The sequence below is a fragment of the Syzygium oleosum genome, unplaced genomic scaffold, assembly GCF_021117445.2.
Source record: "Syzygium oleosum isolate NSW1041296 unplaced genomic scaffold, Sole_v2.1 Sole_v2.18, whole genome shotgun sequence".
NCBI classification, from domain to species: domain Eukaryota; kingdom Viridiplantae; phylum Streptophyta; class Magnoliopsida; order Myrtales; family Myrtaceae; genus Syzygium; species Syzygium oleosum.
In genome coordinates, this window is record NW_026607502.1 from 3,039,197 (window position 1) to 3,111,285 (window position 72,089).

The 72,089-nt window shown below is 40.7% G+C and overlaps 3 protein-coding genes and 2 pseudogenes across 3 annotated transcripts; all 5 read right to left on the reverse strand.

The window, feature by feature from the left end:
- Positions 1 to 2,469: 2,469 nt before the first annotated feature.
- On the reverse strand, positions 2,470 to 4,774 carry LOC115682059 (L-type lectin-domain containing receptor kinase IX.1-like). The gene has a single exon (XM_030606195.2). The coding sequence runs from the start codon at positions 4,714 to 4,716 to the stop codon at positions 2,626 to 2,628; it is 2,091 nt and encodes a 696-aa protein (XP_030462055.2). The 5' UTR covers positions 4,717 to 4,774; the 3' UTR covers positions 2,470 to 2,625.
- An 11,876-nt stretch (positions 4,775 to 16,650) lies between these two features.
- LOC115682122 (L-type lectin-domain containing receptor kinase IX.1-like) lies at positions 16,651 to 18,828 on the reverse strand (annotated as a pseudogene).
- An 11,892-nt stretch (positions 18,829 to 30,720) lies between these two features.
- Positions 30,721 to 32,982, reverse strand: LOC115682046 (L-type lectin-domain containing receptor kinase IX.1-like). The gene has a single exon (XM_030606174.2). It carries the CDS (start codon positions 32,909 to 32,911, stop codon positions 30,815 to 30,817), a length of 2,097 nt encoding a protein of 698 aa, XP_030462034.1. The 5' UTR covers positions 32,912 to 32,982; the 3' UTR covers positions 30,721 to 30,814.
- A 20,382-nt stretch (positions 32,983 to 53,364) lies between these two features.
- LOC115663292 (L-type lectin-domain containing receptor kinase IX.1-like) lies at positions 53,365 to 55,691 on the reverse strand (annotated as a pseudogene).
- Positions 55,692 to 66,954: 11,263 nt separating this feature from the next.
- On the reverse strand, positions 66,955 to 69,287 carry LOC115682088 (L-type lectin-domain containing receptor kinase IX.1-like). The gene has a single exon (XM_056319534.1). It carries the CDS (start codon positions 69,225 to 69,227, stop codon positions 67,185 to 67,187), a length of 2,043 nt encoding a protein of 680 aa, XP_056175509.1. The 5' UTR covers positions 69,228 to 69,287; the 3' UTR covers positions 66,955 to 67,184.
- Between the last annotated feature and the right edge of the window lie 2,802 nt (positions 69,288 to 72,089).

A 72,089-nucleotide genomic window follows, 5' to 3' on the forward strand; every position in this document is an offset into this window, starting at 1 on the left:
CATCAACAAAGAATCTTTGGAGGCTGGCATACTCAGCAAGATCATTGGAGGATTGATCGCACGTCATTTCTCACGGTTCAACCATAGACAACATCAACAAAATGATAATTATGTGCACGTGTTGATATCAAGTGATAAAGAGCCATAGATTGTGCAGATATTGAGTCTTGGTGATGCTAGTGAACGTATCGTCTGAAGATGACCATTTGTCGAAAGGCTTATGTAAGGCTGGGGAAAATACAATAGAAGAACTGGTGTCAGAGAACAATTGGCAATTTTTCAGAGAAAGGGTGGAGGTAAAAGCGCCAACAGACTCTATTACAGGAAAACCTTGCTATTGCTGCTGGAACAAATTGTATGGGCAATTGTGACCACAGCCACTACTCCAATCAACTCCCAATGGCTCTTTGCTTCACAAAAGAGTTTCCAACGGATAGATTGGGGATGTCTATGTAAAGAGGATCAAAGAAGCTTAAAAAGGTAGAAAGAAAAATCGAGAAATACTAGGGCTATTCATTATCATCTTCTCTCTGATAAAATTGTACATATTTCCATCTAAAAGTTCTCTATGTATTATTCTTGCTATTTTTTAATCGTGTTAAAAGCAAGTGGTTTTCAAATTTTAATTAATTACGAAAAAAGTTATAAATGAATCTACGTATTAACATTTGCATTCTAGAAAAGTTTCTAGTGTATCGGGATTTAAGAAAAAGTCAAAGTGCACAAGTCTAAAGATTCTGATTCAGCAAATAGTAAAATGTAAAAGTTAATCCGGACAAATTCTTAGCTATGTTTTAATAGTTCCTTCCTACGAACTTTCTGATTGGTGGATCAAATATCAGTGTCACCTACATCGATATTTAGTTTAATTTGCATGTAGACGATATTCATAATTCATAACTCACTTAACAGATATATGTTTAGAGAAAACATCCTTCGAACAAAGCTAAAATTCTAGATGTGTACTATTTCCCTAACTTTGATAGCTTAAAACTTCAATAAAGGCATTCTTTATTTAGAGAAAGTAATGATGTCATAAGTGCATTATATTACAAAAAAAAACTTGTTTTTTTTTTTCTTGCAACGTTGAGCGAGTTCATACTAGCTTTCAAGAAAGTGCAATGAAATCCTTTCTCGAAAGATTTTTACGTAGTAGTAGGAAAATTGTTGAACGTGGCAACTCTAGAGGTTGGCGTCGAGGGCAAAATTTTAAAATGACGATAGAAAGTACTTGACTATTTCAGAGATATGCAAAAGAACCAAAGAAACTATGTAGAAAGGCAAAGGATATATATGTCCTTAATTAATCATAATTTTCTCTTTTCTTTGAAAATCGCACTTTAAGATGCGTGACAGCCCTCGCTGGCCAGTAGCCTCCGACCCCGTTTCACCTTGTGCCTGTCTTTCGATGTCATTGGGTTTTAGGATTGTGCTGTTTTAAGACACAAACAATACACCCTCTAGTGCACTTTTATGTGGAACTTTGTAAATGATAATAATTGAAATTTTGACAATTTATATTTGATATTTTTAAAATACAAAAGGTCACGAGAGAGCGCAGGATGAGAACTTGTGGTTTCAACATTCCAAGTGCCGGAGTGGCCATAAGAGCCTATATAAGTTCTAGGTTCCAAACATTAGGAATCCGTGCCTATTTGGGAGTGCTTGGCAAGTGGAATATGTCCCACAGAGCATCGTCGGTGGAAGATGGCGTTGCACATCGGATATTGGGAGTATTTGGCAAGTGGGGATTGATATAGTGCTAATAATAGTAACATTCAATAATGCAAAGAAACGAGTTCACTGCATTGGAACAATAAGACAAAAGTGTTGGGTTTATCAACTAACTTTGTCATGTAGCTCATTTTATATATTCAACTGTGTAGCTTGCCATTCATCAATTTCGATTATTGTTCTCGGTTTGATCTACCCTTGAGAGATGGTGTTCAAGTATCCCACATTGTTTGCTAATGAAGTTTTAAGGACTATGTACTATGCCTCCATCTATCTGTCCAAATTTCTGGATTAGCCTATCTAATAGTTGGTTCCTCGTGTTGTTTGTCCTTAATTTGTGATATTTGGCTTCTTGAACCTCCTTTCTACGAACAAAAGAAAAAATCCGTTTAACTTCATCCGACTTTGAGTACACTCAAGATGATAAATCTTGCATAACGAATGCAATGGGGGCATACTAGATCTTACAATTTGCGCAACGAGGGAATATATGTTTTATAAAAGTTCAGTTAAGACCAACTAAAAACTCTTGAGACGTAAAAGTAATTTCACGTTATTAGTTTAGGCAGTGAGAGCGCACATTTTGTTTTCAACCCTGAATTTGTTTGAAGTTTTCACCTATTAGTTGCATTAGGTTTAAATTCCATGGAGCATGGAAAAACAATAGAAGAATGGTAGTTTTAACTAGCAATTGATAACAGATAGTACACCGTCAAAGAAGATACATACTAGATTAGATAATCCTGGAGAACATATGGAAGTTTAAACATGAAGAGTTAATACTGAGGTACACATGAAATTTATATGAAAGCAGATAGTGTCCGACATCAAATCTCGAATTACAATTCACAATTCAAACTGATTATTGAAAAATATATTGAAAGTAGTCATTTATATTGTATTTGCAAACAATGGAGAGGAAGCAGAATGAGAGGATTGTATGGAAGAGGTAGTAAATGTGGACACTTCGGTGCCGCTGGTCGAGGTGGTATGGGATGAGACAGTCGATGCGGTTGTAAATGTGGACAGAGGCGCCAAGTATGCAGGGATTGGCAATTTCGATGGGAGAACGAGTGGCAGAGCATTAAAGTTGAGAACGCTTAATGCTTCTCTTATGGAAGGACGGGCAGTGTGGTCCGGATGAGAGCACCACAGCCCTACAACCACCAAGCACTCTAGTTGCTTTTCATCGAAGTCAGTACCAAGTTTCGGCTTCGCTGCATCAAGTAGCCTACCGGTCTCATAAAGCTCCCAAACCCAGTCCACCAGCAGGACTTGGCCGTCCTCGGCCCTTGGCTCGACAACTTTTCTTCCACAAGCTATTTCTAATAGGACGACTCCAAAACTATAGACATCTGATTCCTTACTCGCTTTGCCCGTGTAAATGCATTCAAGAGCCATATAGCCGATGGTTCCGGCCAACACTGTCGTTTGTAACCCTTTGGCATGGTCAACTAGTCTAGCCAAACCAAAGTCCCCTAATTTAGCGTTAAAATCAGAATCGAGAATGATATTGCTGGACTTTATATCGCGGTGCACGACGCATTGTTCCCATTCTTCATGGAGGTAAAGCAATGCTGAGGATATTGCTTGCGCAATTTTGTATCGCTTCTCCCATGACAAGAAGGTTCGTTCTTTGAATAGATGAGCATCAAGGCTGCCATTAGACGTGAACTCATAGATAAGGAGGAGTTCCTTTTTCTCATGACACCACCGGATGAGTTGGACTAAGTTTCTGTGCCGGAGCTGGCTTATGGTCTTCACTTCGGTGGCATACTCTTTTATGCCTTGTCTTGACCTCGGATTAATCTTCTTGATTGCGACATTGGCATTCACACTGGTCAAGTATCCTTTGTACACTCTCCCAAAGCCTCCATCCCCGAGCAACTGTTCAATTGCGAAATTGTCGGTGGCCATGGCCAAGTCCTTGTAGGAGAATTTCTTGGGCCCTGGCACTTTCTCGAATTCTTCATCAATGGCCAGATCATCTTCTTCTCCGCTCATGTAAGTTCCCTTTCTCTTCGAACAGTGACGAAAATAAATAAAAGCTAGAACAAGAATGAGCAGAAAGAAAGAACCTGAGCCTAAGGTAGCCCATAGCCATAACTTGCTCTTTTTTCCAGCCACTTGCACATTAGAGCTGAATTCCCAAGCCTCAATAGTGTGCAGCTCCATATCTGTACCCGTTGCAGCCGATAAACCCAAAGTCACCCACTCCGGCAAATACTTTGTCATGTCGACTATATCATAGATAGCGGAGGAATTTATGTCGGCGCCCGTGGCATCGGCGTCTATCATGAGAACGCTCAAGTTCTGCATTCTAGAATTGTACGTTATCGTAGCATTGATCCGCCCACCGCTCATGATTTTATCCTTGAACCAATCAACACAGCTAGACACTGCGGAAGTGAGATTGTTCAAGTCTACACCAACATGTGCAATTTGTGAGCAATTTGGATCCACAACACCGACATAGTTGTTGCGATAAGTGTCGAACTCAACGGCTACAAACGAAGTAGAAGAGTTGGAAGGGTCGCGGTTCGGATCTACAAGAGCGAGGTAGCGTCCCGCTGAGTTGACCGGGAGTTGAGACCCTTCGGGGACAAGAAAGAAGGTCAATCCATCGCCGAAATTCGACTTTCCTTGCGAATTGACAACGAAGGTGAATGTGGTGCTGATGTCCACCACGTTCCTGGTCGCCTTGTCCCAAAGGCGCATCGGGTCGCGGTACGTGGCCCATCCCATGCTCTCGTTGAGGTTCTGGCCTTGACTGGCCTTTGTATGTTGGATGAAATCGCTCGAAATTGATGTGTCCCCTAGGCGTCGAATGACACTATCGTCGTCGAAAGTCTGAAAGCTGAAATTGATGCCCTGAGACAACGCCGAAGCCGTGAAGGTAATGGCTAGAGAGAGAACCAAGACTAAGAGTGACTGAAGCTCTCTGGTCTTGAAATTTATGATATTTGAGCTGTGAAGTTCCATTCTCTTTGAGGTTTCAAGATTGCTCTTGAATTCAGGGACTTTGTACAGCCTTTTGATGCTCTGACGTTGTTACATGCACATATATGTGAACGTGGATGACAGAATTTGAAAATATTGAAGAAATTGTATTGTATTGCTCTGATTTTGTACATGTATTACAAGCCTATTTATATTACAAGATGGATGAATAATGGAAAGAATATTCAATATAACCTTTCCTATTCTACTGTCTGAATATCTAATCTTACGGATTGATTGGATCAATTAGTCCGTGATTAGAATAATCAGAATCATAATCAAATTGTATCTCCAACACTCCCCCTCAAGCTGGCGGCTTGTATATGTCGAAGACGCCTAGCTTGCTCAGTAGATATGCGTGTTGTTTCTGACATAGTGGCTTGGTGAAGATATCCGCAGGTTGTTCCTCCGTTCCAATTCCTTTTGTTATGATTATCCCTTCTTGAATTTTGTCTCGAGTGAAATGACAATCAACCTCTATATGTTTTGTTCTTTCATGAAATACTGGATTTGCCGCTAGTTTGAGTGCGGCGTCATTATCACAGAACAATACGCTTGGCCAATCTACATGCATTCCAAGATCAGAAAGTAATCCCCGTATCCATACTATTTCGCAAACAGTTTTTGCCATAGCTCGATATTCTGATTCAGCTGAAGATAATGAGACAGTCGATTGCTTCTTTGTTTTCCATGAAATCAAGGACCTTCCCAATTTTATGCAAAAACCAGTAATGGATCTTCGGGTCATAGGACAAGTGGCGTAATCTGTATCACAGTAGGCTGTCATCTTCATGTTGCAATCACAAGACAAAAGTATACCAAGTCCTGGACATCCTTTTAAATACTTCACAACTTTCAGAGCTGCATTCATATGAGATTGTTTCGGGCTATGCATGAATTGACTGAGTATTTGCACTGCATAACATATATCAGGTCTGGTCATGGTAAGATAAATTAACTTCCCGACGAGTCGTTGATATCCTGATGGATCTTTAAGCAATGGATCCTAACTTCCGCTGACTGAGGCAAATTCCTCTATCGGATCGAGCTATCTCATCCCAAGAAAATATTTGGGAGGTCCCAAATCTTTGATATGAAAAGTAGAATGCAGATATTCTTTAAATTTTCCAACAGCAGAGTCATCATTTCCCATAATAAGTATGTCATCGACATATATCAACAGATAAATTGATGAAGTACCTTTAGTCCAGGTAAATAGGGCATAGTCATATTTGGAATGTTGGAAACCTGCATTTGTGAGTGTAGTGGTAAATTTTGCGTACCATTGCCGAGATGCCTGCTTGAGCCCATATAGGGATTTACGGAGACGACACACCCGAGACTCCCCCTGTCTTCGTAAGCCTTGTGGAAGTTCCATATATATTTCTTCATCTAGATCTCCATGGAGAAAAGCATTATGGACGTCCATTTGATGTAGTTTCCAATCACGAAGTGCAGCAATAGACAAGAAAGAACGAATAGTTACTTCCTTAGCGACTGGAGAAAAGGTCTCATGATAATCGAAACCTTCTTTTTGAGTAAATCCTTTCGCAACCAAGCGAGCCTTGTAGCGCTCAACAGAGCCATCTGCCTTGTACTTAATTTTATATACCCATTTGCAACCAATTGGTTTCCGATGTGAAGGCAGGGGAACAATGTCCCAAGTGTGATTCTCGGTGAGAGCACGTAACTCAGTTTCCATGGCATGTTGCCATCGTGGATTGTGTGTTGCTTCTTTATAAGATGATGGTTCCTGCTCCTCAGATATGCGACTAATGCAACACATATGTTCTGGTGATAGTCGACTAAATGAAACATAAGAGGAGACAGGATAATGTGTACCTGGAGAATCTAAGGTGGGACATATGTAATCTTTTGTCCATGTAGGGGGATGAATGTGACGTCCAAAACGTCGAGGTTGCTCAATAGGCATTTGTTCGGTAACTATCGAGCAAGGATCATCAACATACGGATTTGGAGATCCTAGTGATGAGGTAGGTGTCGCTGACGAGGCAGGCAAATGATCTTCTTCAGGTGATAATATTGGTGATTCAATATCCCCATTCAAAGAATTTGAAACGGCTGGCATAGAATCTGCTACAATGAAGTCGTATTGAGATCCCATGGATAAATCTTCTTCTGATAAGAATGGACGATGATTTGATGTCGAGACAGATAATTGTGACGAAGTTGTCATATCCTGGAATGGAAATACATCTTCATGAAAAATAACATCTCGGCTGACGAAGAAACGCCCGTAGATATTTCCATGACATGGTAACCTTTCTGTAAAGGAGGATATCCCATAAAAATACATCGAAGTGCGCGAGGATCCATCTTATTCCGAGGGCCTACAGTTGTGGCATAACACAAGCAGCCAAAAACTCGTAAGTGGTTGATCTCCGGTTTCTTTCCGAAGAGCATTTCAAACGGAGTTCGTCCTTCAAGAATTCGAGTTGGCATGCGATTGATTAAATAGGCTGCTGTGACTACACAATCACCCCAAAAATTTTCAGGTATAGAAGCCTGATATTTGAGAGCTCGGGCTACTTCTAGGAGATGTTGATGTTTGCGCTCTACAATCCCATTTTGTTGGAGAGTATAGGTGCAAGAGCTTTCATGAAGTATCCCATGGGAGGATAGGAGAGAAATGCATTCTGTAGTGAAGAACTCTCACCCATTATCTGTACGAATTCTTTGGACAGATTTGTCGAATTGATTTTTAATCAGAGAAAAAAAATTCGATAGACATGAAAAAGTTTGACTTTTTGATTGCATAAGAAATGTCCAGGTGGCACGAGTATAGTCATCAACCACAGTGAGAAAGAAACGAGACCCATCACGATGTGGGGTATGATAAGGCCCCCAAATATCCATATGAAGTAAGGAGAATGCACTGGTAGCTCGAGATGTACTTGTTGGGAATGATGCTCGTGATTGTTTAGCTAATGGACAAACGGGACATTTAGGATGACGAAAACGAGCACTATGACCCAATCGTTGATGAGAAATAATAGTTTTATTACTCGTGGTAGCATTACAGAAAATGCTATTATTTAATGAAGATATATCAAAATCATCAGGAAAATTGATCCAAAAATATAGTCCATGTACGATACTACCCAAGCCCATCAGTTTGCTAGTCGAATGGTCCTGAAAGAAGCAATATTTGGAGTTGAATATAGCACGACAAGAATTGTCCTCACAGATCTTGGAAACAGATATAAGATTGAATTCAAATTCTGGAATATAAAGGACATTTTTGAGGACGATATTTGGACTAAGATAAACTGTGCCAACTTTGGTGACATATGTGACATCCCCATTTGGAAGGCGTACTGACACGGAAGAATGAGATTGCTTGTGGGCATGACAAAGGAATTTATCATTGCATATTATGTGGTCATTAGCACCTGAATCGATTATCCATGCATCAACCGAAATTGAATTCGTCTTGCATGTCGCGACCTAACAAAAATCGATCGGGTTTCGATCTTAGGCTAATGGATTACTAGGTCAATTAAATTAACTAACCTAGCTCGAGTTCTCCCAAACTCTACCAAATCGCAACTTAGGTCCAATTGTGAGCATGCAAATATTTTCAATGGGAGTCGCCACTAATCATTTAGGGTAGGTTGATTAGAAACCTAAATAAAATAGCGGGAGTACTATTTTATTTCTACGAACCAGAAATTATAAATTCGGGGACTTGGTTACGCTAAATTCCGTAACGCCCTTTCGGTACCAATTTCAGGAAAAATATTCAATTTAACAATTTTGAAAAGATTCTGACTTAAAGTTCAAAGGTGCAGAAATTTCTTTTTGATTTTCTTTTATTTAAATGAAAGCTAACCTATATGTAATGACGTGCAAAAAATTGACATGCGTTAATGCAACCTATCATGCAAACTATATGTCATGCGACGACGTGACCTATTTCTAATGACGGGCATATTATCTTTTGTTTTTTTTCTTTAATGAAATTCGGAATTAAAAATGCCAATTATCTAAACATGCAATTTTAAACTAAAGAAATTAACCTATTCTAGAGTAATCTTTTTGGTATTTTTTTTTATCGAAATTCGAAATTAAAATCAAGTAAAAAAATATAACCGCTAAATCTTTCGAATTAAGTTTCGATCTGAAGCCTGACAGATTGATCCTAAAATTCGAAATACCCGCTATGGAAATAACTCTATCTAAAGCCTGATAGATAGATTTATTTCCACGTGTGCGGTTGCGGATTAGGAAATTTTCCTAATCGATCACATCTTGAAAAAATTTAGATATCTTAAATATTTTGGATATATTCAAAAGATTTTTGAAAATTCTAAATTCTATCCAAATTTGATAAGATCATATATCCAAGATTTCAAAAAAGGAAATAAATCCTAATTGAAATATGCTTATTACTCGAATATGCAAAATTAGATATCAATAAGCACAAATTAGGCAACCAAATATTCGAATCAAATCGGGATATGATAATTACCTGATTTGCAGATTTCTTTCCTAATTTGAATTTGCAGCGGATCGGGATTGCGGATCGGCGGTGACCGGTGGTGCGTCGGGAGCGGCGGCGCGACGTCGGGAGTGGCGGCGGCTTGCGGTGGTAGACGATAGCAGCGACGAGCAGTCTTCGGAAGTCGTGGAACAGCAGTAGCTCACCACGGGAGGGCGACGAACGTCGAGGATGGCAGCAACTTCGGAGGATGTTGGCGTTGTGGTGAGGCAGGCCTCGCACGGAACGCAACCAGAGGAACAGCCGGCGTCGGGGTTGGCCTGGCACGGAACGGCGACCAGAGGAGCGGCTAGCGTCGGGGCACTCCGTGTGTATCGAGCTGAAAGTTCACAACAAACCTCGAGGGAATCGTCTAAAGAAAAACTGGTGTTATTGCAGCCCACCGTGAGGAAGATAGCTCAATGGCAAAAATAGTCTGGTCGTGTAAAGACGTCGATCGAAGTCGTCGCGGCAAGACAGCAATAAGATCGTGGATTAGGCCGAGAGCAAGCTATCACGTGGCTTCGTCGATCAGCACTGGAAGCGGCAACAGGGAGCAGAGAACTGTAATGACTCGGATGCTTGCTGAATTTTGGCCAAGCTTGTCCACTTCGCTAGGAATTGGGAGGCGCAGCGGCAAGGTAAGAGGCAGAGCAGCACAGCCACGTTCGTCAGGGACGATCGTGAAAGAGAGGTCTCCTCCTTGTAGCTTTTTCTCACTTTTTCTCTCTCAACGGTGGCTGTCTCTCTATGGCCGTGAATGTCAATTGTGTGGCTTCCTCCTTTCCGAAATTGTGAGAGTCCCCCTTTAATTATGACACATAACGATGTATTTATAATGTAAACCTAGGTCAATTAGCCGGGCTTTCTAGTCCTAATGGGCTTAGGATTGGGCTTAGGCTTTAATTATCATTTAATTTCAAGTGGGCTGAATTAATGTGGGCTTTTATTTAATTAAGCATAATGGGCTAATTTAAGCTCAAATTAAGACAACCAAGCCCTTCTGACTTGTAATTTTCGGCCCTTGCCTTCCGAGTGAGCCGAGTCTCGTTCGATGTCCGAGCTCAATTTACATGACGAATTCTAAGCTCGCTTGCCACCGCCAATCCGATGCGGAATGCAATTAATCTATATGAACATAAACTATATGCTATGCAATTTTAATATTTTTGTTTAGGGGTTAAAATTTAATCCCTAATTTTCTATGCAATTAACCACTAAATGATGCGCCGAAATTTAGGTGTCAACATTACAGAAAGAAGTACCTGAGAAACTTGCAGTCTTATCGGTAGTCTTTAATTGATTCAGAGCTCTCATAATGTTTTGATATTGATCTTGTGTAATGGTCTGAGATGCCCCTTCGATTCCTTGCACTGAAACTTGATAAGCAGAATATTCTCTTCCCTCTTTTTTTTTATCATTTGGTTTTCTGTGCAGTTTCCAACATGTATCAATAGCATGATGTGGGCATTTGCAATATTCGCAAAATTTACCTTTTATTTTCGAATTTTGCCCAATCCCCTTATGTGATGATGTGGCACTTCGTGGACCGTACGATGGTTTAAAAATCGGCGCTGATGTGGCTTGATAAGGACCATTGGATTCGGTCAAATGGATGGACAATTGCTGGTCGTCAGATCCTTCTTTCTGATCTGGGCCGTCCACCTGAAACCCCTTAGGGTTTCCTTCTTTTGCTGAGTGAGAGGAAAACGCCGCTCGTGGAGCTCCATGGTTCCCGAGAGCTTGCTGCGCCTGCCTCGTCGGAGCGGCGAGTGTGACGTCCCCGAGAGTTCGTTGCGCCTGTCTCGCCGGAGCCGCAAGTGTGATGTTGTTCCCTACTCGCACGTACTCAACCATGGCCAAACGCTGGCTTTCCTCTTGGACGGCTAGCTGATATATTCGTCCGAGTGGCGGCACCGGCTCCATGGCTAGAATTTGCGATCTGAAATGTGAGTAGCTCTCGTTCAGAATCAATAGAAATCTTGTGACTTTTTCTCTGTCCTTCATCGCACGGTACTGTTTGAGTGTCGACTCGGGTCCTTCGAGCTGTTCCTCGGCCGCCTCAAGTTCGTTCCATAGGGCCGAAAGTCGATTGAAGCAAGCGGTAACCGAGAGGTTCCCTTGCTTCAATTCCGACAAGGCTTGGGTTAATGAGAAAAGCTTGGCGCGATCGAGTTTGCCATACATCTCTCGGATATTATCCCACATGGCTTTCGAATCTTCGGTCGGTGGGAGTCCGGCGGCGATCTCGGAACTCAGGCAATTTCCGATCCATGTGCGCACGAGCTGGTTGCACCTGCGCCAGTGTCGCTGCAGTCGCTCATCGGTCGGAAGGGCTACGGTTCCGTCGAGAAAACCGTCTTTATCCTTTGTCACCAAAGCTCGTCGGAAGTCCCGAGCCTAGGTCGTGTAGTTGTTTGGTCCGGTGGGCTCCAGGCTGATGATCCGAAGCTCAGGTCCGTCGCCCGGCGATGTGTATAGTGGGTCGCCGGGCTCCGGGCGGCCGTTGGCGGCTGGAAACGCATAGGGCACCAAGCCGGGTTGGAAAACTGGGTAGGGATTTGTACCTAGACCCATCGGATTTTGCTCCGAAGATGTCCTACCCGGCACACTGTTTGGATTGGTTTCGGGAGTTCCGAGGCCTTGAACCGGAAACCAGAGGACCGGTGGCCACTGGACCGGGGCGGGAACCTGAACAGGAACAGGAGCAGATGCAGCAGGCTCTTCTTTGGTCGAATCTATTTGATCCGAAGTCTGATTTCGTGGTGAGTTCTCACCTGAACTTGTGTTTTGATTTTTCTGCATGGTATTGTAAAGTAAGAATTCCTCCGAAGTGCTGATTTTGTTTTGTGAATATAGGAATGCAACAACAAATCAGAAAACAAGAACAGAGGCAATTCGAAAAAAATTTCGCGGAAGCTAGGCCAGGAAAGGAGGCTCTGATACCATGACAGAATTTGAAAATATTGAAGAAATTGTATTGTATTGCTCTGATTTTGTACATGTATTACAAGCCTATTTATATTACAAGATGGATGAATAATGGAAAGAATATTCAATATAACCTTTCCTATTCTACTGTCTGAATATCTAATCTTACGGATTGATTGGATCAATTAGTCCGTGATTAGAATAATCAGAATCATAATCAAATTGTATCTCCAACAGTGGAGGGTCCCAATGACCTAGGCTTTTGGTTCTTGAACAACTTGCGATCGCAATGTAAAAGAAACTGAGATGGTCCACACGAGGTTCCACGACGACTAGACTTTAGACTAGCGCAAGGGTTCATCGTAGGAATTAATATAATCTAAGATCACGTTTGACTACGCGTGTGCTAATCGTAAGATGACTGCCAATTTTGAAAAGTGGGATCGATTATTGGTTGTGACCACTATTACATGATGCAAAGAAGAAATCGAGTTCATTGTACCAGAACAACATGACAAAAGTTTGGTCCGAAACCCCGTCTTTCTTTTGTGTTTGGCTTTTCTTGTTTGGTCAGAAACAACGGCCATTACAATACAGAGGGGCAGCCACTTGAGTCTCTTTTTTCATAGTCAGGACCCGGGAAGGACTCTGACCCTTGCAACCGTCCGGAAGCCATTTTCACACCCGTTGTTCTCGGTCGCCGGGCAACGGACCCACCGCGAGGCGGGCGGGAGCTGCCGTGATTCCATCCGCTGGTCGTCAATGCAAATCTCTTTGCATGTGTAGAATATTGTTTATGAAAGTTGTTATATCTTAATCCTTGAGTCTCGAGTAATGTAATTCCTTTATCTCGCTCTCTAAGCTAAGTTTCCGCGTCCACAATTATCACCGTCAGTTGCGACATTGTCAATTGAGCATCTCAACATGACCTACATTTGACCTTCAATAAAATTTTATTGCCCTAATCACTATTTAAATGATGTTTATCTCGAGCTAAGCCATGTAATAGGCGTTTTTTTGACAATTAATGGCAAAAAAAAAATCACCAGTCACCAGTTTTTCCAACAATTCTTTGGTAACTTATCTTCACGTTTATAATGTACCAATAAAAATATTGTTTGCAAATTACCAAATTGTTTTTTATCTTTACCAACTTTTATTCACCCCTCTTATTAATGCCTTAAATTTACCAACTCTTATACAAATTAATCAATTTTTATTTATGCGACTTACCGACCTTTTTCCGATCTAATTCACTTATAGGTTGAAGTTATCAACTCTGATTTGAGTTACTTCCCAAATTTTATTTGATTTTTTTTAGTTTATCAACTTTTATTATGGTTTACCAAATTTTATTTTTGTTTCTTACAAGCTTCACAACTCTCATATGAAATTATCAATTAGTTTTGGTTGCCAGTGCAACGGTTCGGGATCTACTTCGTGATTTGTCACTCGTCTTGAAGAGGAATCATGCCGTGTGGCCCCAGTTGGTCTTCGTCAAGTTGTATGTACCCGTCGCAAACTATCTCAGATATACACTCATGCTTCAATCATTCATGTAATTCATTCTGTTTTACACGCCACGAATTACCTATATCAGTTAAGAGTGCGTACTTATGTAGATACTAGCTCCACGGTGATCAAATTTCGCCGTTTAGCCTATAAAAACTTGGATTAATATTCATCAATGATCAAATTCCACATACGAATCTCTGTTTTTTTTTTAGAATACATCTATTCCTTGTTCATATTCGGTGCAGGGCTTTAGTGATCGGAGAGTCAACTCTGGATCGTAGCTCGCAGCCGACTAAAGGGCTGATCGCCCACTGTGCAGACCACGTTTGTGTCTGTACAGAGGGCGGGCAGCCCTTTCTTGGGTCTCCTTGAGCCTCGTTGAGTTGGTTCCGATGGTTCCTTCGGCCTCCAGTTGATTCTGATGCTTGAATGTACTGTTTGCGTCTGTCTAGATATAACGCAACGGCTTTGCAGAGATATCATAGCGATGAAAACTGGGGTGTGATGCGACTCGTGCTCCAAACATGGGCTGTTTGGTTAATTGATTTTGTTGTTTGGCAAATTAGTTAGTGTGTTTCACAGACTAGCTGAATTTTATTGTCCCAACACTCATGCGGAAAGTACAAAAAAAAATCAATCAGTGCATCTCATGATAGGAACGTTTGCATTTACATTATCGCTTTTGCCAGTTCTAGCTATTTGTTTTTTAAATGATTTATAGGTTTCTTTGATTTCGTTGCATCATTCAGGTTCAGAAGCATCATTATAGATGAATTATAGTATAAATCATCAAATTCATTTGGATATCTTCTGCATTTCAAGATAGGATTACTTTAGTCTACTTTCACTGGTTTTATCACCAATTTTTTTAAGCTAGTTGAAGGATTCTCTTTTAATTTAGTGCTTGTTTACCCTTTATGCCTAGTAGGGTCTCTACCGAGGTCTTACGATAACTTTTCCATATACGACTTGGGTTGTTTTTTGTTGGGAAAACATCCTTATGGAATTTTGATTATTCCAAAACTATCCTTGGTACTAATATCTTCACGATAAATGCAGATGGTCATGGTAACCTTAGGAAAGACTATGATGATATCAACATTCTCCAAGAGCTCAATGAAGATTGATGAAGATCATGACAAAAGGAGAACAAGTCAGATATGACATAAAAATGATTAGGAAATGGAGATTCCATGGTCGATCTGTCATCAATATAAAATTTTTGGAAGTGACATACTCAGAAAGATCATTAGATGATTGATTGTAAGTCATTTCTCGCTGTGCAAATGTGCAAAACATCAACATAATGATAATTATGTGCGTGTGTTGATATCGAGTGATAAAGAGCCCTGGATTGTGCAGATATTGAGTCTTGGAGATGCAGGTGAACATGTCGTTTGAAGATGACCGTCGTCGAAAGGCTTATGTAAGGCTGAGGAAACCACAGCAGAAGAACTGATGATGTGTTAGAGAACAATTGGCAGTTTTTTAGAGGAATAATGGATGTAAAAGCGCCAGCAAACTCCAATTTAGGAAAACCTTGTCATTATTGCAGGAACGGATTGTATGGGCAATTTTGACCTTAGCAACTACACCAATCTACTCCCAACGGCTCCTTGCTTCACAAGAGAGTTTCCAACGGATAGATTGGGGATGTCTAAATAGAGAGGATTAAAGAAGCTTAAAAGGGTAGAAAGAAAAATAGAGAAATACTAGGGCTATTCATTATCATTTTCTCTATGATAATATTGTACATATTTCCATCTAAAAGTTCTCTATGTAGTGTTCTTGCTGTTTTGTAATTGTGTTAAAAGCAAGTGTACAAGAGTGATAATAGTATTCGTGTTCCGGTAGTGTGATCTATCGTTTCATAGGAACAGCACATGCTGATTGTAACTTGGATTGAAAATTTACTAATGGAATCCAGTCAGTGTCGAGGTTGTTACCTTAGAAAGAGGACGAAGGCCTGGGGATAAAGCTTATAAATTCTTGTGCGATCATCTCTATCTCGTCATTGTTGTCATCATTAGTTCACTGTATCTGCTTTCTAGCAATACTTGCACCTCTAACCCTTGATTTGCCACTTATCATTGTCAAAGTGCTATTCTTCATCTTCCACGAGAAATTTTGTTTAAAATTTGAAAACAACCTATTCACCCTACTTCTAGATTATATTGTTAGCCCCAACAATTTTTTTTTATATTTTATTTATCTTCATTTTTTATTATTTATTGTTTCATTTTAATATAAGGGTATTTATGGATGGCCATATAGATTCGCATGTTTAGGAATAAAAATTGGAAAATATTGAGTGAAACAACTTTTATTAAAAGAGAAAAGAAACTGATAACAGTCATTAGGTCAAATTAGTATAACTAAGTTCCTGAATCATAAATCTCTTGTTTGCAAAAGTAAGGCAACTTCCCCCGGCTTACTAGGCTCCTAACTGGCCTAGAATAAGCTAATGGCAACTCTAGTCTCATTCAATTAATAATAAACAAGAAACCAAGTCGCGGTTGTTAGGGCTCAAGAGAGCTTGTGTGAGCATAAGTGCCACCTCGCAAGAGAGTAATATATGCTGGTCTAACAATCTATTTAACTCCTCATGATTCATCTCAAAAGAGTCACAACATGAGTTCGGGCATTGAGCGCGCACAATATGTTTTTAACCCTGAATTTTTTTAGAGTCCTTCAATTATGAATTGTATTTAGTTTTAACTTTGATGGAGCATGAAATGACAACAAAAGGATGGTAGATTTTGCTTGGAAGCAATTAATAATAGATAATAAACCATCAAAGAAGATACATACTACCTTACTTAATCCTGGAGATCAAATGGAAGTTTAAACACAAAGGGATGAAGAAATTTTGAAGAAATTTATCCGAAGCATATAATATTCGAAATAAAATTTTGAGGTACAATTTACAATTCAAACTGATTATCAAAACATATACCAAAAATAGGAACTCATATTGTATTTCGAAGCAATGCAGAGGATGATGACAGGAGGATTGTATAGAAGAGGTAGTGAATGTGGAGACTTCGGTGCCGCTAGTCGAGGTGGCATGGGACGAAACAATCAATGCCAAAGAGAATGTGGATGGAGGTGCTAGGTACGTTGGGACCGGCAATTTTGATGGGAGAATGGGTGGTGGAGCGTTAAAGTTGAGAACGTTAAACGCTTCTCTTATGGGAGGACAGGGAGTGTGGTCCGGATGAGCGCACCACAGCCCTACAACCATCAAGCACTCCAGTTGCTTTCCATCGAAATCGGTACCAAGTTTCGAATTTGCCGCATCAAGTAACCTCCTGGTTCCATACATATCCCAAACCCAATCCACAAGTCGGACTTGGCCTTCCTCGGCCCTTGGCTTGATGACTTTTCTTCCACAAGTTATTTCTAATAAAATGACTCCAAAACTATAGACATCCGATTCCCTACTGGCCTTACCTGTGTAAATGCATTCATGAGCCATATAGCCCACAGTTCCAGCCAGCAACGTCATTTGTAACCCTTTGGCATGGTCAACTAACTTAGCCAAACCGAAGTCCCCTATTTTAGCATTGAAATCCGAATCGAGCATGATATTGCTGAACTTTATATCCCAGTGTACAATGCATTGTTCCCATTCTTCATGGAGGTAAAGCAATGCCGAGGCCATGCCTTGTGCGATTTTGTATCGCATTTCCCATGGCAAGAAAGATTGTTCTACGAATAGATAAGAATCAAGGCTACATTCGACAAGAACTCATAGATAAGGAGGAGTTCTTTTTCTCATGACACCACCCGATGAGTTGGACTAAGTTTCTATGTCAAAGTTGGCTTATGGTCTTCACTTCGGTGGCATACTCCTTTATCCCTTGCCTTGACCCTGGGTTAATCTTCTTGATTGTGACATTAGCATTCACGCTAGTCAAGTATCCTTCATACACTCTCCCAAAGCCCCCTTCCCCAAGCAACCATTCGGTTACGAAATTACCGGTCGCAGCGACCAAGTCCTTGTAGGTGAATTTCTTGGGGCCCGACACTTGCTCGAATTCTTCATCGATCCCTGTTTCAACTTCTTCTCCACTTATGTCAGCTGTCTTGCTCTTCAAATGGTGACGTAACCAAAGTATGGCTAGAACGAGAATGAGCAAAATCAAAGAACTTGAGCCTAAGATAGACTATAGCCATGACTTGCTCTTTTTAGCATCACCATTTGCTGGAATCAAACTATCTGTACCATTTGCTGGAATCGAATTATCTGTTCCGGCCACTTGCACCGTAGATCTGATTTCCCATGCCTCAATAGTGTGCAACTCGAAAAACGCACCTGTGGCAACCGAGAAACCGAAAGTCACCCACTCCGGCAAATACTTTGTCATGTTGACTGTATCATGGATGGCGGTGGAATTTCTGTTGGTACCCGTCTCATCGGCATCTATAATGAGAACGCTTAAGTTTTGCGTGCTTGAATTTTACATAATCATAGTGTTGATCCGTCCACTGCTCATGATTTTCTCGTTGAACCAATTGACGTAGCTATGGACCGCGGAAGTGAGATTATTCAAGTCCATACCGACATGTGTAGCTGGTGAACAAATCGGGTCCACGACATTGGTAGCATTGTTGTGAAAGTGTCGAACTCGACGGCTACAAATGAAGTAGAAGAGTCGGAAGGATCGCGTTTTGGATCTACAAGAGCAAGGTAGTATCCCGACGAGTTGACCGAGAGTTGAGACCCTTCAGGGACAAGAAAGAAGGTCAATCCATCGGCAGGGATCGACCTGTTTTTTGAATTGATGACGAAGGTGAATTGGGTGGTGAAATCCGCCACATTCCCTATCACCTTATCCCAAAGGCGCATCGGCTCGCGGTATGTGGCTCACCCCATGTTCTGAGTGGGGTTGCTGGCTAGATTGGCCTCCGTAATTTGGATGAAGCCGCTCGAATCATGCGTCGCATTGCCTTGGCGTTGAATGATACTATCGTTGAAAGCTTGGAAGCTAAATTCGATGCCCTGAGACGATGCTGAAGCCGTGAAGGCAATGGCTAGAGAGAGAACCAAGACTAAGAGCGATTGAAGCTCTCTGGTCTTGAAATTCATGATATCTGAGCTGCGAAGTTCCATTACCGTTGAGGTTTCTAGATTGCTCTCGAAATCAGGAACTTGGCACAGCTTTTTGGTGCTTTGACGTTACACGCACACATACATGGGCACGTGGTGGGTCCCGAAAACATTATTTTTGGACAACTTGCAATCGATGTCGGAACCCTTCACTGTTAAGGAAGATAAGAAAGTTCACCCGAGCTTCCACGACGACTTGCCTCTAGACTCGAAAAAAGATTATAAAAATATAAATAAGAGAGGGGTCATATTAACATATGTCGAGGAGGCACTTCATATCTAATTAATTAGAAAAATCGCCAAACTGTGAAGCACTGATCGTACACGCCACGCATGAGAAGAATCAATCCCATTGAAAATTATCCACTTCCTTTGTTGGTCATTAAACATGTGCTCTAGACTCTAGAGGATGGCATTCCAGATCGTGGAACTCCCCTTTCGCAGGAGACCAATTCGAATGGAGGACCGGGTTGGACAGCCTCGAATCACGGACCCAGATCCTTTACACCGAGTCTAGGGACGAATCCCTACCCGGCTTTCCAACTCGGATTTCTGCCCTACTCGTTCCTAGTCAGCAGCAGCCGCCCCGAGCCTGGCGACACCCTCTATACGTCACCGGTCGACGGACCAGAGTTGCGGCTCATCAACCTACAGCTCACCGGACCGGACAGCTACAACGCTTGGGCTCGGGACTTCCGACGAGCTCTTGTTACAAAAGACAAGGACAGCTTCCTCGACGGAACCGTCACTTTTCCAACCGAAGAATGACTCCAACGACATTGGCGGAAGTGCAATCAGTTGGTTCGCACTTGGATCGGAAATTGCCTCGCTCCCGACGTTGCGGCCGGACTCCCACCAACCGAGGATTTGAAGGTAATGTGGGAGAACATCCGTGAAATGTATGGGCGCCTTGACCGAGCGAAGCTATTTACAATCACTCAAGCTTTGTCGGAATTGAAGCAAGGAAACCTTTCGGTCACTGCTTGCTTCAACCTACCCTCGGCTCTGTGGAACGAGCTCGAGGCGGTCGAGGAACAGTTAGAGGGACTCGAGGCTACGCTCCGACAATATCGAACAATGAAGGACAGGGAGAAAGTAACACGATTCTTACCCATTCTGAATGAAACATACTCACATTTTAGGTCGCAGATTTTGGCGATGGAGCCAATGCCACCGCTCGGCCGGATCTATCAACTGGCCGTCCAAGAGGAGAGCCAGCGACTGGCCACGGCCGAGCATGGACGAGTTGAGAGCATCACTCTCACAGCACCATCGAAACCACCATATCGGAGCGTTGCAAGCATCGTCGGAAGCCATGGGAGTGTTCCACCTTTGGGGCTTCATCAAGCAGCGTGGAGCAGAAAAGAAGAGGAGAACCCTAGAAGTTCTTTTTGAACGGACGGTCAAGATCAAAAGGTTGGATCCAACGATCATCATTTGATCAGTCACTTGAGCGAATCAAATGGCCATTATCAGGTCACGTCAGCCCCTACTTTCAAGCCATCTCATGGCCCACAAAATGCCACGTCATCACAAAGGAGGAAGTGGGCAAAATTCCAAAAATAAAGGTAAATACTGTGAATGCAAGCGCCCACATCACACTATTGATACGTGTTGGAAATTGCATGGAAAACCAAATGACAAAGAAAAAAAGGAGAAAGATTTTTCTACTTACCAAGTTTCGGCACAAGGGACTGAAAGGGCAAATCAGACCATTACTCATGATCAGTATCAACATATTATGAGGACTCTGAATCAATTAAAGAATACCGACAAAAATGCAAGTTTTTCAGGTATTTCTTTCTGCAATAACAATGTTGTTTCAGTTGATGCATGGATAATTGATTCAAGCGCCAGTGACCACATAATCTGTGATGAACACATTTTTTCTGATGTTCACAAGAAAATTCATTCTTCTGTGACTGTTCGTCTTCCCAATGGTATCATCACTCATGTTACCAAAATTGGAACTGTCCATCTTAGCCAAACATTATCCTAAAAAATGTCCTCTACATTCCTGAATTTGAATTCAATCTCATATCTGTTTCCAAGATATGTGAAGACAATTCTTGTCGTGTCATATTCAATTCAGAAAATTGTTTCTTTCAGGACCATTCGACTGGCAAACTGATGGGCTTGGTTAGTGTTGCGCAAGGACTATTTTTGGATAAGCTTTCCAAAGGATTTTGATTTATCAAAAGGCATTTCATGTAATGCTACCACTAGCAATAAAAGTTTTCTTTCTCATCAGCGTTTGGATCATAGTGCTCGTTTTCCTTATCCAAATTGTATAATCTGCCCTTTGGCAAAGCAATCAGGAGCACTGTTTCCAAAAAGCACATCTCGAGCTACTAGTATTTTTTCTCTAATTCGTGTAGACATCTGGGGTCCCTATCACACTCCACATCATGATGGGTCTCGGTATTTTCTAACAATTGTCGATGATTATACTCGCGCTACTTGGGTGTTTCTCATGCAATCCAAGAGCCAAACCTTTTCCAATTTGTCGAATTTCGTTTCCTTGATCAAGAATCAATTCAATAAATCCATTCAAAGAATTCGCACAGACAATGGGCATGAATTTTTCACTACAAAGTGCAAATCTTTTCTTGCTTCTCATGGAATACTTGATGAAAGCTCTTGCACATACAATCCCCATAAAATGGGATTGTAGAACGTAAACATCACCATCTCTTAGAAGTAGCTCGAGCACTTAAATACCAAGCCTCAATTCCTGAAACCTTTTGGGGAGATTGTGTGGTTACAGCGGCCTATTTGATCAATCGCATGCCAACTCGAATTCTTGAAGGACGAACGCCTTTTGAGATGCTCTTTGGGAAACAACCAGAGATTGGACATCTGAGAGTATTTAGCTGTTTATGTTATGCGACGACTGTGGGCCCTCGGGACAAAATGGATCCTCGTGCCCTCCGATGTGTTTTCATGGGATATCCTCCTCTACAGAAAGGATACAAAGTTATGGAGATATCTACAGGTCGCTTCTTTGTTAGCCGAGATGTTGTTTTCCATGAAGATATATTTTCGTTCGAGGATTTGACATCTTCATCTCATACATTTATATCGGAGCCAAATCATCATCAGTTCTTATCAGAAGAAGATTTATCTGCAACCCCACAATACATCTTCGTTCCACCGATTCAGATGTCAACAATTCCTGAACCATCAAACCAAGCAGTCGATCCCCAGTAGCTTTACATTAGGAGGACACTTCACCTGCTCTGCTTGCACAGCCACATATTGAAGCTTCTTTATCACCCCTGGAACGATCAATTGTCGAGCAACCCCGACGCTCGAGACGTCCTGTTCGTCCACCTACATGGACTAAAAGACTATGTATGCCCCACATTGGAGTCTCAAGGTATACATTATCCTGTTTCTTCATACGTTTCTTTTAGTCGACTATCACCAGAGCACATGTGCTGTATTAGTCACATATCTGAAGAACAGGAACCAACTTCTTATGAAGAAGCGGCACGTGACCTACGCTGGCAACAGGCTATGAAGGTCAAACTAGATGCCCTTATTAAAAATCATACTTGGGACATAATTCCATTGCCTTTACATAGGAAATCAATTGGCTGCAAATGGGTATATAAAATTAAATACAAGGCAGATAGTTCAGTTGAACACTAGAAGGCTTAGCTAGTTGCGAAAGAATTCACACAACGGGAAGGTTTTTACTATCATGAAACATTTTCCCCTGTCGCCAAAGAGGTGACTGTGCATTCTTTTCTATCCATTGTTGCATTTCATAATTGGCAGTTGCATCAGATGGACGTACATAATGCTTTCCTTCATGGTGATCTAGGCGAAGAAATCTACATGGAACTTCCACAGGGTTTACGACGACAGGGGGAGTCTCGGGTATGTCGTCTTCGTAAATTCCTATATGGACTTAAGCAGGCTTCTCGACAGTGGTATGCAAAATTCACCAATGCACTCATGCATGGGGGCTTTAAGCACTCCAAGCATGACTATGCTTTATTCACATGGACCAAAGGTACTTCATCAATTTACTTGTTAATATATGTTGATGACATACTCATTATGGGAAATGATGATTCTGCCATTAGAAAATTCAAGGATTATCTGCATTCTACTTTCCATATCAAAGATTTGGGACCTCTCAAATATTTCCTTGGTAATGAGATAGCTCGATCGGACAAAGGAATATCCCTCAGTCAGCGGAAATTCATTTTGGAAATCATATCAGAAGCAGGATTATCAGGATGTAGGCCAGCTGTCATTCCTATTGAACAGAATGTCAAGCTTAAGACGCTTGAATATGATATGATTTTATCATCATCTAATGAGGATCCATTGCTTAAAGACCCGTCAGGATATCAACGACTTGTGGGAAAATTAATATATCTCACCATGACTAGACCTAATATATGTTATGCAGTGCGGATACTTAGCCAATTCATGCATAGTCTGAAGTAGTCTCATATGACAGTAGCATTGAAGGTTGTAAAGTATTTGAAGGGATGCCCAGGACTTGGAATTCTCTTATCTCGTGATTGCGACATGAAGATGACAGCTTATTGTAATACGGATTACGCTACTTGCCCAATGACAAGAAAATCTATCACAGGCTTTTGCATTTAATTGGAAAGATCCTTGATTTCATGGAAGACAAAGAAGCAATCAACCGTCTCATTATCATCAGCCGAATCTGAATATCGAGCTATGACAAAAACTGTTTGCGAAATAGTTTGGATATGGGGTTTGCTTTCGGACCTTGGGGTACAAATTGATGGAGCAAGCAAACTATTTTGTGACAATGATGTTGCACTTAAACTAGCAGCAAATCCAATCTTTCATGAAAGGACACAACATATAGAAGTTGATTGCCACTTTACTCGTGAAAAAATTCAAGAAGGAACCATCATAACTTGAGGAATTGGAACTGCGGAATAACCTGTAGATATTTTCACTAAGCCGTTATTCCAAAGACAACATGCGTATCTGTTGAGCAAGCTTGGCGCCTTCGACATATATAAGCCGCCAGCTTGAGGGGGAGTGTTGGAGAAAGGATTTGATTTGATCCTTTGACTCCACTAATTGATTCAGACAATCGGCATTAAGGAATATTGATGGAATATTCAGAAGATTAAATAGGAAAATGATATCATGTTTATTTATTTCCTGATTGCTTTTTGTACTATAAATACAGCCATGTACATGTACAAATACATATTGAGAAATACAAATTTCAGATTCCTCCTCTTCAATTTCTGTCACCTCTTGTGATTTTTTCTCTCATTTTGAGTTTGCAATAAGGAAACATAGAAGTCAAAGAAAAAGAAAAAGCAAAAGAAAATTTGAGTCAAAAATTGAAATCGGTTGAGGAAGTCTACCGCTTTCCTCAACAAAAATTTTGTGGCTGGCCCTTGACTCTCACACTGTCATTCAACAGCGGACGGTCATGCTGACCACTCCCTTAAGTAAATTCAAGTAACTAAGCGAATACAAAATTTCCACTGCTAGCCTTAAATTCCCTTCAGTAAATTTGTCAAAATGCAATTTAAAGCTTGCTGCAAATTTTTCTCTTTCTTAATTGCCGCCAAAAACCATTAATGGAGTGGTCCACGTAATTGTCCACGTCAAATCAATAGTCGTACCATGTGGAACGTCTAGTGATGATTGGTTGCCACATCAATAATTTCATGCCAAAATTAAACGGAAGAACTATATTGGAATTTTATTAAAAGGTTTAGAACTATATTGATATTATTGAAAAGTTAATGACTGAATTCATAGCCACACCATAAATTTATGACCGATTCGGTAATTCTCTCTATAATCGGGTGTACCGACGTCAGTGCAGCATATGGAGGGACTCGAAAATTTATTATTAGGGAATAGATTGAATGAATTAAATACCAATTGATTATTCTACCATACTACTTTTTTGTATAGGAAAAAAGTCACCAAAAACTCCAACTTATGTCCACTATGACATATTTCCCTGAATTTTTATGACATCAATAACCCCAAATTATGCACATTTACCCTCCTCTGTCAAGGTTCCGTAAGATGATTTTTTAGCCAAAACAACGTTATTCTTATTTCACTTAAATCATATAAGCACAACGCCATCATCGTTTGCTTTCTGTTGTCCATGTATGTAGATTTTTAATAATGTTCGTTGACGAAACTTTGATAGAGGGTAATTGTGTCACGTGGGTACAAGTTTGGGATATTTGGAAGCACAAACAAAGTTTAGTACAAATGTGTCGTAGTGGGCATTGGATTTTTTTTTATGGCTTTTTCCCTTTTGTATAATACTTGTTTTTTCCCTATTTCTTTAATTTGTGATTGGTCATAGTGCATCATGAATCCCCGATACATGCAGTTCATTAAGAGCTGAACACGTATCTTTTGTTTCTCTATTGTGCTCTATGGTTCTAAATTATAATCATATTAAATTTTAATTTTTACAATTAGTTATACCACAAGCTGGTAATTAAATTTTCCCATTAAGTAAATTAAAGTATCTACGCGAAATAACCCCAAATAGGAGTTCTATTTTACTCTTCCCAACTTAAAGAGGCTGGAAGATGGTTTAACACTATGGATCAAAGAGAAATAACCCCAAATTTTGCAAGGTTCGATCTTAAAGTGCATACACTTTCGCCTATTGAAAACAATAGCTAGTGTTGCAGAGGCAGAAAGAGTACTCCAGCCAGCTGATGATTAGGACAGCAGATGAGATACCCGGAGCAGACGCTCTAAATTTGTTCATCAATGCTTACTGTATGTTAGACTGAATCCACGATGCTATGGACTTACTTGCCTTGATGATTGAAAGGAACTGCTTGCCCGACCTTCACACTTGCACGGCATCGATCATCAGTTGCTGCAGAGATAAAAGTGTAAAAATATGTGTCGAGTTTGAGTCCGTGAACGAAACCCGACCCGAGATAAATTATAAACAAGCCTGGTTTATTATAGGAAAGTTTGAAATTAAGCAAAGCATATTATAATTTGGAATCTTGATCAAGAATTAAATTTGGGCGTGTTGAAGTTGCAAAGATGATATTAACTTTCCTATATTATGTTGGAGTCTTGGGCGTGAAACAAGAAAGTCCAACGTGGCTTTGACTTGGACCATGATTCGGTCAACTCTGGGGCACATATAATATATCCTATTGTGGGCACCTTGGGAGATGGTAATTGAAGAGTGTAGAGCGTGGTCTTCATGCCGTCCAAGTCCAGAGAAGACTTGAAGCACCGAAACGAGTGCTTGGTGAGTTTTGTGGATTTTTCTTCGGCAAATTACATCCAAGAGCATAAGTGTTTGTAGTGGATTAAATCTCATGTAAGATTTATTAATTCTTTTGTTAGATTGAGAGATTATTTTATGACGAATTGTGGGGCTAAACACTGTGTGATTTATTAGGGGTAATTGGAGCTTGGAAAACACCGAGAGTGTTTGAGTGACTCGAATGTAGCTGTAATTTCCGTTATATCGCTTCATATATAGTGGAATTTCATGCTACTCTCCTCGCGAACGTAGGTCACTATAACTAAATCATGTAAATCTGATGTCCAATTTATTTTTTTGTTCTGTCAATTTTACTGTTCGATCGCTTGCTCACGCAAAAATTGATATCTGAGCTAGGCTTGGCTGAGTTGAAGCGAATCTATGGCGACAGAAGAAGGAAAAGTGAAAATAGACAGATTTGATGGAAAGGACTTTGGTTTATGGAAGATGCAAATTGAGAATTATCTATGTCAGATGAAATTGCACTTACTCCTATCTGAGAAGAAGCTAGAGACGATGAAGTAAGCTGATTGGAAAAAAAAATGGATAAGCAAGTATTGGGTGTTATTTGGCTGATGTTGGCTCGTAACTTTGCATTTAACATTGTGAAAGAGAACCACTCCGAGTTTGATGAGAGCCCTATCGAACATGTACGAGAAGCCCTCTGCGATTAAGAAAGTTTATTTGATGCGACGTCTGTTTAATTTGAAGATGAGCGAAGGTGCATGACTTGCAGGTGATATCAATGAATTCAATGTGATTGTTAGTCAGTTGAGATTGATTTTGAAGATGAGGTATGTGCTTTAATTTTATTATCTTCATTGCCCAATAATTGGAATACTATTGTTATTACTGTTAGTAATTCCTCTGGGTCAACAAGTTTGACGTTTGATGAGATTCGAGATTTAATTCAGAATGAGGACATCTGAAGAAGAGAATTTAGTAAACATGTATCTACTGCTTTAATAGGTGAAAATAGAAGAAGAACTAGTACACGTGTTAGCAAGAGTAGTATAAACTTGAATAGAAGAAATCAGTCTAGGACTGGTGGTGTTGTTTGTTGGAGTTGTGACAAGAAAGGGCATCTTAGAAGGGATTGCTTTAAGCTAAAAAACGACAAGGGTTAAGGATTGCTTTAGTCTGCGGATGATGTTGCAGCTATAGCTGACAGTAATTCAAATAGTGCCAATTATGTATTGTTTGTCACTAATGATTCGTCGTTTGATGGATGGATGGATTCTAGTTGTTCGTTTCACGCTACACTAAACAAGAACTGGTTTACTACGTATCAATGCATTTATAGTAGTAAAGTATAGTTGGGGAACAACGTTGAGTGCAATGTTGTGGATGTTCGTGATATTAAAATCAGAATGCATGATAATATTATGAGGACATTAATTGGAGTAAGGCATGTTCCAAAGTTGAAGAAGAACCCGATTTCCTTGAGTACTCTAGATTCAGCTAGGTGTCAGTATACTTCAGAAGATAGAAGTCTGAAAATTATTCGAGGCGTCTTGGTGATAATGAAAGGAATCAAGCATAGTAGCCTATGTGAGCTTCAAGGTGAGACGGTGATGGAATTCTCCGCGAAGACGTTGGATGCATCCGTTCAAGAGTTTGAATTGTAGGGCACATTAGCGAAAGAAGCCTGAAGGTTTCTAAGTGAAAGGAATTTGCTATGTGGTTAAATTACTAATGAACTAAATGTATGCGGTTGTTGTGACTTAGATCAACGACGGAAAGTGCAGTTCAGTGCAACTGTCAGAAAAACTACGAATATTGCAAAATTAATTCACTTGAATGTTTGCAAGTTGTCGCGATTTCTTTCAAGAACAAACTGTTTGGTTTATGCTAATAATTGTGGATGACTACTCGAGGAAAACTTAGATGTTTATACTAAGGAGCAAGTTTGATGTTATTGTCAAGATCATACAGTTGAAAGCTTTGATCGAAAAGGAGACTGGTAAAACAATCAAGTATGTGCGGACTAACAGTAGCATGGAGTTTTGCTCAAAGCTGTTAAACAAATTCTGCATGAGGGAAAGCAAAGTGAAACACCACACTAGTGGTTCAACATGTTGCAGAGTTGATGAGCAGAACATTACTAAAGATGGCCCATAAAATGCTCTATAATGCTGGTATGGTTAGGAGATTCCTGGCAGATGCATTTGGTACGGCGAGCTACTTGAAATATAGGTCTCCATCAACTACGATAGGATGTTAAACTCTCGAAGAAGTGCATCAGATAATGTTGCTAATTATTATGTTCTTAGAATATTTGGTTGCCCATGTTATGTTCGAGTAAGCGATGGTAAGCTCGATGGAAAGACATGAAAGTGCATGTTCCTAGGTTATACATAAGGTGAGCGGGGCTATTGATTGTGGTGTCCGGAATTAAATTCACCTATTATTAGCAAAGAAGTTTCATTTGACGAGTATCCAGTGCTTCTAGGTATGAGTATTATTGGCAGTGTTCATACAAATCTGAACTGTGTTCAGCTTAAGGTGGAATTGCAATCAGAAACTCCTGAGGTAGCGGGTAATAACAAAGTAATCAACACAAATGGTGCCTGTAGCGAGGTGGAGCCTATAAAACCAACAGTTGCTGATAAGGTATGTGTTCGATCTTCTAGCAATTATGGATGCAACGATGGTTTTGCTTTATATGTAGTTAAGGAGATTGTGTCGGAAAATCCTTGTGGAGTAGTTAAAGGTGCATGTGAAGTTAGCGTTCTGATGAGGTCTACGGTTATAGCAAAGTTCAAGCGAGACTTGGACTTCAAAGATGTCTGTGGCGGTTGAGTTGATGTGAGGCTGAGGGAGAGCAGTAGCGAAATTCGGATTATATCAAAGCGACCGTAACTTGGTTCAAACCTCGAGCCAAGATGGAGATTGCAAAAATCTATCTCGAGTTTAAGTCCATGAACGAAATCCAACCAGAGATAAATTATAAACAAGCCTGGTTTATTATAGGAAAGTTTAAAATTAAGCAAACATATTACGATTTGGAATCTGGATCAAGAATTAAATTTGGGCGCGTTGAAGTTGCAAAGATAATATCAACTTTCCTATATTACGTAGGAGTCTTGGGCGTGAAACAAGAAAGTCCAACGTGGCTTTGACTTGGACCATGATTCGGTGAATTCTTGGGCACATATAATATATTCTATAGTGGACACCTTGCGAGACAGTAGTTGAAGAGTGCAGAGCATGGTCTTCATACCATCCAAGTCCAGAGAAGACTTGAAGCACCGAAACGAGTGCTTAGTGAGTTTTGTGGGTTTTTCTTCAGCAAATTACATCCAAGAGCGTAAGTGTTTGTAGCGGATTAAATCTTGTGTAAGATTTGTTAACTCTTTCGTGAGATTGAGAAATTATTTCACGAGAAATTATAGGGCTCAACACTATGATTCATTAGGTGTAATTGGAACTTGGGAAATACTGAAAATGTTTAAGTACTCGAATGTAGTTATAATCTCCGTTGTATCGCTTGATCTATAGTGAAATTTCGTGCTACTCTCCCCGTGGACGTAAGCCAAACCATGTAAATTTGATGTTCAATTTATTTTTTGTTCTGTCAATTTTACCGTTCGTTGATTGCTTGCTCCCACAACAAAAAGAATGGACGTGTCGATGACTCTTGCGAGAGAAATGCTTCATAGGGGCGTGACCCCACTCATAGATGGATTTTGCCGGGTCAAGAACGTTCGGGCCGCAGAAGAGCAATCCAATTAGATGCGGCCTCGCGATCTAATGTTTTTGGAAGATCATGCCTTGGCCACTCTTTTGGCTGGCTTGTCTGAAACAGGACAGCTCGACAAAACCAGAAGAGTTACTTATCGAAAAAATCCACCGTTTGAAGTGTTCTCCTAACTCCAGTCAAGATTCTGAAGCTTCTCCAAAATTGAATGACAAGGCTACAAATTAATTAGCTCGGGCAGTCTTCGAACTGTCTTTTACAACTCAAGACAGGAATTGCTAAATCCTCATGACCATGGAACATTACAGCTCAATGCACATGATCTTCAAACATTGAGACCTTATGGCGTTCCAATGATTCTCCATTGTCTTGTCTCAGACCATTGCTCTCACTGCTTCAGCATCTTCTGAAGGAATCTCGCTCATTTTACGGACTTTTCAAAGACAGAGCCCAGCTCGAAGGCGAGGCATCTCTATTTACTTCCTGCATCCAACACTATACAGATCACTTCCAGTGCCGGCCGAGCCAAATATCATGAGCCCTTGCACCTATGGGATGAGGCGACCCAGCATTTTACAAAAAATGCAACGCGGGCATACTAAGTCTTTCAATTTGTGCAACGACAGAACAATTTACGAAATTTCTATTAAGACCAACTAAAAAGTTTAAGACTTAAAAGTAGTTTCACTTTATGAGTTCAGGCAATCAGCGCTCACAATATGTATTCAACCTGAATTTGTTCGGAGTCCTTCATATGTGAGGCGTATTGACTTTTAACATTGATGGAGCATGAAAGGACAGCACAAGGATGATCGATTTTGCTAGGAAACTCTAACTAGCAATGGACAACAGATAATAAACCATCAAAAGAAGATAAATACTACCTTCCTTATTATGGACATCAAAAGAAGATAAATACTGATGTACACATAAAGTAACTTATATGAAACAGATAATATCCAACATCAAATTTCGAAGTACAATGTACAAGTCAAACTGATTATCAAAAAATATACCAAAAGAAGGAATTCATCCGGCTTTTGGGAGCAATGCAGAGGAAGCTGAATAAGAGGATCGTATAGAAGAGGTAGGAAATGTGGACTCTTCGGTCCCGCTGGTTGAGGTGACATTGGACGAAACAATCGATACTGTAGAGAATTCGGATAGAGGCGCCATATATGTAGGGACTGGCAACTTCGATGGGAGAATAGGCAGCGGAGTGTTAAAGTTGAGAACACTCAATGCTTCTCTTATAGAAGGACGGGCAATGTGGTCCGGATGAGCGCACCACAAGCCTACAACCATCAAGCACTCTAGTTGCTTTTGATCGAAATCAGTACCAAGTTTCACCTCTGCCGCATCAAATAGCCTCCCAGTCCCATACAGCTTCCAAACCCAGTCCACCAGCCGAACTTGACCTTCCTCGGCCCTGGGCTCAATGACTTTTCTTCCACAAGCTATTTCTAATAGGACGGCTCCAAAGCTATAGACATCCGATTCCTTACTCGCCTTGCCCGTGTAAATGCATTCAGGAGCCATATAGCCCATGGTCCCCGCCAACACTGTCGTTTGTAATCCTTTGGCATGGTCAACTAACCTAGCCAAACCGAAGTCCCCTAATTTGGCATTGAAATCGGTATCGAGCATGATATTGCTGGACTTTATATCCCGGTGCAGGACACATTGTTCCCATTCTTCATGGAGGTAAAGCAATGCCGAGGCTATGCCTTGTGCGATGATGTACCGCTTTTCCCATGGTAAGAAGGTTCGTTCTTTAAATAGATGAGAATCAAGGCTACCATTAGACATGAACTCATATATAAGGAGGAGTTCCTTTTTCTCATGACACCACCCGATGAGTTGGACTAAGTTTCTGTGCCGAAGCTGACTTATGGTCTTCACTTCGGTGGCATACTCCTTTATCCCTTGTCTTGACCCCGGGCTAATCTTCTTGATTGCGACATTAGCATTCATGCTGGTCAAGAAACCTTGGTACACTCTCCCAAAGCCCCCTTCCCCAAGCAACCGTTCGATTGTGAAATTATCGGTCGCTGCAATCAAGTCCTTGTAGGAGAATTTCTTGGGCCCCGACACTTGCCCGAATTCTTCTTCGATCGCTACATCATCTTCTTCTCCACTCGTGTAAGTTCTCTTTCTCTTCGAACGTTGACGAAACCAAATGAAGGCTAGAGCAAGAATGAGTAAAATTAAAGAACCTGAGCCTAAGATAGACCATAGCCATAACTCACTCTTTTTAGCATCACCATTTGCTGGAGGTGGAACCGAAATATCTGTTTCAGCCACTTGCACAATAGATCTGAATTCCCATGCCTCAATAGTGTGCAGCTCGAAAACTGAACCAGTGGTAGCCGAGAAACCGAAAGTCACCCACTCCGGCAAATACTTTGTCATGTTAACTATATCAGAGATGGCGGAGGAACTTATGTTGGTACCCATGGCATCGGCATCTATCACGAGAACGCTCAAGTTCTGTGTGCTTGAATTGTATGCTATCGTAGCGTTGATACGCCCACCGGTCGTGATTTTCTCGAAGAGCCAATCAGTGCAATTACTGACCGTGGAAGTGAGATTATTCAAGTCTATACCGACATGTGCTTTTAGTGAACAAAACGGGTCCACAACATTGGCATAGTTGTTGACATAAGTGTCGAACTCGACGGCTACAAACGAAGTAGAAGAGTTGGAAGGATCTTGCAGAGCAAGCTGTTGTCCTGACGAGTTGGCTGGGAGTTGAGATCCTTTGGGCACAAGAAAGAAGGTCATTCCATCAGCGAAACTCGTGCTTCGTAGAGAATTGATGACGAAGGTGAATTGGGTGGTGAAATCCGCCACGTTCCCTGTCGCCTTATCCCAAAGGCGCATCGGCTCGTGGTACGTGGCCCAGCCCACGCTCGAAGAGAGGATCTTGTCTCGATTGGCCTCCGTAATTTGGATGAAGCTGCTCGAATCATACGTCGCATTGCCTTGGCGTTGAATGATACTATCGTTGAAAGTCTGGAAGCTGAAATCTATGCCCTGTGACGATGCCGAAGCAGTGAAGGCAATGGCTAGAGAGAGAACCAAGACTAGTAAGAGTGATCGAAGCTCTCTGGTCTTGAAACTCATGATCTCTTAGCTGCGAAGTTCCATTCTCGTTGAGGTTTCAAGATTGCTCTTGAAATCTGGGAATCAGCACAGCTTTTGGGTGCGTTGACGTTGTTACCTGCACATATATGCGTCCGTGGCGTGTTCCAATGACTTTTCTTTGTTGACGAACTTGCTATCAACCGTGGAACGGTTCAATGTAAACGAGATTGACAGAGTCCACACGTGCTGCCACGAAGACTAGTCTCTTGATTTGAAAATAATAAAAAAAGGGAACACGATTGAAATGATGACCTTCCAACGTGGTGGCACTTCGACGGCGCTGACGTAGAAGAACAGAACTGAAATGTCGTGGTTTTGCAATTTTTTTAATTTTCTAAACATTTCCTTTTATTTCTCCTTTTCATTTATGTTCATTTTTGTTCTTTTCTTTTAGAGATATGTTTAATAGAAGTCCTAAAACTTATCACGATAGTGTAATTGAGTCCTAAAACTTGCAAAAAGTCTAATCATGTCTTAAAACTTATCAAGTTGGTTCAATCGAGTCCTAAAATTAACACCGTCCAACTAGGCTAATGAAAAATGCTGACGTGTCTTATTTTATTACTTTTTTTAGACAGGTAGCAATGATGTGGCGCTTGTTGGATGCCACATCAGAAAAAAAAAATTAAAAATATAAATTAAATTAAATAAAAAAGCTAAAAGCTAAAAAGAAGAAGAAGAAGAAGGTGAACAGACACAACCGGCGACTGTGGCCAAGCCCTCGCCATTGCCGGTGGCCGTTACCACAGCCACCGGGAAGGGCCGGCGGAGGTTACCTGGCCTTATTGAAGCCCAGTGACCCTCGTCGGCCCCAGGCGAGGTCCCGACGAGGGCCTGCAAGCTTGGATCTAGGGGAGGGCACGACCCTCACCCCAGATTTGAGCGAGGGTCGCCGGCCCTAACCTGGGGCCGGCAAGGGCTAACGAGGCCTCCCCTGGGGTGGGCGACGCTAGGCCAGGCCTTGCTTGCCCCATGCGAGGGCCGGCGACCCTCACTCAGATCTGGGGTGAGGGTTGCGCTCTCCCCCAGATCGGGGCTTGTAGGCCCTTGACGGGGCCTCGCCCGAGGCCTGCGAGGGTCATCGAGCTTTGAGAAGGCCTAGGTGACCTCCGTCAGCCCTTCCCGATCGCCACCAGCAACGACGAGGGCGTGGCCACAGCGCCGTAGGTCTTCTCCTTCTTGTTTTTTTTATTTTTTAAACTTAATTTAAATAAAATTTGAAAATTAAAATAAGTCACATATGAGAGATAAAATATTAAAATAAGCCACGTCAGCGTTTTCCGTTAATAAGTTAGACGGTGTTAATTTTATGACTCAATAGAAGCAATTTGACAAGTTTAAGGACTTAATTGCACTTTTTTCAAGTTTTAGGACTCAATTGCACTTTCATGACAAGTTTTAAGACTTCTAGTGAACATATCCCTTTCTTTTATTTTCCACACCACTATTCATCTTCTTCCTTATGTCTCATCTCCTTCCACTTCAATGTCAAGAAGACATCACTGTCCATCTTCTCTTTATGTGGCCACAGGTTGTAACCCTCGCCCATATCTGCAATCCCTGTCTCTCCTCTCTAATCGATTCCATTCTTCCATAAGCGAAAAAATGTGTTTAAGTGCACTGGAAGTCATAAACTTATTACAAAAGTACAATTGAGTCCTCAAACTTATTGTGAAAATACAATCAAGTTCTAAAACTTTCAAAAGAAAGCAATCAACAGAAGGATTTGATCAAACCAATGTGACAAGTTTTATGACTTGATTGCACTTTTTGAATGTTTTGAAATTCAATTGCACTTTGATGACAAGTTTTAAAACTTCTAATGCACTTTCGTCTCACATCCTCAAATCGCCTCCTCTCACCGTCACCATCTCTCTCTCCGTTGAGACTCGATATTCTTTTATGTTTCAGTGTTCAATAACATTGTCACAATAGTCTCGTGCCATACTAATCGACACTAAACCCACCTAACCCCAACATCTGCAAAACAATCTGATTCTTCTCCCAACCCTCAAATCATGCAGCTTCGCTGATACTCCTTCAATTCAATTATCATGATTCGTATACATTAGTGAAGCAAAGAGAGAGATCACCCCTTCCCACTCCTCGGTGACAAGAAACAGTCTCCAAAAATGGGGTTCGAAGAAGCCATAAAGGTTAATATCACAAAAAACCTTCAAACTATACCCATTTTGACACAAATATCGGATTTTTTTGTGTCACTAAAAACTTTAAACTTGTCCATTATGACACAAATACTCCAAACTCTTTTTGACATAAAAAAAACCCTGAACTTATACTAGTGTGACAAATATAGCTTGGATGAAACTGAAATAGAGGATATATATGCCATACATGTATAAGTTTAGGTTTTTTGTGACACAAAAAAAGTTTAGGTATTTGTGTCACAGTTGACAAGTTTATGATTTTTTATAACACAAAAAAGTTTAGGATTTTTGTGTCACAATGAATATAATTTAGGGTTTTTTTTTTGTGATATTTGCCCAAGCCATAATAAAGTTGATCACCCGCAGGCCCAACGAAAGAAAAGGTGGGCCCCAACCTCAACAGGTGGGACTATCATCTCCTTTCGCAAGTCGCCCAAACCCAACAAGCCGAAAACCAATCATCGTGGTCGAGAAGCCACGCCCGACGAGTTCCTTTGCCCTGTTTCGGGGTCTCTCATGACCAACCCAGATTTAGACAAGGGTTGCTAGCCATCGCCAAGGTCCCGGTGAAGCCCTGCCAAATGGTGGGGCGTCCTAAAAACAAGACGAACAATAAGGAAAAAGAATAAAAGAAAAAAAATCAAAACAGTAGAAAGTTAAAAAAAAAACAAACAAAGATTGAGACCATGACAATAATAAGAAAATATCAAAAAGCTTATAAAATTTCTTAAAACATCTTTTGGCGTCATACACATCATATTGCCAGTCTAATTACGTAGAATAAATGGCGCTAACTGGATTGCCATTTGGCAATTACCGGTCTAAATTGGCCGAATAAACTACATTGAAAAATCGAAGATTTAGAACTACGTTGGTCAAATTAAAAAGTTTATGACTGAATTGGCATCCGTACATTAAAGTTTATAATCCAGATCTACTTCCTTTGTGGGTCATTAAACATGTGCTCTAGAGGATAGTCTCTAATCACATAAAAATGTGAGACTTTATAAAATTTGATGTATAAAATTGGTTTACAAAAATGACGTGTCAAGTTGATATTGACACTTGAATGCAACTCACTCGTTTAAAGAGCCATCCAAAGTCTAAAACATCACACAAATAAACTAATTTAGTGAGCTAGTTTTAATAAGTCAAGCACTGGATTGACATCAGACATGGGTCATTGATTACGCCCCGTGTTAAACGTAAGATGATTGCTTTGTTATAGAAATAATATATGATGCAAAGAAAAACACTTTTTCATCATACTAGAACACCGTGACGAAAGATTAGGTTTACCAGACACCTTCTTTTTGCGTTTTTCTTTTTTTTTTTTCCATTTTTTTTGGTCCGAAGGGTTTAGTTTAGGAGACTTTGTCAATATTAGGCTTTCTTTATTCGGTCAAAAACGACAAGTGGCCATCAGCGACTGAGCCATCATATTTGACCTTTGACCTTAATAGATTTTTCATTGCCATGTAATAAGGGAATAGATTGAACGAATTATCTATCAGTCGGTCACTTTGCCTTACTGCTTTCTTGTATAATGCTGATTTATTCCCCCATTTCTTTAATTCATGCAGTCCACTAAGAGCCGAATACATAGATTTTATTTCTCTATTGTGGACTACGGTTCTAAAACATAACCATATTAATTTTCAATTTTTTACGATTAGATATGCCAAGGGTTGGTGATTCAAATTTGCCCATTAAGGAAATTCGAGTATCTAAGCCAATAGAAAATCCCCACTGCTCTCCAGTAGCCTACAATTCCCTCAAGTAATGTTAATCCTCAACCGTTGCTATTCCTCATACCCACAACGGATCATAGCACATGATGGTTGAAACATCCTCTTCAACCATGTTCAAATGTAGCCGCATTTGTAATGTTATGTCTCTCTCTTTTGAAAAGAGGCGAGTTACAGCTTGTGCAACTTTAGACTTTTTGCTCATACTTGAGGAAAGGAAAAAGTCCAAGAAACTGAAAGCTTGCTGGAGTCTCTTTCCTATTCCCGCGTCTAGAAAAAGGGAACTCCACCCTTTTCTAAGAGTTCATCTCTAGTAGCTCAAACTCTCGTCTGTCCAAGGAGAGATCAAGCTATTTGAGATGGGGAAAAGAGGTACCGAATCGAATGGCGGGTAGCCTTGGCATTGCTATGTATCAACAAAGAATGCGTACGCTGCTTTGTTCACAGGGACATAAAGTCCGCCAATGTCATGCTTGATTCAGGTTTCGATGCGAAATTGGAGGACTTTGTGCCTAGCCAGGCTAGTCCACCACTCCAAAGGGTTGCATACGACTATACCGGCCGGAACCTTTGGTTATATGGCACCCGAATGACAAAGGGACCACACTGTCTTTTATTTTTTATTTTGCAAAGGAGAAAATAGTCCACAATGGCCAACATAAAATAGTACATGATCAAGTTTCAATTGTATATAGACGAACACATCTAGATGTTAGGCTTAGATAGCTAGCTAGCCCATTATTGGGCCATTTATATTATATTACATTATACTATATTATATATATATTAACATTTTTGGGTAATTTTAAGTGATACTTATGTAATTATGAACTTTTGGTATCTTCAAAAAAGATGAAACCCCATAAGATAAATGTAGCTACTCCACTGACCAAAAACAAAATGTAGACTTTTTATCATTTCACTTTTTATAATGCTCTTTTATGCCTCATAATTTCATACATTTAATAATACTAAAAAATGCTCATGATCGAACTCAGTAAATATTTACAGGCCGATTTTTATAAGGTTCATTAACAGTATGAAAAATAATTTATACTTTTGACGTGTGGATGAGCTCGGGTTACGTTATCAAGTCTAAATATATAAGTCACCCATCCAATGATCAATTAGTATAAAATTTATGCTGACAATGAACTGAATAATAATTCATTGACTCTGTGATCAATGCATTCTTAGCCAACCGTAGACTTTTTTAGAGGAAGGCACTGCGATATCGCCCCAAAGGTGTGCAATCACAAGAGCTAAGTATTCAATTATAATCCTTTTTTTTGCTTCTTTTTTTATTAATTAAAGCAAGTTAATAACAATCCCTAAAAGACAAAAATTCTGTTTACCATTTTTTTTATAACAATTCATTGACTCTATGAAAGTCACTGTCCTCGCACGGGAGACCGCCTTTGCTGTCGTGAGAAGCAAAAGATATCGCGTTTGAAATCAGGTTATATTTTCTCTATGAAACAATTGGTGCAGTCCTAGCGGTCCGGTCCCACTCTGAAACTGGGAACTAGATCACCCATTCCCAAGTCTAATTTCATGGAATTGGAAATTGGACTGGCTTCCTTGGGAACTGGCCGATCCGGTTTGGTCCGAGCGGTTGCCGGTTCAAATGGTTCCCGTTGTACACCCCTAACCACAACTATCTCCTATTAATATACTAAGCGGGTTTCAATGCGCAAAATGGAAATTATTCAAGATAAAGGATATTAGCAATACAATTTCGAGAGATAGTGAATCGAAATCCAAAGGGAAACTTAGATTTTACTCAACCATGAATTACGTCACACTTTCAAGGAATTTCATAAACGCTCTCAGATAATGGATTCCGACAAAACAACAAGAGATCATCAGTAGGTTCACACGAACAAATTCGAAAGACAAAAGAACTAGAACAGAGGAATTTCGTGATTGTTGGACCGCCGAATAACTCACGAGCTGGCCATGAAAAGTGAACCTCCGAATGTCAGATACTCGACCCTTTTGATAGTGTTGAAGAATCAGCTGTCTTGAAAAGCTCATCAAAATTACCGCTTGTTCCAACAATGGATGAGCATCAAACTAGCCACGCACTGGCCACAAAAAGTGAACTCGCACATGGACAGCCCATGGCCGTGCCTGGCCTTTTAGGTCCTTAAAATGGGCCTTAGTTAGGCCTTGGTTAGCGTAATCATGGCCCAGGATATGATCCGACGTAAAAAAAAAACCGTCCAATTTCAATAGATATTGAAAGATTGAGGAGCTCTGATCACTTTATCGACAGTCATTCTATATGTTGGACCAATGATAATAAATCTACGACGTTTGTAATTGCTAAATGTGAGAAAATGCAGTTAGATATATTAACGCGGAATTATGCAGTGTAAATTTATTTTTCGTGTGATAGGAGTTGAATCACAATGTTATTGATGGATACAATCCCTAATATTCATGAAATGTGAATTTTACCTTTGGAGCGAAAAATTTTAGGTGTCAAGATCGGGGTTGAGATAACATTCGGTTTTGTGATAGTCACATTCACTACAAAAAAACACGAAATTTGCGACGAACGTTTTGCCGTCGCAAATTTGCGACGGATTGTATTTTCTGTCGCAAATTTGCGACGGTTTATTTCCGTCGCAAATTCCGTTGCAAATTTGCGACGGAAAAACGTTCGTCGCTAATTTCCGACGGAAAATAAAACCGTCGCAAATTTGCGACAGCATTGTAAGTCCGTCGCAAATTTGCGACGAAAACTGCATCCGTCGCAAATTCGTAGTTTATCAGCCCGTGATTTTCTAACCCTATCTCTCTCTCTCGCTCTCTCTCGTTTTTCTCCCTCTTTCGTTTGTCTGAAATCAGCAAAATCCGCGCACGTACATATTAATCTCGGTGAAGCTTTTGTACCGGTAATTGTCATAGCTAGCTTCGTGACTATTCGTCGTTGCATTGTAATTTCCGTTTTTTTAATATATGTTTATGTTTGTTTTTTTTTTTGTATCTGCATCACCGGTTTAACGACCGGCGACACCTCGCCGGCCTTTGGATGTAGCCGAACGGCCACGCCGTTTTGCGACGGAAATAGTTTCCGACGCAAATTTGGGACGAATAAATGAAAATTCTGTTGCAAATTTGCGACGGATACTATGTGCCGTCGCAAATTTGCGACGGATACCTGATTCCGTCGCAAATTTACGACGAATAAATGAAAATTCCGTCGCAAAATTTGCGACGGATTTGAGTATCCGTCGCAAATTTGCGACGGAAGACTATTTCTGTCGCAAGTCTTCCGTCGCGAATTTGCGACGGAACGTATTATCCGTCGCAAATTTGCGACGGCACCTAGTATCCGTCGCAAATTTGCGACGGAAACCTGATTCCGTCGCAAATTTCCGACGAATAAATGAAAATTCCGTCGCAAAATTTGCAACGGAGTTGAGTATCCGTCGCAAATTTCCGACGGAAAATAAAACCGTCGCAAAATTTGCGACGGATACATTCCGTTTCCATCGCACATTAAAAATTATTAAAAAATGATTCTTAAGTGATTATTCTTTTTTGGGTATGTGCCTAATTGAAGGTCTCGCAATACAAGTGGACGTTGCAATTCTCATCAAATTGATCACTTTCTCCTACAAATATTTCAGTCAAATAGCACCTGGTAAGTCTTCTTTACATTGTAGTTTTTTCTATTTTTGTAATTTGATATTAATTGTTGCGTGAATAACAAAAATTATAATTTCCAAAATTTTATGGTTTTAATTAAGAACAATAGATATGATATTTTAAATATTTTACCAGAATTTTTTATTTTAATACAGACACAATGCAAAAAGAAAGGGCTTCGATGTATAATAAGAACTTACCTAGACGTCAAGGATTGACAGATGAGTTTCGTACTGGGTTGGAACTATTTTTAGACTTTGCTAGTAGTAAATATGAGTTTATGGATGGAAATAAGTTAAGGTGTCCGTGTAAAAAGTGCGGTAATGGTAAATTTCTTGTGTGTGATCAAGTTAGAAAACACCTTATTAGATTTGGGTTTACTCCGAACTATTATAATTGGACTTCCCATGGTGAACTATTTATATCTGATGAAGGATATGGAAGAAGTGACCAATTTTCAGTTAGGGAAGAATATGGCTATTATGAGCAATTGAACCCATACGAGAGGATGGTGATTGATGCAGCTAGTTATAATTTTGTCATAGAAGCAAATCATGCAAGTACTAGTTTTACTCCTACACGTGAACAAGTGGGTACTAGTCATGCTTTACAATTGGAAGATATAGGAGTAACGGGTTTTGAGGAGAATGTGTATAATGAAACTTTTCAATCTAATCAGTTCTGGGATGTCTTGAAAGCAGCAGATGAACCTCTATGGACAGGTTGTGAGGACCACACTAAGTTATCGGTGACAGCCCGACTATTAAATATCAAGGCAGAGCATAATGTGTCTGCGGATTGCTTCAACTTTTTTGTTGAAGTAATGCGGGAATCATTGCCTCGTGATAACAACATGCCAAGTGATTTTTATGATATGAAAAAGCTAGTGGATAACTTAGGTCTTCCGGTTGTAAGGATTGATGTATGTAGTAGGGGTTGTATGATATATTAGAGAGATGATGAAAATGCAGAATCTTGCAAATTCTGTAGCCAACCTAGGTACAAGATTAACAGGAGGCCGGGTCGTAATCAGAAACGTAAACCATGCAAGCAAATATTTTATCTGCCCTTAATCCCCAGATTGCAAAGGCTTTATGCGTCTAAAGCCACTGCTGAACACATGACTTGGCATGCAAATCATGAAACAGAAGAGGGTCTAATGTGTCATCCTTCAGATGCATAGGCATGGCAACATTTTGATAGAACATACCCTGAGTTTGCAATGGAGCCTCGGAACATCAGGTTAGGTCTCTGTGCCGATGGATTTGCTCCATTTGGGAGAACAGGAAAAAGTTATTCATGCTGGCCAGTTATCTTAACGCCGTACAATCTTCCACCTGGTATGTGCATGAAGACACCTTATATGTTTTTGACATTGATCGTGACAGGGCCGCAAAATCCGAAAAAGTTAATAGATGTTTTTTTTCAACCATTGATTGAGGAGTTACAACGGCTATGGGTTGAAGGTGTCCCTACGTATGACGTTTCTACCGATCAAACATTTGTTATGAAGGCTGCCCTTCTTTGGACGATAAATGACTTTCCAGCTTACGGAATGTTATCTGGATGGAGTACAGCTGGGATCTTAGGATGTCCGATATGTTTGGAGAGGACAAAGTCATTTAGATTAAAACATGGAAAGAAGCCTAGCTATTTTGACTGTCACAGACAATTTTTACCGCCAAGTCATCCTTTAAGAAGGAATAAGAAAGAGTTTAGCAAGAATAGGACTGAAAGAACGCGTCCACCATTGAGGTTGACTGGCGATCAAATTTGGGAGCGTGTGCAGGACTTTCCAACTGTTGTTGAAAACCCGCACGGCACGACTTTTGAGTACGGAAGTACACATAAGTGGACAAAACGCAGTATATTTTGGGATCTACCATATTGGAAGGCTCATCTTATTCATCATAATCTTGACGTCATGCACATAGAAAAGAATGTTTTCGACAATGTCATAAATACTGTGATGGATGTCGCCGGAAAAACAAAAGACAACTTGAACGCAAGAAAAGATATGAGAGATATTTGCGATCGACCAATACTAGCTGTGGATGCAAGCAGCAGGGGACCAAAACCGAAAGCAGTTTATACATTGGATAAGGAGCAGAGGCGAGTTGTTTGTCAATGGTTGAAATCTGTGCGGTTTCCTGATGGATATGCTTCGAACCTCGGGAGATGTGTTGATTTGAAGGAATGCAAGTTGACAGGTTTGAAGAGTCATGATTGTCACATCCTGATGGAAAGACTAATTCCAATAGCTTTGAAGGAAGTTTTACCGAACTTTGTATGGGGCGCCATTACAGAATTAAGCAATTTCCTCCATGATATTTGCTCGACTGTGTTAAAAGTATCGCACATGGAAAAACTAGAGAGAGATATTCCAATTATTCTTTGCAACTTAGAAAGGATATTTCCTCCAGCGTTTTTTGATTCGATTGAGCATTTCTTAGTTCACTTGCCTTATGAGGCCAAAGTTGCAGGTCCCATCCAATTTCGATGGATGTATCCATTTGAGAGGTAATGTTTTCTTTAAAATACAGTTCAAATGAGTTTATCATATAATATGTCCCGATAAGCTTCTTTCTATTTCAACTAGATTCTTATATCATTTGAAGAAAAAAGTGAAGAATAAGGCACATGTTGAAGCTTCAATTTGTAATGCATATATTGTGGAAGAAGTGACGACATTTGCATCATACTATTTTGAGCCGCACGTTCAATGCAAGAGGCGGAGAGCAGGCAGAAATGATGAGGGCCCCATTGATCCCAATTGCACAGCATTCTCTATTTTCAATTATCTGGGTCGACCAAGCGGCGCATGTCAGTTTCGTTACTTATCATGTGAAGAACTTCATGCAGCCCATACTTATATTTTACTGAACTGTCCAGAAGTCGAGCCATACTTCAAGTAAGTGTAAATTTGTAAATATATGTTTTGCGTGTCAAATATTTGCTAATAATGATATGGTTTTTAATATTAGGATTTTCCAAACTTCAATGTTTGGACTACAACTAAATGAGTTTGACTGTTTGTGCGATGAACAATTTGCAGCATGGTTCAAGACATATGTAAATTGCCTATGGATCAAAACCAAGTTATTAAAATTATATACATCATTTAGTTAAATATATATTATTAACTTTGCATGTGTAACCTTAGGTTCACAGTAACTATGATGAAATTGGAGGGCAAGGATTGCTACATTATCTGTCATGGGGTCCACAGTTAAGAGTTCGAAGTTGGCCAGCATATTTTATAAATGGATATAATTTTCATACTCAAGAATATGGAATGGGAAAATCCACAATGAATAGTGGTGTGTCTGTTCGGTCATCCAATGGTGACAGTTCGAAAAATGATTTTTATGGCTTGTTGGATGAAATCATAGAAATAGAGTACCCTGGACCATTAATGATGCGGGTTGTGTTATTTAAGTGCACGTGGTTCGACCCCGTCAAAGGAATGAAAGTGCATACGAAGTTCAATTTGGTTGAAATAAATCACAAGAAAAGGTATATGAAGTATGAACCATTTGTCTTGGCACAACAAGCAATTCAAGTATGTTATGCATCATATCCTAGTTTGAAACGTGACAAAGCTGATTGGTGGGCTGTATGTAAAATCAAAGCACGGAGGAAAATCGAGGAACACTGGAAGGATAGAGCCTACCAACAGGAGGAAGTGTCTAACACGGTTGAAATTGAGGAATATAACATACCAACTTTACGAGATCCGTGTGGAGCAATGATAGATGTGGAGCCAACTGAAATTTGCGAGTTAAATGTACAAGAATGTTCAGAATCTGATTTTCAGACAGATGACGAGGACGAGGACAAGGACGAGGACGAAGACGAAGACGAAGACGAAGATTAAAATTTTTATCACAAAACACTACAGATGTGTAATTATTAATGCTACAGGTGCTATTTTGGTTGTTATCATTATTGTTCTTGTTATTATTGTTATTGTGCTTTTTTATTATTGTTATTGTCGATTATTCTTTTTATTTTAATTGAGCGTCCGAAATTTTGTCCCTAAATGCCGACAAGTCTAATATTATTAACGTGCCCTAACATTTCCGATATTCTAATTTCTATTGCAACATTTGAGATGCCTAAATTTTGGATTGAAAAAAAGATGTAGCAAATTTAGGACCCAAATAAATGAGATGCTAAATTTTTGACCGAAAAAAAAAATTCACAAATTTACAACGTTCATGTAGTATGTGCATATTTGCGCCGGACTCAAGCTGTCCGTCGCAAATTTTGCGAGAGAATTTGTACCGTTCAAAATTGTATAAGGATAATTTAATCCGTCGCAAATTTGCAACGGAATTTTTTTTACGTCGCAAATTTGCGACGAATTTTTATTTCTGCTGGAAATTTTTTGTCGATCGCAAAATTTGCGACCGATATAGAAAGTCCGTTGCAAATTTGCGACGGAAAGTTGATTTTGCGATAAGATTTTTACCGCTCGAAATTTTCGGCGTAAAAAAAAAAAATCCATTTCCGTCGCAAAATTTGCGACGGACTAATCTGTCCGTCGCAAATTTGCCGTCAAAATTTTGTCGTTTATTTTTGCGACGGAAAAATTAATCCGTCGCAAATTTGCGACGGACTAAGCTGTCCGTCGCAAAATTTGCGAAGGACTGTGGTTGTCCGTCGCAAATTTTGCGAGGGAAATTTTGCCGTTCAAATTTGCGACGGATTAATTTTTCCGTCGCGAATTTTTGTCGGTGGAAAATTTGCGACGGACGTCAGCGTTCCGTCGCAAATTTACATGTTATTACCCCTCCCCTTTCCCCGACGCCGCCCCCGCCCGTCGCGCGTCCCCCGCCGTCGCCGTCGCCCTTCGCCGTCGCCGCTCGTCGCCCGGTCGGCCGCAGGCCCCCGCCGTCGCCGGTCGTCCCCAAGCCGCCGGCGCCACCCCCGCCCGTCCCTTTGCCCCCGCCCGGTTGCGCCTCGTCCCCGCCTCGCCGATCGCCCCCGCCTCGTCGCGCCCTCACCCCCGCCTCGTCGCCCGCCCCGTCTCGCCGCCCCCGCCGGCCCGTCGCCCGCCCCCTGCCGGTCGTGTCCCCCCAGTGCCCGGCCGCCGTCGCCGCCCGGCCTCGCCGCCGTCGCCGCGCGCCCGAGGCCGGCCCGGCCGCCGCCCAGCGCCGTCGTCCTTGTCGCACCGCCGGGCCGCCGGCGCCGCCGTGCCACCTCCGACCATCCCGCCACCCACCTCCCGGTCGCCGGCGAGGCTGTGGCCGGTCGGCCCGTCGCCGACGCCGTCGCCGCCCCCACGCCGTTGCCGCCGCCGACACCGTCGCCGCCCCTGACGCCGTCGCCGCCGAGCTCCGCCGTTATTCTCCCGGTCGTGGCCGAGCACCTGGCCGACTAGTCACCATTTGAGCTCACGCTTGCGCCGGGATCGCCACTGTTCTATCGGCCGATTTTTATTGTCCTTGAACCAAGTAAGCAACTCTCTAAACCCTAGTTAGTATAATTAGGTAATTAGTCGGACTTGTTTAAGGATTATTTAGGATCACTTTTCGTTGGCTAAGTTACTGGTCGATTTCAGGATTGCATGTAGCTTTGATCGATGGTCGACTGGTTAATTTGTCTATTATGTGGATGATTGAGCGTTAAATGACGATAAGTTGATTGATTAAGCGTTTTCACAGAAAATGCTTGAAAATTGAACAATTCTATAAAAAATCAAGGAAAATTACGGAAAATTAAAACAATGGTATATGTTGGCAACAAATATGAAATTTAACCGTAAAAGTTTTTTAAACTTTTTGAAAAACAAAAATTTCAGAATATCACAAAATGGCAAAAATTAATAGTGACCACCCATTTTCAATGAAATTTAGATTTTTTAACGTTCCGGGGAAAAAAATATTAAAAAATTAAAAATTTCCATAACCTTATAAAATGGCTTAACATAAATGTGGTCACCCATTGTGAGGGAAATTTTTTATTTTTTTTGGGTGAAAAAAAAATTAAAAAAATATAAAATTTCAATACTGCACAGAATTGCCTAGAAAACATTTGGCCATCAACTTGCAGTGAAATGTAAATTTCTTTAGATGGCAAAAAAAAAATTAGAATTTAAAAATTTTCAAAACTTCACGGAATGACTTATAATACCTGTGGCCACCCACTTTTAGTTATATTTAATTTTTTTAACGTGCCCTAAAAATTATTAAAATAAATAATGACAAAAATTTTGGAAACTTTACCTAATAGCTTCGACTACCTGTGGCCACCCAATTTTAGTATGGACAAATTTTTTTATTTCACGAAAAAAATTTATATTAAAAAATAATAATTTAAAAATGCTTAAAATTTTAAAATTTCAAAACTTTACAAAATGTCTTAGAATATCTGTGGCCACTAACTTTTAGTGAAATTTTTTTTTAGGGCCCAAAATTTTTTTTTGCAATAATAATAATTTTTTTCTTACAAAACTGTACAGAATTATTCAGAATACCTGTGGTCACCCACTTTCAGTGAAATTTAAATTTTTGTACGTTGTCAAAAAAAATTTAATCAAAATGAATGCGATTCATATAGTGATGTTTAATACCTGTAGCCACCCAAATCGTGCTCATACATTGATGTTTCATATCAAAATGAATGGGAATCATTGTATATTTGTTTGTAGAAAATTGCACGTCATAAACACTCGACATTGGCTCATTTCAAGGAAACATTTTCTCAGTCTTTCCATCAAAATGGTAAGCTTCGTCATGTACATCATTATGTGTTCGTAATACGTGTCAATAGTTCTTTACATATTCGCATAACCTTCCTACTTGTCAGTTTAAACGTGGAGGTCACATGCCTAGAAGACAAGGCTCTTCCTCGTCCTCGTCCCCGTCCCTTTCCTCTTCCCCTGTCCCGGCATCTAACCCTCAACCACAGTATGGTCCGTCACAATATGGACACGTTGGCCCTTCCTCCAACACTCAACAACATGTTACGGGACTTGGCCACATGCGAACTGAACGTTCTCCAGTTCAATCTCCTTTAGCTCCCTCTCCTTCCGTTCCACCCCATTATTCGGCGGAACAATCGAATATTGACGGAAACATAGGTCAAGAAGATAACCGATTCTTCATATGCCCATTTGGAGATTCGTAAGTACTTCATTTTTATTTTAGTATATGTAATATTTAGGGCTTTAGATATTGATGTCAATTGAATTGTCCATGTTGCACAATATTCATATGAATGCAGATTCACGGATGCTCCGTTTGTTGTGAAGGAATTGAACAAAATAGTAAGAAACTTTTGGATGGGAGAGTATATTACTTACAGAAATGTTCCACAAGAAGTGAAAGAAATGTGGTGGAATGAGTTCAAGGTAAGTTTCACATATTTTATTTTCTCACCAATTAAGTATGGTGTAGTATATTGATGGTCAAGAATGATGTAAAGGGAACAGAACAACTCTGTAGTTTTCGATACCTAAAGGACCAGATATTTTCCCCGACATGAACTTTACAAAATCTGTCTATATTTGTCTGGTGCATGGTTATGGATATGTAATCATCATAATAATTTTCAATTTGTGTTTTTATTCATTGCAGCGGAAGTTCAAGTGGAAGGAAGCGGAAGACAATGAAGTGAGAAGAATTTTCGATAAGAAAATAAGTGATTTTATGCGAAATGTCATGAATAGAGCGAAGAGCAAGCAAGCGAAGCCGTCTTTCTTTACAGCTGACAATTGGGAGGCAATTAACACATTTTGGGCATCTGAACAGAGTCGGCAACTCTGTGAGCAGAATAAGAAGAATCGATCTTCTAGTTCTAGTGATGGGTCAGCCACATATGCTGGGGGCTCTATCAACATTGCGGAGCATCGCAAATGAATGGTAAGTCTGTTAAATGAGTTATAAGTTAATTTAATTCAATTACTCATGTTTACATTTTGTAGGCACATGAATTGGGGACGGAACCGACATTTGCAGCTACATTTGAACGCACATTTCAAAAGAAAGATAAGACATGGACTGGCGATCAAGCAAAAGCTGTTAAGGTATGTAAGGTTATACTTTGGCTTATATGTAAACTATAATGAAAACCGTGAATGCTTTCAATATTTTTGGTAGATATATATATAGTGATTTTATTTTTATCTACATTGTTAATGTAGGAAAAATATGATGAACTTTTAATGAGCAGTGCTAGTGGTAGTGATGATTGTCCTGAGTCCCGGCCACCAGTTGATAATATGGCATTATGGATGGAGGCAACGGGTGGGGCGAGAAAAGGGAAAATATTTGGGATAGGATCATTATCAAGGATGTACATGCCGAATAGTCCTGGAAGTTCATCATCCACTGGGACTGGTCGAAGGAGGTCACGACTAGACGAGCAATTGACCCAAGAAGTGCATCGTCTGAATAATTTACTTGTTAAGAAGGATGAACGAATATATAACTTGGAAGAACAAATGAGAGTCGTTATGCAACACCTTAACATCAATCGCTGTGGCGATCCTCCTGTACCTCCAGCCAATCCAGTAGGTGATGGGAACAATGATGACCAACACATTGATGCCGAGAATGCTGCTGATGATGATGATGATGAAGATTTTCTCCGGTCTTTCTAGTTAAAATTCTCAAAATCGGGGGTAAGCTTGCTTCATAATCTTGGTTTTTCATAATTTCACTCATATTCATATGTAAGAACATTTATGTTCGTCCCGAAACGTATTTTTGTCAACCCTTTTGTTATTTTATACCTAGTTCCACATCCATGCATAAACGCTTTTTTTATATTCTGGATTGATTTATGTATCGACATTTCCTCAGGTCTCGACAAAAGTGACTACTTTTGGTGTCCTGCCATCGTACCAAAGCCGTGTCTTCTTCTGTATGGTTTTTTTGCGTCTTCTATGGTTGTCCCGTCTCTTAGTTCATGTTTTGACTGTATTGTAAGATTGGATATCAAATAGTATCATGTCAAACTCTACAACTTTCCTTCTGTTATTTGTTTCAATTATATGTCATTGTGGCTGGTTTGTCAGAATTTATGGTTTGTTCGTTTTTCTGTTTCAATTATATATCATTGTCTCCTTTGATTGATATGGACAAGAATTTATGGCTGAAATGATATAAAAATAGCGACGAATATTTTAAGCCGAATTTTGCTATCATTAAAGTTTGTCACTAATTTGCGACGAAATTCGCGACGAATTTTCTGACGAAATTCGCGACAAATTTTACGACGATTTTGCGACGAAAATTGCGACGAAATTGCGACGGATTTTTGCTACGGACAGAGTCGTTGCAAATTTGCGACGGATTTTTGCGACGAAATTGCGACGGATTTTTACGACGAAACGAAATTTGCGACGGATTTTTGCGACTAATTTTGCGACGGATTGAGTTCGTCGGAAATTTGCGACGAAATTTGCGACGGATTTTTGCGACGAATTTTGCCATGTCCAGGGTCATTTACATCGAGGATATTTTGTTTCTTTTTTCTTTCTCTTTTCCTTTCATTTTTCTCCTTTTCTTCTGTTCATCCTCTTCTTCTTTTCTTTTTCCCACTTCTGGTGCCCGGTCTCGTTTGATGTCATAAAGTCATCGGTGAGCCAGTATATTGGCATCACTTACAACCTCTTCTCCATCCACTGCCGGCTTGACTACACTGATGGCCGTTCTCTCTTTTCTCACTCGCGGCCAAGGCCGCCATATCACCAAGCTCTAAGCGATGGCCACAGCCACCAAATCTTCGAGTTGGTGGCCTCTAGCTTCCAGCTCGTGACCATGGCCACTCTCTCTCTTCTCCTTTATATCTGCGCATGCTTTTGGCCTCCATCAGTAACATTGAGCTTCAGATCATGTTAATTGAGTTCATAAGATACTCCAAATTAACTTCTAGCAAAAAAAAAAAAAAACAAAGCCACTCCAAAGTCCAAATTAACAAACTAAATGAATTAAATAAATGACTATCGAGTGCATCGCACAAATCCAAGATTTTTCATTTGAGTCTGGTAAACATTTCCTACCACGACTCAACGCATAAACATCGCAAATTATAGCCCAATGTAGAGAGAGAGAGAGAGAGAGAGAGAGAGAGAGAGAGAGAGAGAGACTATAGCCGCGAGCACAAAATTAGAATGGCCATAGCCACCGGGTTGGAGATCCTAGTGGCCATGATCAAGAGCTCAGAGCTGAAGAGGCTATGGCGTGAGCACAAAACTAAATGGCCATAGCCACTAGCTTGGAGATTCAATGGCCATGGTCAAGAGCTCAGAGCTGAAGCGGCCATGGTCATGGTTGAGAGCTTGGAGATATAATAGCCATGACCACGAGTGAGAAGAGAGAGAAAGGTAATTGGCCTCATCAAGCCAGTAATAGATGAAGGAGCGATCGTAGGTGACACCAGTACGTAGGCTCATTGACAACTTCATGATGCTGAGTGAGATCGGGCATAATGGGTAAAAAATAAAAGTACGAAGAAGAAGATGAACCGAAGAAAGGTGGAAAAAGAAAAGGAATAGAGAAATAAAAAAAGAAAAAGAAAAATAATGCTCTAGACGAAAATGCCCCCAGCCGTGACTTGAAAAGTGCCCTTAAGGCCTTATCTAAGACTAAATTGGCCCCTTTAGAGCCAAAGTTAAGAAAAGGTCTAATCTGGACCCTCATTTGAGAAAATGGCCCTATTTCAAGCCCTTTTCCGAAGTTTTTCCTATTTTTTATATGGATTAATTAATTTCACAAAAATGAATAAGAGAAAGTACCTTAGGTGAACTTTTAACTGGTATAGTTTATTCACTTCAGCCAAAACTAATTAACTAAGAACGACATAAGTTTTATTATTTATATTATTTAGAAAGTATTATTGAACTAATAAAATAAATACATGGATGAATGACAAAAAAATTTTACATAGATGATATGATTTATATAATTGAACCAAATATATTTAACCAATAATTAGACGGTATCATTTTTTCATTCAAGCAAAAGTTGAAGAATATAAAAATTACAACTTATTCGAAACATACACATTTGTATTTCATTCAGTTTTATTTCCCCCTTTCGAAATCCACTTATTCTAAATATAGCTTGTGTCACTGAAAACAAATCCTTTAGTGAAAATTGGGGATAAGGACACTAGGAGTGCCATAATTTTCATACGGCACTCACTTAAGTGTCATAACTTTTTTTTGGCTTACTTGAGTGGTAAAAATTTGAAAAAGTAATCACTTGAGTGCCATCGGTGATTTGCCTCACCGGAAAATCTGACATAGATAACGGTCGGCCTACGTGGCTTCGCTGGAGCTGACGTGGATAATTTTTTAATATATTTTTATTTTTTATTATTAATTTTTTTTTCTTTTTTTTCAATTTTTTTTTCAATGCCGGTGAGCCTCGCTGGCTATGAAGGCCTCACCTAGATTGGGCGAGGACCGCCTGGCCCTTGGCTGCGAAGGCCCTGGGTGAGGTCGTCTCGGCCTTGTCAGCGGTGAGTAAGGCCACGAAGGCCGTTGCGGCCTTGTCGGCGGCAGGCAAGGCCACGAAGGCCGTCACCAGATCTAGGCAGCTGCGAGCAAGGCGGCCTCGCCAGATTTGGCAAAAGCCTTCACCGCCTCGCCCACAGCCGGCAAGGCCACGATGGCCTCGCCAAGGGCTTTCGCTGTCGCAGGCGAGGCGGCCTTGCCAAATCTGGCGAGAGCCTTTGCCGCCTCGCTCGTGGCTAACAAGGCTGTGATGGCCTCGCCAAGGGCCTTCGAGGCCATACCGGTCGATGGCGAGGCAGCCCTCGCCCAGTTTGGTCAAGGACGAGGTCTTCGGCAAGGGTCATTGGCGACCCTCGCCAACCTCGAAAAAAAAAAAGGAAAAATAAGAAAGAAAAATAAAAAAGATAAAGAAAAAAATTTAAAAGATAAGGAAAAAAAAAATTAAAAAAATCAATAAAATAACATTAAAAAATCCACGTCAGATGAAAAATTAATTAAAAAATCCGCATCAGCTCATTTGCCGGAAATGACACTCAAGTGATCAATTTTACTCCAATGTGGCACTCAAGTGAGTGTCATACGAAAGTTATGGCATTCCTAGTGTCCTTATCCTGCGAAAATTGCCTTTGTGACTGCTATGTAGTAAGGGGCGTGGCATAATTTTGCCACGTGGTTAACATATAAGTAATTATTAAATTTAGGGATAATGACACAAATGGTTCCTAAACTTTGGCTCAATGTGCAATGTGATCCCTGAAGTTTTACTTGGCTCAATGTAATCCTTGAAGTTTTGGCAAATGTTCAATGTAGTCTTTCATTTTGCTCAAAAGACAAATCAAACATTATTTGACGACGTCAATTTTTATGTGCTAAGTTCGATGTTTAAATATTATGAGTCAACATATCCATCTTTTTATTCACCTACTTTAGCATAGGAAAAATAAAATTAGGAAGTTAACATGTCCATCGTTATTTGACGACATAGATTATTATATCCTCATTCGAGATAGATATCTTACATGGATAATTCACATGTATATTTTTTTTCCCACTGCTCAAACTTAACGGATTGAAAGCCATATGGCACATTTAGGTAACTTCAATTACTGGAATGATGACATTAAACATTTTCAGATAATCTAGGGACTAGATTAAACATTTACGAACAGTTCATGAACTGCATTAAACAAACTGAAAGTCCAAAGACGACATTGCACATTGAACCAAAATTCATTGACCATTTGTATCATTTTCCCTAAATGAAAATGTCATTTAATTAATATGAAGCCGAATGAAGAAAACCATATCCTGTAAAATACAAATAAAATTGAATTTGGCAAGTGGGCATTGATATAACGATAATGACAGCAACATTCTAAAATACAAAGAAATATCACAAGTTCATTGCATTGGAACAACGCGACGAAAGTAGGAATTCATTTTGTATTTGGGGAGCAATGCAGAGAAAGATGGATGAGAGGGTTGTATAGAAGAGATAGTCAATGTGAACACTTCGACGTCTCGTTGGTCAAGGAGGCATGGGACAAAACAATCGATGCCGTAGAGAATGTGGATAGAGGCGCCTGGTATGTAGGGACTGGCAATTTTGATGGGAGAAGGGGCAGTGGAGCGTTAAAGTCGAGAACGCTAAATGCTTCTCTTATGGAAGGACGAGCGGTGTGGTTCGGATGAGCACACCACAGGCCTACAACCATGAAGCACTCAAGTTGCTTTTCATTGAAATCGGTACCAAGTTTCGAGTCTGCCGCATAAAGTAATCTCTCAGTCCCATATAGCTCCCAAACCCAATCCACCAGCCAAACTTGGCCTTCCTCGGCCCTTGGCTCAACGACTTTTTTTCTACAAGCTATTTCTAATAGGACAACTCCGAAGCTATAGACGTCTAATTCCCTACTCGCCTTGCCGGTGTAAACGCATTCAGGAGCCATATAGCCCATGGTTCTGGCTAACACCGTTGTTTGTAACCCTTTGGCATGGTCAACTAGCCTAGCCAAACCAAAGTCTCTTAATTTAGCATTGAAATCGGAATCGAGCATGATATTGCTAGACTTTATATCCTGGTGAAGGACACAGTGTTCCCATCCTTCGTGAAGGTAAAGCAATGCCGAGGCTATGCCTTGCACGATTTTGTACCGCTTCTCCCAAGGAAAGAAGGTTTGTTCTTTGAATAGATGAGAATCGAGTCTACCATTAGACATGAACTCATAGATAAGGAGGAGTTGCTTTTTCTCGTGACACCACCCGATGAGTTGCACTAGGTTTCTGTGCCTAAGCCGGCTTATGGTCTTCACTTTGGTGGCGTACTCCTTCATCCCTTGTCTTGACCCTAGGCTAATTTTCTTGATTGGGACACTAGCATTCACGCTGGTCAAGTAACCTTCATACACTCTCCCAAAGCTCCCTTCCCCAAGCAATCGTTCAATTGCGAAATTATCGGTTGCTGCAACCAAGTCCTTGTAGGAGAATTTCTTGGGCCCCGACACTTGCCCGAATTCTTCTTCGATCGCTGCATCATCTTCTTCTCCACTTGTGTAAGTTCTCTTTCTCTTCGAACGGTGACGAAACCAAATGAAAGCTAGAGCAAGAATGAGCAAAATTAAAGAACCTGAGTCTAAGATAGACCATAGCCATAACTTGCTCTTTTGAGCATCACCATTTGTCGGAGTCGGAGATGGAATTGGAATATCTGTACCACTTATTGGAATTGAAATATTTGTTTCAGCCACTTGCACATTAGATCTGAATTCCCATGCCTCAATAGTGTGCAACTCGAAAAGCGCACCCATGGCAGCCGAGAAACCAAAAGTCACCGACTCCGGTAAATACTTTGTCATATCAACTATATCAGAGATGGCGGAGGAACTTATGTCGGTATCCATGGCATCGGCATCTATCACGAGAACACTCAAGTTCTGTGTGCTAGAATTGTATGCTATCATAACATTGATCCGCCCACCTCCCTTGATTTTATCGTAGAACCAATCGGTGCAACTATTGACCTCAGAAGTGAGATTATTTAAGTCTATACCGACATGTGCTTGTAGTGAACAAATCGGTCCATGACATTGGTAAAGTTGTTCCGGTAAGTGTCGAACTCGACGGCTACAAACGAAGTGGAAGAGTTGGAAGGATCGTGCAGAGCAAGCTGTTGCCCTTACGAGTTGGCTGGGAGCTGAGATCCTTCGGGCACAAGAAAGAAGGTCAATCCATCGGAATACATCAACCTGTTTTGTGAATTGATGACGAAGTGGAATTGGGTGGTGAAATCCGCCATGTTCCCTGTCGCCTTATCCCAAAGGCGCATCGGCTCGTGGTATGTGGCCCAGCCCACGCTCGAAGAGAGGATCTTGTCTTGATTGGCCTCCGTAATTTGGATGAAGCTGCTCGAATCATACGTCGCATCGCCTTGGCGTTGAATGATACTATCGTTGAAAGTCTGGAAGCTGAAATCTATGCCCTGTGACGATGCCAAAGCAGTGAAGGCAATGGCTAGAGAGAGAACCAAGACTAGTAAGAGTGGTCGAAGCGCTCTGGTCTTGAAACTCATGATATCTGCTCAGCCGTGAAGTTCTGTGCTCGTTGAGGTTTCTACGCTGCCCTCGAAATCTAGGACTGAGCACGGCTCTTTGGTGTCCGTGGCGTGTTCCAAGGACTTCTACTTGGTTGAAGAACTTGCCATCAATGTACCCGAAATTGACGGAGTCCCGCACGCGCTTCCACCACGACAAGTCTCTTGACTTTGAAAAAGGACAAAGAAGAAAAGAAAAGTAAAGAAGAACGATTTGAAGTGATGGCCCGCTCTGTCGACATAAACGAGAAAATATTAAGCGCCGTGCGTCACTCCCACTCCTCTCATTTGCTTGTGCCATTGCACGTGTCCGAGTAGGGACCACTATTTTTTCAGATTTTTTTCTCTCTCGTTCGTTACTCTCTCTCTCTCCTCTCACCGCCTCTTCGTTTTCTTCGTTACTCAGACGTAGAATAAATGAACTGACTTGACGTGATTTTGCAGTTAACTTTCTGACCCTTTTTCTTTTATTACCCCTTTTCTTTTTCGTTCCTTTTCTTTTCCACACCACTATTCATCTCCTTCCTTATGGCTCGTCTCCTTCTTCCACTTCATTGCCAAGAAGACATCACTGTTCATCTTCAGTTTTTTTTTGTGGCCACAGGTCGCAGCCACTCGCCCATATCCGCAATCTCTGTCTCTGCTCTCTAATCGGTTCCATTTCTCCCGCGAGCAAAGAGTGATAAAATCTCACTCGTCTCACATCATCAAATCGCCTCCTCTCACCATCACCGTCTCTCCCTCCATCGAGACTCCCAATATCTGCAAAACAATCCGATTCTTCTCCCAATCCCTCGAATCATGCAGCTTCACCGATACTCCGTCAATTCAATCGTCATGATTCGTATACGTTAGTGAAGCTGAAGAGAGAGATGACCCCTTCCCACTTCCTCACTCCTCGGTGACAATAAACGGTCTCCAAAAACGGAGTTCGAAGAAGCCATAATGAAGCTGACCACCCGAAGAAAAGGTGGCCCCAAGCTCAACAGGTGGCAATGTCATCATCTCCGTTCGGAGGTCGCCCAAACCCAACTGGCCGAAAACCGACCATCACAGTCGAGAAGCCATGCCCGATGAGTTCCTGTGCCCTGTTTCGGCAATGGTAGCTGGCCATCGCCGAGGTTCCAGTGAAGCCCCGCCAATACTGTGTGGCGATGGTGGGGCGGCATGAAAAGAAGATGAACAGTAAAGAAAATGAATAAAAGAAAAAAAATAAAAACAGTAAAAAGTTTTAAAATAAAAAAAGGAAGATTGAGACCATTGACCGTAAAAAGAAAAAATAAAAAAGCTTATAAAATTTCTTAAAACAACGTGATTTTGAGTTATACACATCGTATCACCGGCCTTATCAAGTAAAATGATTTGCGCTAATTGATCCGCCAGTCAGCGATTCCGACCTAAATTGGTCATTTTTTTTTGGGTCGAAATAAATTGACCAAATGAACTATATTTGAAAATCTTCAAAAATTTTGGATTATGTTTGTCAAATTGAAAAGTTAATGACTGAATTGACATCCGTACAATAAATTGATTACTTTTTGGGTAATTTTGCCTCGACAAAATTCAATTCCATTCTACTTCCTTCATTAGTCATTAAACATGTGCTCTAGAGGATAGTCTCTAATTACATAAAAATGATGGACTTTAACAGGTTGTTTTTTATGCATGAACATAACTCACTTGTGCAGAGAGCCATCCAAGATCCAAAGCGTCACGTATAAACCAATATAGTAAATTAGTTTTAATATGTTAAGCACTAATAGGATATCAGACGGGGTCATTGATTATGTCACGTGTTAAACGTATGATGATTGCATCGATAATTGCTTTGCCATAGTAATACCATATGATGCAAAGAAAAACACTAGTTCAAATCGTGCTAGAACAACAATGACCAAAGGTTAGGTCTAACGGAATCCCCTCTTTTTCTTCTTCTATTTTTTCCTATTTTTTGGTCCGAAGGGTTTCGGAGACTTTGTCAATATTAGGCTTTCATTATTCGCTCAAAAACAACAATTGACCATCAACGATTGAGCCACATATTTGACCTTTGACCTTCAATAGATTTTTTAATTGCTGCATTATTACGGACTAGATTGAACAATTGAATATCAATCAATCATTTTGTCCTATTGATTTCTTATATAATAGAGAAAATGACACAAATAGCTCCTAAAATTTGACCTAATATGTAATGTAGTCCATAAATTTTTAATTCGTTCAATGTGATCCTTGAACGTTAACCCAATATGCAATATGGTCCTTAAATTTTTAATTTGTTCAATGCCATCCCTAAATTTTTTATACATATTCAATTTAGTCCCTAAATTATATGAAAATGTTCAATGTAGTCCTTCAATTAATTCAAATTCAGGGACTATATTGAATATTTTCATATGATTCAAGAATTACATTGAACATGTACCAAAACTCCATGGATCACATTGAACAAGTTAAAAGTTCATGGACCTCATTAAATATTAGACTAAAGTTTAGGGGCTACATTGAATAAATTAAAAGTTCATGGATCACATTGCACATTTAGCCAAAGTTCAATGATTGTTTGTGTCATTATCCCTATATAATCCCGGTCCACCCCCCCCCCCCCCCCCATTTCTTTAACACATGCAGTTCATTAAGAGCCGAATACATAGATTTTATTTTTCCTTTTCAATTTTTACAATTAGTTATGCCAAAGGTTGGTAATTTAAATTTTCTCATTAAGGAAATTCAAGTATCTAAGCGAATAGAAAATCCCCACTGCTCTCCAGTTGCCTACAATTCCCTCTAGTAAATTTGTACTAAGTGTTGTTAATCCTCAACCGTTGTTGTTCCTTAAACCTACATCGGATCATAGCACATGATGGTTGAAACAACCTCCTCAATCATGTTCAAATGTAGCCGCATTTGTAATGTTTTGTCTCTCTCTTTTAAACAACCCACTGCTCTCCAGTTGCCTACAATTCCTTCCAGTAAATTTGTACGAGTGTTGTTAATCCTCAACCGTTGTTGTTCCTTAAAACTACATCGGATCATAGCACATGATGGTTGAAACAACCTCCTGAACCATGTTCAAATGTAGCAGCATTTGTAATGTTTTGTCTCTTTCTTTTGAAAAAAGGCGACTTATAACTTGTTCAACTTTAGACTTTTTGCTGATACTTGAGAAAAGAAAAAATCCATTAAATCAAAAATTTGCTAGAGATCGTTGTCTTTCTTATTCTCGCATCTAGAAGATCACATCTGGACATGACGGTTCTATATTTCAGCTTGGGAAGAAAAATGAACTGCTCCCTCCCTTATCTCTGAGAGTTCATCTCATGTAGCTCAGACTTTCATCTGTTCAGGGAGAGATTAAGCTTTTTGAGATGGGGAAAAGAGGTACTGAATCGAACGACGAGTAGCCTTGGCATTGCAATGTATCCACGAATGCAAATGCTACGTTGTTCTTAGGGACATGAAGTTTGCCAACACATGCTCGATTCGGGTTCCAATGCAAAATTGGAGGACTTTGTGCCTGGCTAGGCTAGTCCACCACGCCAAAAGGGTTGCAGACGATTGTACTGGCTGGAACCTTTGGTTATATGGCACCCGAATGATAAAGGGATCACACTGTCTTTTCTTTTTTCTTTTGCAAAGAAGAAAATAGTCCCCAATGGCCCACATAAAATAGTACATGATCAAGTTTCAATTGTATATAGACGAACATATCTAGATGTTGGGCTTAGATAGCTAGCCCATTATTGGCCCATTTATATTATATTACATTATACTATATTATATATAATAACATTTTTGGGTAATTTGAAGTGATACTTATGTAATTATGAACTTTTGGTATCTTCAAAAAAGATGAAACCCCATAAGATAAATGTAGCTACTCCACTTACCAAAAACAAAATGTACACCTTTTATCATTTCGCTTTTATAATGCTGTTTTATGCCTCATAATTTCCAACATATAATAATACTAAAAAATGCTCACGATAGAGCTCAGTAAATATCTACAGGCCGATTTTTATAAGGTTCATTAACAGTATGAAAAATAATTTATACCTTTGACATGTGGATGAGCTCGGGTTACGTTATCAAGTTTAAATATACAAAGTCACCCATCTAATGATCAATTAGTATAAAAAATTATGCTGACAATAAACTGAATGAAAATTCATTGATTCTATGATCAATCCATTCTTAGCCAACGGTGGACTTTTTTGGAGGAAGGCACTGCGATATCGCCCCAATGGTGTGCAATCACATGAGCTAAGTAATCAAGTTATTGATTTCTCTATGAAAAAATTTGTTTGGTCCAGGCAGTCCGGTCTCACCCTGAAATCGGGAACCGGATCACCCGTCATCGATACTAATTTTATGGAATTGGGAATCGGACCAACTCTCCTGGGAATCGGCCATTCCGGTCCGATCCGGGCAGCTCCTAGATCGGGTGGCTCCTGTTGTACACCACTAACCACAACTATCTCCAATCAATATACTAAGCAGGTTTCAATGCACAAAATGAAAAAATATTCAAGATAAATGATATTAGCAATACAATTTCCAGAGATAGTGAATCGAAATTCAAAGGAAAATTTAGATTTTACTCAACCGCGAATTACGTCACATTTTCAAGGAATTTCATAAATGCTCTCAGAAAGTGGATTCCGACAAAACAACAAGAGATCGTCTGCGGGTTCACACGAACAAATTCGAAAGACAAAAGAACTAGAACAGAGAAATTTCCTGATTGTTGGACCGCCGAATAAGTCACGAACTGGCCGTGAAAAGTGAACCTCCGAATGTCAGATACTCGACCCTTTTGATACTGTTGAAGAATCAGCTGTCTTGAAAAGCTCATCAAGATTACAGCTTGTTCCAACAATGGATGAGAATCAAACTAGCCACGAACTGGCCACAAAAAGTGGACCCTAGAATTATGATGCCCGTCTCCTTCGGTTAGATTGGATAACAACGTCCTGTAGAGGCATCCACAATATTCCAACATGTTCCGACAAAGAAGAAACGCGTACTCCCTGCTTTCGTGCAACTGCACACTGGACTTATAATTAAGACCGAGCAGTCCGACTTATTCGGTTTTCGTCTTGAAAGACCCATTTTCATATGTCTATGCATCATCTCCATCATAACAAACTAAGATTTTATCATACCAACCTCCTAATTCCAGCATGATTCAACAGCGAACCGATGTGCACACATAGATTTCGTGAGGGTGTTCACTGGAGTCACAGTACTGGACAAAGACCTCCTTTCTGTGTTCTCTCTCTATCCTTCATTTTCTTACTCTGTGTGTGACCGAGAATGGCTCCCTTTTTGTCGAGTGGTGGAGAAGACCCTCTTCAAAGAAAATCCAGCCTAATCTCCCCGTGAATGATCTCCTCATGCACCCATTCAATCCCTCTACTTATCCTCTCTTTCAACGCCAGCCTCCACCTCTCTTATTCCCCTTTTTTTATTCATTCTTCACTTTTCTTTGTCGCCGAGTCCGCTGATGATGCGCCCCCAACAATTCTCTTCCTTTCTTCGATCCCTTGATTCACGGCCAGGCTTGCCTTTTCTTTTGGTTTCGTCAGATACGCTCACCAGCTCACCCTTTCGGCATGTGCGAAATCTCCTTTGCCAACATCCAGGCCATCTCCTTTTTCATATCCCTTTTGATTAGTTTCCCTAGTCTTGAGTTACCTCCTATCCCTTTTCAATTTGAAGAGGGTACTTTGTTGTGAGAAGGACTAGGTTCATGCTAGACTAGGTGAGGGACATATCAAGGTGATTGGGAACGAGAATGGCGACGGGATAATGTCGAGAATGACATGCCCCCGCGTCATGCACAGCCAAGCACGAGAATGAGGGAGGCTCGCGTGAGCCCCCCTTGATTTGGCCATCGGCCAAGCCTCGCATATGGACAGTTCATGGTCTTGCCTGGCCTTTTAGGTCCTTAAAATGGGCCTCAGTTAGGCCTTGGTTAGCCTATCATGGCCTGGGATATGATCCGACGTAAAAAAAAAACGTCCAATTTCGATATATATTGAAAGATTCAGGAGCTCCGACCCTTTTATCGACAGTCATTCTATATGTAGGACAAATGATCATAAATCTACAACGTTTGTAATTGCTAAATGTGAGAAAATGCAGTTAGATATATTAACGTGGAATTATGTAGTGTAAATTTCTTTTTCGGGTGATAGGAGTTGAATTGTGATGTTGTTGGCGGATACAATCCCTAATCTTCATGAAATGTAAACTTTTCCTTTGAAGCGAAAAATTTTACGTATCAAGATCGGGGTTGAGATAACATTTGGCTTTGTGCTAGTCACATTGCTCTTTCCTTTGTCTTTATGATTAACACATGGCAGAATTTTGTCTTGCGGTCAACATTCAAGCAACAAGTGTGGGTTTATGGATTTGTGATCCTAATTTATGTTTAATGAAAAAATTCAAATAAGGGCATGAAATAAAGTTGTTTTCTCAAAGAGAGCTTCGAGAGTAGACATTGTCTCAAATAAAACCCCAAAGTTGGCCAACTTAGTTTCAAATAAAGCTCTGATGACATTTTTAAAGCCATGTTCATAGTCATTTACATCGAGGATATTTTGTTTCTTTTTTCTTTCTCTTTTCCTTTTGTTTTTCTCCCTTTCTTCTATTCATCCTCTTCTTCTTTTCTTTTTCCCACTTCCGGTGTCCGGTTTCCCTTGATGTCATAAAATCGCCGGTGACCTTTGTATTGGCGTCGGTTACGACCTCTCCTCCATCCACCGTCGGCTGTACTACACTGCCGTTCGCTCTGTTCTCACTCGTGGCCAAGGCTGCCATATCTCCGAGCTCTAAGCCATGGCCACAGCTGCCAAATCTTCAAGTTGGTGGCCATTGCCACTCTAGCTTCCAGCTCAAGGCCATGACCACGCTCTGTCCTCCTCTATTATAGAAATCAAGTTCAGTAGCTTATGGTGAACCTAAAATGCATGATGCAATTCAAACATCTTTATATTTGCACATGCTTTTGGCCTCCATAAAAAACACTGAACTTCAGATCATGTTAATTGAGTTCATAGGATACTCCAAATTAACTTCATGCAAAAAAAAAAAAAGCTACTCCAAATTAACAAACTAAATGAATTAAATCAATGACTCTCACATGCATTGCACAAATCCAAGATTTTTCGTTTGAGTCTGGTAAACATTTCCTACCACGACTCAATGCATAAACATCGCAAATTATAGCCAAATGGAGAGAGAGAGAGAGAGAGACTATGGCCACAAGCATGAAATTAGAATGGCCATAGCCACTAGCTTGGAGATCCTAGTGGCCATGGTCAAGAGCTCAGAGCTGAAGAGGCTATGGCGTGAGCACGAAAGTAGAATGGCATTAGCCACTAGCTTGGAGATCCAATGGCCATGGTCCAGAGCTCAGAGCTGAAGTGGCCATGGCCATGGTTGAGAGCTCGGAGATACAATGGCCATGGCCATGAGTGAGAAGAGAGAGAATGGTAATTGGCATCATCGAGCCAATGATAGATGGAAGAGTGATCACAGGTGACACCGGTACATAGGCTCATCGACGACTTCATGATGCTAAGTGAGATCGGACACAATGAATAAAAAAGAAAAGAAAGAAGAATAAGATGAACCGAAGAAAAGTGGAAAAAGAAAAGGAATGGAGAAATAAAAAAAGAAAAATAATGCTCTAGACGAAAATTGGCCACTTTAGGGCCAAACTGAAGAAAAGGTCTAATCATGGCTGGCCTACAGTTTTATCACTTCAACCAAAACTAATTAACTAAGAACGACATAAGTTGTATTATTTATATTATTTAGCAAGTATTATCGAACTAATAAAATAAATACATGGGTGAATGATAAAAAAAATTTACATAAATGATATGATTTATTTAATTGAACCAAATATATTATGGACATAATTTGTATGCCCATCACACAAAATATTAATTTAAGATATTTTATAGAATCTTACCATTTGATTTGCACTCTCAATTCGTGATCTGTGAGTTCATTATTTTAATTCACAATACAAATACCCCCTCCCAAGCGTGCGAGTTAGCAGAGTTGGTTTTCTGCGGATGTGTAATTGGTAGTGCTGTCAAAATGGGTCTATGAATTTTCCCCGCCAAATTCATGTGTTCGATCTAGTGCCTCAGTGAGCTCGTCTACCGCCTTCATCGCCTCGAGGTCGTCCCTCTTCTGGGCCTGGATCGAGGCCTCTGTGGACTCAAGCTGGAACTGTGGCTCCGAGAAGAGGACACTCGACACGAAGGCTCTGCTCCGGGCGCTCTCGATATGCCCTGTAGTTTCTCGAGCTCGTCGAGGATAGGGCGAGAGTCTAGCCACGACTGCATTGCTCTGTCTCTGGCTTTGCTGATCTCATCCTTCGTTCTGGTGAGTTGGGTGAGTGACATCCATATCTCTCCATGTTTGCGACTTTAGCTGTGATAACCCTTCGGAAATGTGTTGATTTATGTCCCGGGCTGTGATAGCTCATCCTTCGATAAGTTGGGAGCTCTGACACAGATTGGGTTTTGTCTCCCGGGCTGCTACTTCATCTGGATAAGGCTTCCTACAGGGAGATAGATAATGGAGAGATTGTATAGTCCCGTAGTATTTTGATTTAAACAATGTTCTATCAATTCTGAGTAATGTCTTTGTTCCTCGTACATCAAACACCTCCCCAGACCCTGCACTGCGGGGGACACCCATGAACTACTAGGTGAACATGAAAAGCTGTGTCAATTAAATATTTGGTTATTATTGTCCTCTTCTTTGTTCCTGCATTTTACATCACTTAATATCCTGTTCATCTCTTCAAATCTTAAGGACAGAACACTTGGCTTTAAGTCATTAACTGCAACTTCTAGCTCAAATCATCTGGCATGACTGAATAACTCTTATTTCTGGCATTAGCCAATAACAACAATGTTCTAGATATGACGCGAGTGGAAAGAGATGTCATTGAAGGTCGCACAGATTTGAGGATCTCAACGTTGGCAGGCCAAGATATGGAGATGGACAGGTTTCGTTGTTGTCACGTAATAGTGCTTGTATATGCAAAACAAAGTTGTTCGACAAACCTGAAGAACAATTGTTTCCCAGGATAGAACGGATCGTCTTTCCAAAGAAGCGGTACTTCTTCAAAGGAAATGTTCGAACGCAACTTAGCAGAATAATCGCACAAATGACAATGATGAAGAAAATGCAGTAGAATGCCGTGCGGAAAAAGATGAAAATGTGTAGAGTATGTCGAGAAATAAGAATGCTACGAAGAGTCACTCGACTGAACAGAACAGTTCGATTATATATAGCAAAAACAAAGAGTCACGAGCAATGAAGACACGCGTGAACCGAAGTGTTTTTTTCGTTTGGTTCGTGAACAGTCTCGACCGAAGCAGTTTTCGTTCGGCCGAACTGAACCTCATGAACAGACATGTTTGTTTGTCAATAAATAAATAAATAAATAATTTCTAACAAAACATGTCTGTTCGGGAAAAAATAAAAACCGAATGGAACGGACCCGGCCGGACCGGCGGCGGCAGCGGCGTGCGCGTGGGGGGGAACCGACCTATCACTTGACCGAACAGAACAGTTCGGTTATATATAGCGAAAACGAAGAGTCACGAGCAATGAAGACTGCGTAACGAAGTGGTTTTTGTTCGGTTTGTGAACATCGCGTCGACGGTTTCGTTGCGAATCGAACCTCACCAACAGACATGTTTGTTTGTCCAAAAATAAATAAATAAATAATTTCTAACAAAAAAACATGTCTATTCCGGAAAAAATAAAAAGGAAAAAATAAAAATTGAATGGAACGGACGACAGCAGCTTGCGCGCGGGGGAGAACCAACCTAGCTTGACGTAGGTCCTCTCCCTTCCACAAAAGTGGGGTACCTCTTGGGGCCAAAACCCATTTGAGAGGCCCATCTAAATAAACCATCTCCCATCACAACTTCTATCCAATGTAGGACTATTTCCATCCACACTTCTCATTCACAATTTATGGATTTTGGATACTAAAATCCCAACATCCGTATCCTTGCATGTTGGAAAAAAGCTTGCAGCTGAAGGCATGCACGAGTACTCACGTTCCCTCTGTAAGTCCTCAACTCCTTCCTATGCATCTACGAAGCCCTTCGTGTACTGTCCAAGAGTCTGGTTTGGCAAATCAATGACGATTCTTGAATCATGTGAGAGCGACGTGCAAGGCTGGTGAGTGGTGACCCGAGAAATCTTGATTTCGTTCTGTTTCTGTTCGAGAGGATGAGCAAGATAAAGCCTTTGCCTTCTGCCAAGGATTTCACCCTGTCGTTAGGGGTCACGGCACAGATATAACGTTTCTCAATTGCGATTTGTACAATCGAGCATATTCATTTATTAAGAATAAAACAAGACTTCTTCCTTCTAAGGGTCCTCTTGAGTTGTCTGTGTTGTTTAGGACTGGTTGATTTCCAGTTCTCCACGGTCTGTAAAATGTTGAAACTTGGATGCCATATTTATTTATTACTTTCAACGCTCTGATCAATGCCTGTCTTAGACAAAGTGAATCAGCACAACCTATGAGGCTGCTCAACCGAGTGCAGCAAGTACGATCCAAACCCATCTACACTCTTATAGCTCGTGGATTCTCGGCTTATGCGAGGGTCTTCGACGGAGTGAGGTTTGGATTTGTTGGAGCATATGTTGACCAAAGGGATTCGGCCTAGTGCCGTCACTTACGCTTCGATGTTTTATGTGGTGTGCGACCGTGGCAAATGGACCGTAGCTGTCCAAGCTGATGCAGCTAATTATTAGTGAAGGCATTCGGTTTAGTGTTGATGCTTAAAGCCATCTCATTGGAGTTCTATGTTACTCTTTCCAACTTGAAGAGACTAGATGATAGTTTAACATTATGGAGCAAAGCAAAATAACCCCGAATTTTGCAACCTTCGATCTTAAAGTGCATACACTTTTTGCCTATTGGGAACAAGGGCAAGTGTTGCGGAGGCAAGAAGAGTACTTAGGGCTGATGGTTTGTAAAATGAATTAAGCACGGGCTCTAGGGAGTTAAGGGATTGCTAGGTGGGTTCTTATAAGCCTCTTGCGAGGTGGCGCTTACCCTTCGTAGAGGCTCTCCCAAACCCTACCGAAAACAACTTGATTTGTCGTTTATTAGTAGTTGAATGAGACTAAAGTCGCTACAAACCTATTCTAGGCCAATTAGGAGCTAAGTAAGGCACGGTAAATCGCCTTAGTTCTGCAAACTATAGATTTCGGATTTGGAGAGTTGGTTACCCTAGTTTTATCTAGGAAACTCTAACTAGCAAATGATAACAAATAATAAACCATCAAAGAAGATGCACACTACCTTACTTATTCCTGGAGATCAAATGGAAGTCTAAACATGAAGGATTAATACTGAGGTACATATGAAGAAATACATATGGAGTCGATGATATCCAAAATCAAATCTCAAATTACAATTCAAACTATTATTGAATGAAGTGGATTATATTGTATTTGGGAGCAATGCAGAGGAATCTGAATGAGACGATTGTATAGAAAAGGTAGTAAATGTGGACACTTCGGTGTCATTGGTCTTGGTGGCATAAGACGTAACAATTTATGCCATAGAGAATGTGGATAGAGGTACCTGGTAAGTAGGGATTGGCAATTTTAATGGGAGAAGGGGCGGTGGATCGTTGAAGTTGAGAACGCTAAACGCTTTTCTTATGGAAGGACGGGCAGTGTGGTCCGGATGAGCACACCACAGCCCTACAACCATTAAGCACTCTAGTTGCATTTCATTGAAATCGGTACCAAGTTTCGAGTCTGCCGCATCAAGTAATCTCTTGGTCCCGTACAGCTCCCAAACCCAATCCACCAGCCAAACTTGGCCTTCCTTGGCCCTTGGCTCAACGATTTTTCTTCCACAAGCTATTTCTAATAGGACGGCTCCAAAGCTATAGACATCCGATTCCTTACTCACCTTGCCCGTGTAAATGCATTCAGGAGCCATATAGCCCATCGTCCCGGCCAACACTGTCGTTTGTATCCCTTTGGCATGGTCAACTAACCTAGCCAAACCGAAGTCCCCTAATTTAGCATTGAAATCGAAATCGAGCACGATATTGCTAGACTTTATATCCAGGTGCAGGACACATTGTTCCCATTCTTCGTGGAGGTAAAGCAATGCCGAGGCTATGCCTTGCGCGATTTTGTACCGCTTCTCCCAAGGCAAGAAGTTTTTTCTTTTGAATAGATGAGAATCGAGACTACCATTAGACATGAACTCATAGATAAGGAGGAGTTGCTTTTTCTCGTGACACCACCCAATGAGTTGCACTAAGTTTCTGTGCCGGAGCCGACTTATGGTCTTCACTTCGGTGGCATACTCTTTTATCCCTTGTCTTGACCCTGGGCTAATCTTCTTAATTGCGACACTAGCATTCATGCTGGTTAAGTAACCTTTGTACACTCTCCCAAAGCCCCCTTCCCCAAGCAACCGTTCCACTGCAAAATTATCGGTTGCTGCGACCAAGTCCTTGTAGGAGAATTTCTTGGGCCCCGACACTTGCTCGAATTCTTCTTCGATCGCCGCATCATCTTCTTCTCCACTCGTGTAAGTTCTCTTTCTCTTCAAACGTTGACAAAACCAAATAAAGGCTACAACAAGAATGAGCAAAATGAAAGAACCAGAGCTTAAGATAGACCATAGCCATAACTTGCTCTTTGGTGACGCATCTGTACCATTTGTTGGAATCGGAACTGCTGGAGCCGGAGCATTTGTGCCATTGGAAATATTTGTACCATTTGCTGGAATCGAATTATTTGCTCCGGCCACTTGCACAGTAGAGCTGAATTCCCATGCCTCAAGAGTGTGCAACTCGAAACCCCAACCTGTGGTAGCCGAGAAACCGAAAGTCACCCACTCCGGCAAATACTCAGTCAAGTTGGCTCTGTAATCGATAGTGGAGGAATTTATGTCGGTACCCGTGGCATTGGCGTCTATCATGAGAACGCTCAAGTTTTGTGTGCTAGAATTGTACGTTATCGTTGTGTTGATCTGCCCACCGCTCATGATTTTATCCTTGAACCAATCGACGCAGCTATAGTTCGCGGAAGTGAGATTATTCATGTCTATACCGATATGTGCAGCTTGTGGACAATCCGGGTCTGACGCTGGGTTGTAGAAAGTGTCGAACTCGACGGCTACAAACCATGCAGAAGAGTTGGAAGGGTCGCGATGTTTATCCATAACAGCCAGGTAGCCTCCGGATGAGTTGGCCGGGAGTTGAGACCCATTGGGCACAAGAAAGAAGGTCAATCCATCGGCGAACATTGACTTGTTTCGTGAATTGATGACGAAGGTGAATTGGGTGGTGAAATCCGCCACGTTCCCGGTCGCCTTATCCCAAAGGTGCATCGGCTGGTGGTACGTGGCCCACCCCACGCTCCCATGGAGGTTCTGGTCTACATAGGCCTTTGTAAGTTGGATGGAGTGGCTCGAAACCGACGCATCGCCTTCGAGTTGAATCCTATCATTGTTGAAAGTCTGGAAGCTGAAGTTCATCCCCTGTGACGATGCCGAAGACGTGAAGGCAATGGCTAGAGAGAGAACCAAGACTAGTAAGAGTGATCGAAGCTCTCTGGTCTCAAAACTCATGATATCTGCTGAGCCGTGAAGTGCCGTGCTCGTTGAGGTTTTCCACGCTGCCCTTGAAATCTGGGACTGAGCACAGCTCTTTGGTGTCCGTGGCGTGTTCCAAGGACTTCTCTTTGGTTGAAGAACTTGCCATCAATGTACCCGAAATTGACGGAGTCCCGCACGCGCTTCCACCACGACAAGTCTCTTGACTTTGAAAAAGGACAAAAAAAAAAGAAAAGAAAAGAAGAACGATTGAAGTGATGGCCCGCGCTCTCGACATAGACGAGAAAATATTAAGCGCCGTGCGTCACTCCCACTCCACTCACTGCTTGTGCCATTGCCACGTGTCCTAGTAGGGACCACTATTTTTTCAGATTCTTTTCTCTCTCCTCTCACCGCCTCTACGTTTTCTTCGTTACTCAGACGTAGAATAAATGAACTGATTTGACGTGATTTTGCAGTTAATTTTCTGACCCTTTTTCTTTTATTCCCCCTTTTCCTTTTCTTTTTTCGTTTCTTTTCTTTTCCACACCACTATGCACCTCCTTCCTTATGGCTCGTCTCCTTCTTCCACTTCATTGCCAAGAAGACATCACTGTTCATCTTCCGTTTTTTATGTGGCCACAGGTGGCAGCCACTCGCCCATATCCGCAATCTCTGTCTCTCCTCTCTAATCGGCTCCATTTTTCCCGCGAGCAAAAAGTAATAAAATCTCACTCGTCTCACATCGTCAAATCGCCTCCTCTCACTGTCACCATCTCTCCCTCCATCGAGACTCCCAATATCTCCAAAACAATCCGATTCTTCTCCCAACCCTCGAATCGTGCAGCTTCACCGATACTGCTTCAATTCAATCGTCATGATTCGTATACGTCAGTGAATCTGAAGAGAGAGATGACCCCTTCCCACTTCCTCACTCCTCTGCGACAAGAAACGGTCTCCAAAAATGGAGTTCGAAGAAGCCATAATGAAGCTGACCACCCACAGGCCCAACGAAAGAAAAGGTGGCCCCAAGCTCAACAGGTGGCACTATCATCATCTCCTTTCGCAGGTCGCCCAAACCCAGCTAGCCGAAAGCCTACCATCACAGTCGAGAAGCCATGCCCGATGAGCTCCTGTGCCCTGTTTCGGCAATGGTAGCCGGCCATCGCCGAGGTCCCAGTGAAGCCCCGCCAATCCTGTGCGGCGATGGTGGGGCGGCATAAAAAGAAGATGAATAGTAAATAAAATGAATAAAAGAAAAAAATCAAAACAGTAAAAAGTTTTAAAATTATAACACGAAGATTGAGACCATTGACAGTAAAAAGAAAAAAATTAAAAAGCTTATAAAATTTCTTAAAACAACGTGGTTTTGAGTTATACACATTGTATCACCAACCTTATCAAATAAAATGGCTTGCGCTAACTCATTCGCCAGTTAGCGATTCCAACCTAAATTGGTCAATTTTTCTCTTGGGTAGAAATAAATTGACCAAATAAACTATAATGAAAAATCGTCAAAAATTTAGGATTACGTTTGCTAAATTGAAAAGTTCATGACTGAATTGACATCCGTACATTAAATTTATCACTTTTTGGGTAATTTTCACCTAATAAAATTCAATCCCATTCTACTTCCTTCATTGGTCATTAAACATGTACTCTATAGGATAGCCTCTAATTACATAAAAACGATGGACTTTGACAAGTTGTTATTGATGCATGAATATAACTCACTTGTGCAAAGAGCCATCCAAGATCCGAAGTGTCACATATAAACTAATATAATAAATTAGTTTTAATATTTTAAGCACTAATAGGATATCATCAGACGGGGTCATTGATTATGTCATGTGTTAGACGTATGATGATTGCATTGATAATTGCTTTGCCATAGTAATACCATATGATGCAAAGAAAAACACTAGTTCAAATCATGCTAGAACAACAATGACCAAAGGTTAGGTCTACCGGACCCCTCTCTTTTTCTTCTTCTATTTTTTCCTGTTTTTGGGTCTGAAGGGTTTGGGAGACTTTGTGAATGTTAGGCTTTCGTTATTCGCTAAAGAATGACAATTGACCATCAGCAACTGAGCCATATATTTGACCTTTGACCTTCAATAGATTTTTTAATTGCTGTATTATTACGGACTAGATTGAACAAATTGAATATCAATCAATCATTTTGTCCTATTGATTTCTTATATAATAGAGAAAATGACACAAACAGCCCCTAAACTTTGACCTAATGTGCAATGTGATCCATGAACTTTTAATTTGTTCAATGTGGTCCTTGAATGTTAATCCAATGTGCGATATGGTCCCTAAACTTTTAATTTGTTCAATGACATCCCTGAACTTTTGGTACATATTCAATTTAGTCCATAAACTATATGAAAATGTTCAATGTAATCCTTCAATTAATTCAAATTCAAGGACTATATTGAACATTTTTATATAATTCAGAGACTACATTGAACATGTATCAAAAGTCCATGGATCACATTGAACAAGTTAAAAGTTCAGGGACCACATTGAACCTTAGGTTAAAGTTTAGGGGCTACATTGAACAAATTAAAAGTTCATGAATCACATTACACATTGGGCCAAAGTTCATTGACTGTTTATGTCATTATCCCTGTATAATACTAGTCCCCCCCCCCCCCCCCCCATTTCTTTAACACATGCAGTTCATTAAGAGCCGAATACATAGATTTTATTTTTCCTTTTCAATTTTTACAATTAGTTATGCCAAAGGCTAGTAATTTAAATTTTCCCATTAAGGAAATTCAAGTATCTAAGCGAATTGAAAATCCCCACTGCTCTCCAGTTGCCTACAATTCCCTCCAGTAAATTTGTACGAGTCTTGTTAATCCTCAACCGTTGTTGTTCCTTAAACCT

Excerpts from the sequence above, each read along its gene's own strand:
- LOC115682059 (XM_030606195.2), bottom strand. The coding sequence starts at position 4,716 with ATGGAACTTCACAGCTCAAATATCATAAATTTCAAGACCAGAGAGCTT.
- LOC115682046 (XM_030606174.2), bottom strand. The coding sequence starts at position 32,911 with ATGAGTTTCAAGACCAGAGAGCTTCGATCACTCTTACTAGTCTTGGTT.
- LOC115682088 (XM_056319534.1), bottom strand. The coding sequence starts at position 69,227 with ATGAGTTTTGAGACCAGAGAGCTTCGATCACTCTTACTAGTCTTGGTT.